This window comes from Triticum aestivum, chromosome 5B (genome assembly GCF_018294505.1).
Source record: "Triticum aestivum cultivar Chinese Spring chromosome 5B, IWGSC CS RefSeq v2.1, whole genome shotgun sequence".
Classification (NCBI taxonomy): domain Eukaryota; kingdom Viridiplantae; phylum Streptophyta; class Magnoliopsida; order Poales; family Poaceae; genus Triticum; species Triticum aestivum.
The window spans coordinates 485,246,013-485,318,101 of NC_057807.1; the positions used below are offsets into that span (position 1 = coordinate 485,246,013).

Consider the following 72,089-nt stretch of genomic DNA (forward strand, 5'->3'; position numbering starts at 1 on the left):
CGACAAGAGTCCGATGAAATAGTACATCATTACTGGTCCAGATTCCTCCTGGTCATGGACAGGATAAAGGACTGTCGTGAGGAAAGCGCAATCTCAATTTTCTGCAACAATTGCACAGACAAGGGAATCATGAATGCCATAAGTCGTCGCGAAGTTACACGCTTCGCCGACCTGGCGACCATAGTACAAAAATACTGTGCGATCGAGAGTGCCTGGAAAACCGAAACCAGGTTTTGGGACAATCCGGCCCTGAATACAACCCTAGTTCGAAATAAAAGGATGTGTCATACTCAAGCACCTGGGTTAAAAACCAAAAAGCAAAAAAACCCTAAAGGGCACGCAACCGTACTGGAGGGATGGCTCAACGGACCCTGTAAAATCCACAGTACAGAGGGCACCGCTCCAACACATAGCCTTCGAGCATGTTGGATACTACGGCAGGTGGCCAAAAGTGGCGAAGGCTTTCTAGCCCTGGGTAACCAGCCCAACAGTGCCAGTATGGTATTAATAGTCTTCGAGACTTTCACATCAAATAACATGCGGAAACGAAAAATCTGTAGCCTCGCCGAAGTCTACCAAGTAGCAACAACAAATCCATGGAGCGACACGGCTATCACCTTCAATGCCAGCGACGAACCTAAATTCCGAACAGCCCGAGCACCAGCCGCATTGGTCCTCAGTCCGATAGTGGATGGCTTTCGTCTTACCAAGGTACTCATGGATGGCGGCAGCGGATTAAACCTCATCTACGAGGAAACCCTCCAAAAAATGGAAATTGACTGGAGCCGCATTGAGCGAAGCAGCACAACCTTCAGAGGAATAATCCCTAGTCGAGAAGTACGCTGCACAGGAAAAATCACACTAGATGTAGTGTTCGGCTCGCCGGACAATTACAGGTCCGAGGAGGTCACGTTCCAAGTGACCCCGTTCGGCAGCGGATATCACGCCTTGTTAGGGCGAGAGGCATTCACAATCTTCCAAGCTATACCCCATTATGGGTACATGAAGCTCAAAATGCCCGGGCCCAATGGAATAATCACTCTTGTCAGTGATCCAGATATAGCACTCCGCGCTGAAAATAAGACAGCCGCACTGGCCCTAGAGGCATTATCCGAAGCCCTAGCGGCAGAGGAACTCACTGCGCTGCGCTCCACGGTGGATAGGGACGATGTGATACTCGATAAGAGGTCTAAGTCCACCTCTTTTAAACCAGCAGACGAAATAGTCAAATTCCAGGTCCATCCAACGGACCACACAAAGACGGCCTCCATTGGGGCACAATTAAATCCTGATGTAGAAGCCGCACTATGAGAATTCCTTCGGGAAAATTGGGACATTTTTGCCTGGCACCCTTCAGATATGCCAGGAATCCCATGCAGGCTGGCAGAACACAGCCTAAATATCCTAAAAGGATTCAGGCCAGTCAAATATGCTCTTTGGCGATTTTCCGAACCCAAAAGACAGGCAATGGGAGAGGAGCTAGCCAAACTCTTAGAAGCCGGATTCATCAGAGATATAAAACATCCGGACTGGCTAGCCAACCTAGTAATGGTACCAAAAAAGGACAAATCATGGCGCCTTTGTGTCGATTTCAAAGACCTTAACAAGGCCTGTCCAAAGGACCCTTTCCCTCTCCCTCGCATCGACCAAATCATTGATGCTACCGCAGGGCACGATTCATTGTGCTTCCTCGACGCATACTCTGGATACCATCAAATCAAGATGGCGGAAAAAGACCAGGCCGCAACGGCATTCATTACTCCATACGGACCATTCTGCTTCAACACAATGCCCTCCGGACTCAAAAACACCGACGCAACATATCAGCGCATGATTCAGACATGTCTGGCTACCCAGATAGGCAAAACAGTGGAGGCATACGTAGACGATGTGGTCGTTAAGATCAAACACGTCGAAACTCTAGTAGACGATTTGAGGCTTACATTCGACAATCTCCGAGCATACGACATTAAGCTCAACCCGGAAAAATGTGTTTTTGGCGTACCAGCCGGAAAGCTCTTGGGCTTCATTGTATCCGGTAGAGGAATTGAAGCAAACCCAGCCAAGATCCGGGCTCTGTCACAATTGGATATCCCAAAAGACCTCAAATAAATACAAAAACTAACTGGATGCGTGGCGGCTCTAAGCTGCTTCATCTCCCATTTGGGAGAAAAGGCGCTGCCCCTCTATCGCCTCCTCCGGCGCACCGAACACTTTGAATGGACGGATGCTGCCACGGCCGGACTCGAAGAAATTAAGGCCATATTGGCAACAAATCCGGTCCTGGACGCGCCCAACCTGGGCGAACCTATGTTATTATATATCGCGGCAACACATCAAGTTGTCAGCGCCGTACTCGTCGTCGAACGAGAAACAGAAGGGCAGAAATTCCCTCTTCAAAAACCAGTGTACTACGTATCCACTGTCTTAACTCCATGCAAGTCCTGGTACCCACATTATCAAAAGATAGCGTATGCGGTGTTCATGGCATCCCGGAAGCTGCGACACTACTTTCAAGAGTGTTCCATAACGGTGGCCTCCGAAGTACCTCTCAACGATATTATAAACAATCGCGACGCGACGGGCAGGATTGTGGGCCATTGAGCTCTTACCATTTGACATAACCTACAAACCACGGCGAGCTATAAAGTCGCAAGTTTTAGCTGACTTCATCGCCGAATGGACCGAAGCCGAACTCCCTAAAGAGTACGGCGCATACTCCAATTGGATCATGCATTTCGACGGCTCCAAAATGTTGGCTGGCTTGGGGGCTGGCGTCGTCTTGACGTCCCCAACCGGAGACATAGTCCAATACGTACTTCAAATAATGTACACGGACTCCAACAATGCAGCCGAATACGAGGCCCTTCTACATGGCCTCCGGATGGCAATCTCCATGGGTATTCAGCGCCTAGAGGTGCGCGGGGATTCAAACCTCGCAATATCCCAAGTAAATGGAGACTTTGATGCCAAGGATCCGAAAATGGCAGACTACCGTAACGCCGTCCTAAAAATGTCAGCCCGGTTCGAAGGACTCGAATTCCACCATGTAGCCCGGGATAATAACCAGGCAGCAGACGTGTTGGCACGCATCAGCGCAAAACGCGACGCCGTCCCTCCAAACATCTTCCTGGAATGGCTCTTTAAGCCGTCCGTATTATGGGAAGAGGAGTCCGGAAATAACAACCCGGAACCAACTGCACCACCCAACACAGAACATTCTGACACAATCGGTGGCTCAGCCAATGAAATAACACCTTCAGCCCACGACATAATGGCAGTAATTGCCCCGTGGACGAAACCATTCCTAGCCTACTTAATCAGGCAGGAACTTCCCGAAGACCAAAATGAGGCCCGCTGCATAGTTCGGCGATCTAAAGCCTACAAGGTCCATGAGGGAGAACTTTACAAGAAAAGCACAACCGGAGTCCTTCAAAGGTGTATCTCCGAAGAGGAAGGGCGAAATCTCCTGGCTGAAATTCACGCCGGACTCGGCGGGCACCATGCCGCAACCCGGGCCCTTGTAGGCAAGGCCTTCCGTACAAGATTTTATTGGCCGACAGCCCGGGCAGATGCTCAGGACTTAGTCCAATGATGCGTCGGTTGCCAGCTCTTTGCTAATCAACGCCACATGCCACCCACCACCCTCAAAACTATACCCATCACTTGGCCGTTCGCGGTCTGGGGGCTTGGCATGGTTGGACCCCTTAAAGGGGGAACCCACAAGCACAAATACTTATTGGTCATGGTGGAAAAATTCACCAAATGGATAGAGGCCAAGCCGGTTAAAACGGCAGAATCCGGACCTGTGATAGACTTCATATCTGGGGTAGTACACCGTTTTGGCGTCCCCCACAGCATCATCACTGACAACGGCACGAATTTCATGGCCAACGAGGTTAAACTCTGGTGCAAAAACATGGGCATCAAGCTCGACTACGCTTCAGTCTACCACCCTCAAACTAACGGTAAAGTGGAACGAGAAAATGGTCTAATCATGAGCGGCATTAAACCCAGATTAGTGCGGTCCCTTGTGGAATCTAACACGCACTGGGTAGAGGAGCTCGACTCCGTACTCTGGGGGCTTCGGACCACGCCAAACCGCACTAAAGGATTCACACCATTTTTCATGGTATACGGCGCTGAGGCAGTTTTGCCCTGCGATATAATTCATGACTCACCTCGCATGTGCATGTACGAAGAAAGAGAAGCCGAGTTGGATCGGCAGGACAGTTTGGACGCCTTAGAGGAGGAGCGTGACATGGAGAAATCCCGTTCCGCATTCTATCAGCAGCAGGCTCGAAGATATCAAAGCAGAGAAGTACGGGCCAAAACTTACAATGTTGGCGAGCTAGTTCTACGCCTGCCGGACAAGAAAAAGGACAAACTTAAGCCCAAATGGGAAGGTCCCTTCATCATCGACCAAGTCCTTACCGGTGGTGCATACCTTCTACGCAACGCATCTAACAACCGACTCGAGCCAAACCCATGGAACGCAGCCCGTCTCCGAAGATTCTACGCCTAGCGCCAGACTCAGAGTTCGTCTCCTTCCTCCGTCCACCTTTCATATTTTTTCGCTGTCTTTGTTTTCCCTCCTTTTTCCTCCCTCTTTCAGTACAAGCCTTTTGAGGGCTGATCTACGCTTTGTTCGCACTCACTTGATGTGCTACTCGCACTCGTTATACCTGGGGGCTTCTTTAACAGAAGCTTATTTATATGGGCTTCATGCCCAACACATGTGTCATACTTCCGCATGTACCTTTTACTCACCATTATATGCATCGATATGACTTAAGTTTTGGCCAAGCTGGGTTGCCTGGCTCCTGTGCTTACCCCTACGTTCCCGATTGTTCGGCTAGGACGTAAAGGGAGCACCTCTGCGATTGTTACTGCCGGGTCAGCCGGATGTGTACCTCAGACTGGGTGAAGCCGAAGGCTAGCATTCTTAAGGGAACATTCGGTCGGTGACCTGAAAGATGATTTATTACTTATTTATTTATCTGCCCCCAGATGCTTTTTCTGCTCTTTTCACAGTCCGGACATGCACTTTAGGGCATGCCTCCCAGGGAAAGGAACCCCTAACGGAACTATTCTCCCTGGAAAATGTTTCTTACTAACCATGTAATATAACATAGCTAGTTGGGCACTTGTCTGATAAAGCACTTATGACCCCTACGCCTTGTCTCCATGCATGCCCCGGTTTTTTTATAACCGTAAGGGTATTCGGACACACTCCGGACTGTTGGGTCCCGAGGTTGAAGCGAAAAGGTCCGCAAAGACAAACGATCTACAATCCGGCTAGAAGGCATTTTACATGTCATTTTAAATTACATCGTCAAACTGACTGATTGTACTCCTCTTCAATCCCATCTAACAGGCTGTCTAGTTTACAGTCCCGTTGGGAATATTTCGCGGCCAACTCTACTTGGTCGTACATCAGGCTCACAGGGATCTCCTTCTCATCGGGCCCCACAGGTCCAACCTCGGCCATGTGGTTTGGATCAGCCTTCGTGTACCGCGTCTTCACCATGGCCCAGGCCTCCCTGGCGCCTTGATGGCAGGCCGATATCTTCCACAGATGGAAGTGCTGCCGTACTCCCTGAAGCTTCTCAGCAAGCCCTCCAAGACCCTCGGGTAGGGAGACGGAAGGCCATAAGGCCTGAACGACGCCGCTCATTGCCTGCCGAACACGTTCGTGCAGTTGCAACAGCTCAGGAAGAGGGTCTCCCGTGGAACCAGGCATCTCCTCCGCCGGACGACCCGTGAGCACACCTACAGACACATTTCTGTCAATCGACTTCCTCGCCGAACTCTTCTTTTCAAAAGAGTTTGCTCAAGCACTTACTGTAAATGCCGAGAGAAGCCGCCGATTCTCCTTTACGGAGTTAGACAGCTAGACCCGAACATCTTTTAGTTCTTCGCCTAGCTGGGTGTTGGCATCTTGGAGTTTGTTCCTCTCCTGCTGCACCCTCATAAAGCACCTTCTCGCCGGCCTTCAGCTGGCACAGCAGATGTTGCTTGTCCGGATCTAGTCCGGCACCCTCTGCAATATTATTGTCAGACTATACACACACTCCGCACTTCATAAACTACTTTTTCGAAATATGAATTACCAGAGGGGGTCTCTGTGGCTCCCCCGGCAGCGGCTAGTGCGGCCTCAAGTTGGGCCTTGCATTCTTGAAGCTCCTGGGACAGGTGGGTATTCCTCTCTATAAGATCCTGCATAACAAAGGATCCTTAAATCAGTTAGTTTAACTATTTTAAGTCTCGGGGGCTACTGGCATATATAACTATTAAAATTCCTCACCCGTATGTCTTTTACATACTGCTCCGTGGCTCTGGTTAAACCATCTTGAGCAGCACGGAGGTGCGCGTCTCCCGCATTAAAGGCATTCAACGCCTCTGGGACAAACACGCATCACGAAGAACTATCCGACGGCGCCTGTGATTCATGGCGCTCTCCACCTCAGACCTGGTGGCGGACAACCTGTCGGCATCCTCCGTTGGAGGAGCATCCGGCTCGCATGCGCTCGCCTCCCTCTCCGGACCGGGCGTTGGAGCCTGGCTGGCGGAGGCTTGGTTGGCAACCTCTCCGGACTCAGTCCGGCGGGTGCTCTTTCTCCTGGAAGAATCGTGAGCATTAATATACCTCCCAGGAGTCTTTCCCTTAAAAGACAATGGCGCGCCATACCTTTGCAGCGACGTTTCGATTCGCGCCGCACTCCTCTTCCGCCTGCTGGGTCGCACTGACCCTGGTTGGTCAGTCGCCGCGGGCTCGGCTTCCCGCCGTAAAGGCACCTTCTGCGAAGCACCGTTGGTACACGGTGGTCATAAATATGCATTAAAAAAGTAATGGTGTCAGGACTTCGGTCGTACTCACCTGGGAAGCCGGAGATAAACCGGGGTAGTCAGCCGTAATGGCGACTAGAGCATTGTCTATGCTGAGCTGGTGGAACACCCTGTCAATCAGTTCCACCGTTATGTCCGGATCCTCTCCGGAGGCCGGATCAAGGGATCTCCCCGGATCCTCAGGTTGTGGAGTCGGGCTTTCTATGCCCTCCACATCCCGGCGCAGTTCCTGCGTCGAAATCATAAAGTAAGAGACTTACTTTGAAAGCACGGATCAGATATATAAACGTCCGCTTACCCAGCTCCGAGGGTTATTCATGGAGAATCCATTCAATGGACTCGTGCGGAGGAAGTCCTCCTTCTCCCCCTTGTACAGGCCGGACATGATCTTCGCCAGATCGGCGGCCGATCCTGGCCCCTTGCGGCCATGACGGGTGGCGTCATTCTCCCCGTTGAAATCCCACATGGGGTGGCCCCTATATTGGAGCGGCTGCACCCCTCGCATAATGCATGTGGCCATGACTCCAATCATGGTTAATCCAGAATGGGCTAGTAACCGTATCCGGCCCATCAGATATTGGACGCTCCTATCATCTTCCCGTTGAGGGCTCCGCGGGCGCCTACTCAGGCGTTTCTTCAGAGGAGCGTTGCTAAACTCCGGGAGGCCGATACGAACTGGATCCGGCAGCGAGGCGTCTTCCATATAGAACCGCTCCGAAGGCCAGTCTTCGGACGCCTTCTTCGGGGTTCCAGATAGATATCCGGTCCCGGCGATTCGCCATATTTCGGCTCCGCCCACTTGAGATATCGACCCCTCGTGAGAACGGGGCACGAGGAAAACAGTCTCTTCCACAGCGCAAAATGGGGCTCGATGCCCAAGAACAGCTCGCAAAGAGCTACAAAGCCCGCGATGTGCAAAATGGAGGCAGGTGTGAGGTGGTGAAGTTGGAGTCCATAGAACTCCAGGAGCCCCCGGAGAAATGGATGTATAGGAAATCCGAGTCCCCTTATTAAGTAGGGGACGAAGCATACCCGCTCTCCTTTGGAGGGATTGGGGACGCTCTCCGCCTGCTTCCCACCCTTGTAGGTGGCCAGTCCGGCTCGAACTGGAACCATAAAGGCTGGGGGAAGGTATCCCTCTGCTTGGAGCGTCACTAACTCGCTATGCGGGACTGAGCATCTCCTCCAATCTCCTGGCTGAGAACTGGGAGCGCGAGAAGAGGAGCCGCGTCGACTATCCATGTTGGAATGGATTTTTGTCAGATGCGCTTCGATGAGTACTTGCGGAAGGAGGATGGTGTGATTCGGATCTGGATCCTCGCCTCTCTTATAGGCGGCTTATTCGCGCAGCTAGGGGGGTAAACATAAAAATACTCTGGCTTTTTGCATTCATACAACACGTGGAAGAGGGCCATTATTGGACGTGGAAGCCAAGGAGCGCAACATTTATAAAGAAACTGGACACTATTCGGCAAACACATGGAGCATGGAGGAGAACCCGCCTTGCAAACGCCGAAGACAACATACGCGCCGGACTCATCGTCATTGAAGCCTGGTTCGGGGGCTACTGAGGGAGTCCTGGATTAGGAGGTGTCCAGATAGCCGAACTATCATCATCGGCCGGACTCCAAGACTATGAAGATACAAGATTGAAGACTTCGTCCCATGTTCGGATGGGACTTTCCTTGGTGTGGAAGGCAAGCTTGGCAATACGGATATGTAGATCTCCTACCATTGTAACCGACTCTGTGTAACCCTAGCCCTCTCCGTTGTCTATATAAACTGGATGGCTTTAGTCCGTAGGACGAACAACAATCATACCATAGGCTAGCTTCTAGGGTTTAGCCTCCTTGATCTCGTGGTAGATCTACTCTTGTAATACCCACATCATCAATATCAATTAAGCAGGACGTAGGGTTTTACCTCCATCAAGAGGGCCCGAACCTGGGTAAAACATCGTGTCCCTTGTCTCCTATTACCATCCGCCTAGACGCATAGTTTGGGACCCCCTACCCGAGATCCGCCGGTTTTGACACCGACATTGGGCGTCCGACATGCTTGCTAGGAGAGGGTTACCACATCAAGACAAGTGTCCATTTGTGACCAACAGGAGGAAACAATAGACCATGTGCTACTAACATGCGTCTTTGCCAAGACAATCTAGGTGGTGGTCTGTACTGCATTGGGGAAGCCCGAGTGGATGCCAACCCCGCAGGATGCCTTACAACCATGGTTGTGTGCGAAACAAGGGTTAACTTCCATGGCCAGAAAAGACCTACATTTTTTCATGTTACTTACAATGCGGGAGTTGTGGAAACACAGGAACACAGTGGTGTTTGACGGTGCCTTGCCATCGACTGGCCAACTCATGCAGAGAATAGAGGCGGAAGGAAGGATTTGGGCGCATTCTGGACTTATGAAAGGAAACGTCGAATTCGTGCTTGCGGGTTTAGTGAGGTGGATTAGTGGGGAGGAGTAGTCTAATGTGTAGTAGGTGGAGTGGTGTTGTACATATGGATGTGAGGAATCACCACACTTGTAGTTGACCGGTGGAGGCTTTCTATGCCTTTCCTTCTTTAATATATGATATGCACACTTGTGCATATTCAAGAAAAAAAACTATTGGGTATACTTTCTACCACATATCCGAAGGCAAAATCTTTGTTGCTAAAAATGGGTCATTTCTAGAGAATGAGTTTCTCTCGAAAGAAGTGGGAGGAAAGTAGAATTTGATGAGGTAGTTGTACCTTCTCTCGAATTAGAAAGTAGTACATCAGAGAAAGCCATTCCTGTGATGCCTACACCAACCAGAGAGGAAGAAAATGATGATGATCATGAAACGTCAGATCAAGTTACTACTGAACCTCATAGGTCGACCAGAACACATTCCGCACCAAAGTGGTATGACAATCCTGTCCTGAAAGTCATGTTGTTGGACAACAACAAACCTACAAACCATGAAGAAACTATGATGAGCCCAGATTCCGAAAAATGGCTTGAGGCCATGAAATCTAAGATAGGATCCATGTATGAGAACAAAGTGTGGACTTTGGTGGATTTGCCCGATGATCGGCAAGACATAAAGAATAAATGGATCTTTAAGAGGAAGACGGACGCTGACGGTAATATCACTGTCTACAAAGCTCTACTTGTTGCAAAAGGTTTTCGACAAGTTCAAGGTGTTGACCATGATGAGACTTTCTTACCCGTAGCGATGCTTAAGTCTGTCCGAAAATGTTAGCAATTGCCACATTTTATGATTCTGAAATCTGGCAAATGAATGTCAAAAAACTTGCATTCCTTAATGGGTTTCTCGAGGAAGAGTTGTATGTGATGCAACCAGAAGTTTTTGTCGATCCTAACGGTGCTAACAAAGTGTGCAAGCTCCAACGATCCATCTATGGAATGATGCAAGCATCTCGGAGTTTGAATATACGCTTCGATGAGGTGATCAAAGCATATGGTTTTATATAGACTTATGGTGAAGCCTGCATTTACAACAAAGTGAGTGGGAGCTCTATAGCATTTCTGATGTCATATGTGGATGACACATTGTTGATTGGAAATGATATAGAATTTTTGGATAGCATAAAAGGATACTTGAATAAGAATTTTTCAATGAAAGACCTCGGTGAAGCTACTTACATATTGAGCATCAAAATCTATAGAGATAGATCAAGACGCTTAATAAGACTTCCACAAAGCACATACCTTGACAAAGTTTTGAAGGAGTTCAAAATGGATCAGTCAAAGAAAGGGTTCTTGCCTATATTCAAGGTATGAAGTTGAGAAGACTCAAAGCCCGACCAAGGCAGAAGATAGAGAGAGAATGAAAGTCATTCCCAATGCCTCAACCATAGGTTCTATAAAGTATGCCATGCTGTGTACCAGACCTGTTGTGTGCCTTGCCATGAGTCTGGCAAGGGGGTACAATAGTGATCCAGGAGTGGATCACTGGACAGCAGTCAAAACTATCCTTAGATACCTAAAGAGGACTAAGGAAATGTTTCTCGGTTATGGAGGTGATAAAGAGTTCATCGTAAAGGGTTACGTCGATGCAAGCTTTAACACTGATCCGGATGACTCTGAGTCTCAACTTGGATATGTATTGCACGTGGGAGAAATTAGCTAGAGTAGCTCTATGCAGAGCATTGTAGACATAGATATTTGCAAATTACATACGAATCTGAATGTTGCAGACCCGTTGACTAAAAACCTCTCTCACAAGCAAAACATGATCACACCTTAGAACTCTTTGGGTGTTAATCACATGGCAATGTGAACTAGATTATTCACTCTAGTGCAAGTGGGGGTGTCGGTGTCAAAACCGGCGGATCTCGGGCAGGGGGTCCCGAACTGTGCGTCTAGGCGGATGGTAACAGGAGATAAGGGACACGATGTTTTACCCAGGTTCGGGCCCTCTTGATGGAGGTAAAACCCTATGTCTTGCTTGATTGATATTGATGATGTGGGTATTACAAGAGTAGATCTACCACGAGATCAAGGAGGCTAAACCCTAGAAGCTAGCCTATGGTATGATTGTTGTTCGTCCTACGGACTAAAGCCATCCGGTTTATATAGACGCCGGAGAGGGCTAGGGTTACAGAGAGTTGGTTACAATGGTAGGAGATCTACATATCCGTATTGCCAAGCTTGCCTTCCACGCCAAGGAAAGTCCCATCCGGACACGGGACGAAGTCTTCAATTTTGTATCTTCATAGTCTTGGAGTCCGGCCGATGATGATAGTTCGGCTATCCGGACACCCCCTAATCCAGGACTCCCTCAGTAGCCCCCGAACCAGGCTTCAATGACGACGAGTCCGGTGCATATGTTGTCTTCGGCGTTTGCAAGGCGGGTTCTCCTCCATGCTCCATGTGTTTGCCGAATAGTGTCCAGTTTCTTTATAAATGTTGCGCTCCTTGGCTTCCACGTCTAATAACGGCCCTCTTCCACGTGTTGTATGAATGCGAAAAGCCAGGGTATTTTTACGTTTACCCCCTTAGCTGCGCGAATAAGCCGCCTATAAGAGAGGCGAGGCTCCAGATTCGAATCACACCATCCTCCTTCCGCAAGTACTCATCGAAGCGCATCTGACAAAAATCCATTCCAACATGGATAGTCGACGCGGCTCCTCTTCTCGCGCTCCCAGTCCTCAGCCAGGAGATTGGAGGAGATGCTCAGTCCCGCATAGCGAGTTAGTGACGCTCCAAGCAGAGGGATACCTTCCCCCAGCCTTTATGGTTCCGGTTCGAGCCGGACTGGCCACCTACAAGGGTGGGAAGCAGGCGGAGAGCATCCCCAATCCCTCCAAAGGAGAGCGGGTATGCTTGATCCCCTACTTAATAAGGGGACTCAGATTTCCTATACATCCGTTTCTCCGGGGGCTCCTGGAGTTCTATGGACTCCAACTTCACCACCTCACACCTACCTCCATTTTGCACATCGCGGGCTTTGTAGCTCTTTGCGAGCTGTTCTTGGGCATCGAGCCCCATTTTGCACTGTGGAAGAGACTGTTTTGCCTCGTGCCCCGTTCTCATGAGGGGTCAATATATCAAGTGGGCGGAGCCGAAATATGGCGCATCGCCGGGACCGGATATCTATCCGGAACCCCGAAGAAGGCGTCCGAAGACTGGCCTTCGGAGTGGTTCTATATGGAAGATGCCCCGCTGCCAGATCCAGTTCGTATCGGCCTCCCGGAGTTTAGCAACGCTCCTCTAAAGAAACGCCTGAGTTGGCACCCGCGGAGCCCTCAACGGGAAGATGATAGGAGCGTCCAATATCTGATGGGCCGGATACGGTTACTGGCCCATTCCGGATTAACCATGATTGGAGTCATGGCCACATGCATTATGCGAGGGGTGCAGCTGCTCCAATATAGGGGCCACCCCATGTGGGATTTCAATGGGGAGAATGACGCCACCCGTCATGGCCGCAAGGGGCCGGGATCGGCCGCCGATCTGGCGAAGATCCTGTCCGGCCTGTACAAGGGGGAGAAGGAGGACTTCCTCCGCACGAGTCCATTGAATGGATTCTCCATGAATAACCCTCGGAGCTGGGTAAGCGGACGTTTATATATCTGATCCGTGCTTTCAAAGATAAGTGTCTTACTTTATGATTTCGACGCAGGAACTGCGCCGGGATGTGGAGGGCATAGAAAGCCCGACTCCACAACCCGAGGATCCGGGAAGATCCCTTGATCCGGCCTCCAGAGAGGATCCGGACATAACGGTGGAACTGATTGACGGGGTGTTCCACCAGCTCAGCATAGACAATGCTCTAGTCGCCATTACGGCTGACTACCCCGGTTTATCTCCGGCTTCCCAGGTGAGTACGACCGAAGTCCTGACACCGTTACTTTTTTAATGCTTATTTCTGACCATCGTGTACCAACGGTGTTTCGCAGGAGGTGCCTTTACGGCGGGAACCCGAGCCAGCGGCGACCGACCAACCAGGGTTAGTGCGACCCAGCAGGCGGAAGAGGAGTGCGGCGCGAATCGAAACGTCGCCGCAAAGGTATGGCGCGCCATTGTCTTTTAAGGGAAAGACTCCTGGGAGGTATATTAATGCTCACGATTCTTCCAGGAGAAAGAGCGCTCGCCGGACTGAGTCCGGAGAGGTTGCCAACCAAGCCTCCGCCAGCTAGGCTCCAACGCCCGGTCCGGAGAGGGAGGCAAGCGCAAGGCGCGAGCCGGATGCTCCTCCAACGGAGGATGCCGACAGGTTGTCCGCCACCAGGTCTGAGGTGGAGAGCGCCATGAATCACAGGCGCCATCGGACAGTTCTTCGTGACGCGTGTTTCTCCCCAGAGGCGTTGAATGCCTTTAATGCGGGAGACGCGCACCTCCGTGCTGCTCAAGATGGTTTAACCAAAGCCATGAAGCAGTATGTAAAAGACATACGGGTGAGGAACTTTAATAGTTATATATGCCAGTAGCCCCCGAGACTTAAAATAGTTAAACTAACTGATTTAAGGATCATTTGTTATGCAGGATCTTACAGAGAAGAATACCCACCTGTCCCAGGAGCTTCAAGAATGCAAGGCCCTACTTGAGGCCACACTAGCCGCTGCCGGGGGAGCCACAGAGACCCCCTCTGGTAATTCATATTTCGAAAAAGTAGTTTATGAAGTGCGGCGTGTGTGTATAGTCTGACAATAATATTGCAGAGGGTGCCGGACTAGATCCGAACAAGCAACATCTGCTGCGCTAGCTGAAGGCCGGCGAGAAGGTGCTTATGAGGGTGCAACAGGAGAGGAACAAACTCCAAGATGCCAACACCCAGCTGGGCGAAGAACTAAAAGATGTTCGGGTCCAGCTGTCTAACTCTGTAAAGGAGAATCGGCGGCTTCGTCGCGGCATTTACAGTAAGTGCTTGAGCAAACTCTTTTGAAAAGAAGAGTTCAGCGAGGAAGTCGATTGACAGAAATGTGTCTGTAGGTGTGCTCACGGGTCGTCCGGCGGAGGAGATGCCTGGTTCCACGGGAGACCCTCTTCCCGAGCTGTTGCAACTGCACGAACGTGTTCGGCAGGCGATGAGTGGCGTCGTTCAGGCCTTATGGCCTTCCGTCTCCCTACCCGAGGGTCTTGGAGGGCTTGCTGAGAAGCTTCAGGGAGTACGGCAGCGCTTCCGTCTGTGGAAGATATCGGCCTGCCATCAAGGCGCCAGGGAGGCCTGGGCCATGGTGAAGACGCGGTACATGAAGGCTGATCCAAACCACATGGCCGAGGTCAGACCTGTGGGGCCCGATGGGAAGGAGATCCCTGTGAGCCTGATGTACGACCAAGTAGAGTTGGCCGCGAAATATTCCCAACGGGACTGTAAACTAGACAGCCTGTTAGATGGGATTGAAGAGGAGTACAATCAGTCAGTTTGACGATGTAATTTAAAATGACATGTAAAATGCCTTCTAGCCGGATTGTAGATCGTTTGTCTTTGCGGACCTTTTCGCTTCAACCTCGGGACCCAACAGTCCGGAGTGTGTCCGAATACCCTTACGGTTATAAAAAAACCCGGGGCATGCATGGAGACAAGGCGTAGGGGTCATAAGTGCTTTATCAGACAAGTGCCCAACTGGTTATGTTATATTACATGGTTATTAAGAAACATCTTCCAGGGAGAATAGTTCCGTTAGGGGTTCCTTTCCCTGGGAGGCATGCCCTAAAGTGCATGTCCGGACTGCAAAAAGAGCAGAAAAAGCATCTGGGGGCAGATAAATAAATAAGTAATAAATCATCTTTCAGGTCACCGACCGAATATTCCCTTAAGAACGCTAGCCTTCGGCTTCACCCAGTCTGAGGTACACATCCGGCTGACCCGGCAGTAACAATCGCAGAGGTGCTCCCTTTACGTCCTAGCCGAACAATCGGGAACGTAGGGGTAAGCACAGGAGCCAGGCAACCCAGCTTGGCCAAAACTTAAGTCATATCGATGCATATAATGGTGAGTAAAAGGTACATGCGGAAGTATGACACATGTGTTGGGCATGAAGCCCATATAAATAAGCTTCTGTTAAAGAAGCCCCCAGGTATAACGAGTGCGAGTAGCACATCAAGTGAGTGCGAACAAAGCGCAGATCAGCCCTCAAAAGGCTTGTACTGAAAGAGGGAGGAAAAAGGAGGGAAAACAAAGACAGTGAAAAAATATGAAAGGTGGACGGAGGAAGGAGACGAACTCTGAGTCCGGCGCTTGGCGTAGAATCTTCGGAGACGGGCTGCATTCCATGGGTTTGGCTCGAGTCGGTTGTTAGATGCGTTGCGTAGACGGTATGCACCGTCGGTAAGGACTTGGTCGATGATGAAGGGACCTTCCCATTCGGGCTTAAGTTTGTCCTTTTTCTTGTCCGGCATGCGTAGAACTAGCTCGCCAACATTGTAAGTTTTGGCCCGTACTTCTCTGCTTTGATATCTTCGAGCCTGCTGCTGATAGAATGCGGAACGGGATTTCTCCATGTCACGCTCCTCCTCTAAGGCGTCCAAACTGTCCTGCCGATCCAACTCGGCTTCTCTTTCTTTGTACATGCACATGCGAGGTGAGTCATGAATTATATCGCAGGGCAAAACTGCCTCAGCGCCGTATACCATGAAAAATGGTGTGAATCCTTTAGTGCGGTTTGGCGTGGTCCGAAGCCCCCAGAGTACGGAGTCGAGCTCCTCTACCCAGTGCGTGTTAGATTCCACAAGGGGCCGCACTAATCTGGGTTTAATGCCGCTCATGATTAGACCATTTTCTCGTTCCACTTTACCGTTAGTTTGAGGGTGGTAGACTGAAGCGTAGTCGAGCTTGATGCCCATGTTTTTGCACCAGAGTTTAACCTCGTTGGCCATGAAATTCGTGCCGTTGTCAGTGATGATGCTGTGGGGGACGCCAAAACGGTGTACTACCCCAGATATGAAGTCTATCACAGGTCCGGATTCTGCCGTTTTAACCGGCTTGGCCTCTATCCATTTGGTGAATTTGTCCACCATGACCAATAAGTATTTGTGCTTGTGGGTTCCCCCTTTAAGGGGTCCAACCATGCCAAGCCCCCAGACCGCGAACGGCCAAGTGATGGGTATAGTTTTGAGGGCGGTGGGTGGCATGTGGCTTTGATTAGCAAAGAGCTGGCAACCGACGCATCGTTGGACTAAGTCCTGAGCATCTGCCTGGGCTGTCGGCCAATAAAATCTTGTACGGAAGGCCTTGCCTACAAGGGCCCGGGCTGCGGCGTGGTGCCCATCGAGTCCGGCGTGAATTTCAGCCAGGAGATTTCGCCCTTCCTCTTCGGAGATACACCTTTGAAGGACTCCGGTTGTGCTTTTCTTGTAAAGTTCTCCCTCATGGACCTTGTAGGCTTTAGATCGCCGAACTATGCAGCGGGCCTCATTTTGGTCTTCGGGAAGTTCCTGCCTGATTAAGTAGGCTAGGAATGGTTTCGTCCACGGGGCAATTACTGCCATTATTTCGTGGGCTGAAGGTGTTATTTCATTGGCTGAGCCACCGATTGTGTCAGAATGTTCTGTGTTGGGTGGTGCAGTTGGTTCCGGGTTGTTATTTCCGGACTCCTCTTCCCATAATACGGACGGCTTAAAGAGCCGTTCTAGGAAGATGTTTGGAGGGACGGTGTCGCGTTTTGCGCCGATGCGTGCCAACACGTCTGCTGCCTGGTTATTATCCCGGGCTACATGGTGGAATTCGAGTCCTTCGAACCGGGCTGACATTTTTAGGACGGCGTTATGGTAGGCTGCCATTTTCGGATCCTTGGCGTCAAAGTCTCCATTTACTTGGGATATTGCGAGGTTTGAATCCCTGCGCACCTCTAGGCATTGAATACCCATGGAGATTGCCATCCGGAGGCCATGTAGAAGGGCCTCGTATTCGGCTGCATTGTTGGAGTCCGTGTACATTATTTGAAGTACGTATTGGACCGTGTCTCCGGTTGGGGACGTCAAGACGACGCCAGCCCCCAAGCCAGCCAACATTTTGGAGCCGTCGAAATGCATGATCCAATTGGAGTATGCGCCGTACTCTTTAGGGAGTTCGGCTTCGGTCCATTCGGCGATGAAGTCAGCTAAAACTTGCGACTTTATAGCTCGCCATGGTTTGTAGGTTATGTCAAATGGTAAGAGCTCAATGGCCCATTTTGCAATCCTGCCCGTCGCGTCGCGATTGTTTGTAATATCATTGAGAGGTACTTCGGAGGCCACCGTTATGGAACACTCTTGAAAGTAGTGTCGCAGCTTCCGGGATGCCATGAACACCGCATACGCTATCTTTTGATAATGTGGGTACCGGGACTTGCATGGAGTTAAGACAGTGGATAAGTAGTACACTGGTTTTTGAAGAGGGAATTTGTGCCTTTCTATTTCTCGTTCGATGACGAGTACGGCGCTGACAACTTGATGTGTTGCCGCGATATATAATAACATAGGTTCGCCTAGGTTGGGCGCGGCCAGGACCGGATTTGTTGCCAATATGGCCTTAATTTCTTCGAGTCCGGCCGTGGCAGCATCCATCCATTCAAAGTGTTCGGTGCGCCGGAGGAGGCGATAGAGGGGCAGCGCCTTTTCTCCCAAACGAGAGACGAAGCGGCTTAGAGCCGCCACGCATCCAGTTAGTTTTTGTATTTGTTTGAGGTCTTTTGGGATATCCAATTGTGACAGAGCCCGGATCTTGGCTGGGTTTGCTTCAATTCCTCTACCGGATACAATGAAGCCCAAGAGCTTTCCGGCTGGTACGCCGAAAACACATTTTTCCGGGTTGAGCTTAATGTCGTATGCTTGGAGATTGTCGAATGTAAGCCTCAAATCGTCTACTAGAGTTTCGACGTGTTTGGTCTTAACGACCACATCGTCTACGTATGCCTCCACTGTTTTGCCTATCTGGATAGCCAGACATGTCTGAATCATGCGCTGATATGTTGCGCCGGCGTTTTTGAGTCCGAAGGGCATTGTGTTGAAGCAGAATAGTCTGTATGGAGTAATGAATGTCGTTGCAGCCTGGTCTTTTTTCGCCATATTGATTTGATGGTATCCGGAGTATGCATCGAGGAAGCACAATGAATCGTGCCCTGCGGTAGCATCAATGATTTGGTCGATGCGAGGGAGAGGGAAAGGGTCCTTTGGACAGGCCTTGTTAAGGTCTTTGAAATCGACACAAAGGTGCCAGGATTTGTCCTTTTTTGGTACCATTACCAGGTTGGCTAGCCAGTCCGGATGTTTTATATCTCTGATGAATCCAGCTTCTAAGAGTTTGGCTAGCTCGTCTCCCATTGCCTGTCTTTTGGGTTCGGAAAATCGCCGAAGAGCCTCTTTGACTGGCTTGTATCCTTTTAGGATATTTAGGCTGTGTTCTGCCAGCCTGCGTGGGATTCCTGGCATATCTGAAGGGTGCCAGGCAAAAATGTCCCAATTTTCCCGAAGGAATTCTCGTAGTGCGGCTTCTACATCAGGATTTAATTGTGCCCCAATGGAGGTCGTCTTTGTGTGGTCCATTGGATGGACCTGGAATTTGACTATTTCATCTGCTGGTTTAAAAGAGGTGGACTTAGACCTCTTATCGAGTATCACATCGTCCCTATCCACCATGGAACGCAGCGCAGTGAGTTCCTCTGCCGCTAGGGCTTCGGATAATGCCTCTAGGGCCAGTGCGGCTGTCTTATTTTCAGCGCGGAGTGCTATATCTGGATCACTGACAAGAGTGATTATTCCATTGGGCCCGGGCATTTTGAGCTTCATGTACCCGTAATGGGGTATAGCTTGGAAGATTGTGAATGCCTCTCGCCCTAACAAGGCGTGATATCCGCTGCCAAATGGGGCCACTTGGAACGTGACCTCCTCGGACCTGTAATTGTCCGGCGAGCCGAACACTACATCTAGTGTGATTTTTCCTGTGCAGCGTACTTCTCGACTAGGGATTATTCCTCTGAAGGTTGTGCTGCTTTGCTCAATGTGGCTCCAGTCAATTTCCATTTTTTGGAGGGTTTCCTCGTAGATGAGGTTTAATTCGCTGCCGCCATCCATGAGTACCTTGGTAAGACGAAAGCCGTCCACTATCGGACTGAGGACCAATGCGGCTGGTGCTCGGGCTGTTCGGAATTTAGGTTCGTCGCTGGCATTGAAGGTGATAGCCGTGTCGCTCCATGGATTTGTTGTTGCTACTTGGTAGACTTCGGCGAGGCTGCGAATTGTTCGTTTCCGCATGTTATTTGATGTGAAAGTCTCGAAGACTGTTAATACCGCACTGGTACTGTTGGGCTGGTTACCCGGGGCTAGAAAGCCTTCACCACTTTTGGCCACCTGCCGTAGTATCCAACATGCTCGAAGGCTATGTGTTGGAGCGGTGCCCTCTGTACTGTGGATTTTACAGGGTCCGTTGAGCCATCCCTCCAGTACGGTTGCGTGCCCTTTAGGGGTTTTTTGCTTTTTGGTTTTTAACCCAGGTGCTTGAGTATGACACATCCTTTTATTTCGAACTAGGGTTGTATTCAGGGCCGGATTGTCCCAAAACCTGGTTTCGGTTTTCCAGGCAGTCTCCATCGCACAGTATTTTTGTACTATGGTCGCCAGGTCAGCGAAGCGTGTAACTTCACGATGACTTATGGCATTCATGATTCCCTTGTCTGTGCAATTGTTGCAGAAAATTGAGATTGCGCTTTCCTCACGGCAATCCTTTATCCTGTCCATGACCAGGAGGAATCTGGCCCAGTAATGATGTACTGTTTCATCGGGCTCTTGTCATATTTGAGATAGATCGCTTATGTTTGGGTGGGTGGGTGGAATTAAATTCGGAACCCTGCCCAATCTGAGGCTCAAAGGCCGAGAAGTTTCCGAATTTGGAAGCTTGGATTGCTGGATGTTATCCAACAAATCTGGTCTGATGCCTGACTTTAGGTTCAGTAGTTGATTGACATCCGTCCCTCCACGGGAATCCGGCATGAAGGGATCAGGAATCCGGACATAACTGGTCTTTAACATAGAGGAAGAGTCGTCGCGTTGTTTCTCTACCACGACAACGTGGTGGGTAGCCTGGGGAGAGTTAATTTCTCTTAGATCGGTTTTAAGCCCAATCTGATCGTAGTCTGTGGAGACTCCCAGGGCGGCGATGCGATCCAAGAGCTCATTTACGGAGGAGAGCTCCATCGGATCTAGCTGCTCGGCGAATTCCGAGTTGACGTGAAGATCGCTTTTGATGACTCGAGAGGTCATTGTCGGAGCGGCGGCCGAACAGGCGGTCATAAGAAAACTGCCTAGCCGGATAGTTTGGCCGGTGGCCAAAGCTCCCTTGATGACGGCGCCGTCTTTAAAGACGGGAAAAGGCATCCCTCCTGATTGCGACGGCACAGAGGAACTCTCAATGAAAGCACCAATGTCGGTGTCAAAAACGGCGGATCTCGGGTAGGGGGTCCCGAACTGTGCGTCTAGGCGGATGGTAATAGGAGACAAGGGACATGATGTTTTACCCAGGTTCGGGCCCTCTTGATGGAGGTAAAACCCTACGTCCTGCTTGATTGATATTGATGATGTGGGTATTACAAGAGTAGATCTACCACGAGATCAAGGAGGCTAAACCCTAGAAGCTAGCCTATGGTATGATTGTTGTTTGTCCTACGGACTAATGCCATCCGGTTTATATAGACACCGGAGAGGGCTAGGGTTACACAGAGTCGGTTACAATGGTAGGAGATCTACATATCCGTATTGCCAAGCTTGCCTTCCACGCCAAGGAAAGTCCCATCCGGACACGGAACGAAGTCTTCAATCTTGTATCTTCATAGTCTTGGAGTCCGGCCGATGATGATAGTTCGGCTATCCGGACACCCCCTAATCCAGGACTCCCTCAGGGGGACTTATGGAAATGTGCCCTAGAGGCAATAATAAAATGGTTATTATTATATTTCCTTAATCATGATAAAGGTTTATTATTCATGCTAGAATTGTATTGACCAGAAACTTAAATACATGTGTGGATACATAAACAAATAATGTGTCCCTAGTGAGCCTCTAATAGACTAGCTCGTTGATCAAAGATGGTTAAGGTTTCCTAACCATAGATATGAGTTGTCATTTGATAATAGAATCATTTCATTAGGAGAATGATGTGATGGACACAACCCAACCATTAGCATATCATATGATCGTTCAGTTTATTGCTACTGCTTTCTTAATGTCAAATACATGTTCCTTCAACCATGAGATCATGTAACTCTCGGGTACCGGAGGAAGACCTTGCGTGTGCGTAGAATTTTTTTTGTTTTCCATGCAACTTTCCCCAACATTAATATGGTGTGAGGTGGCGTACACCATGTTTCTTCTGATTATGTATGCACCGAAATCTTATATCTTATATATATACCAACTATAAAAGTGGAGGTGTTGATCTCCAAATTAATTTATTGCAACAAAATTCCCTAAGTTAATGCATCGAGGTGGAGTCTACCGTATTTTCCTTGCATACACAGAGCATTAATTATGAGGTTGCACGAAGAGAGTACCATTTCCCCATGTGTACACAATTAGTTGTATTGATGTACATCACAAGGTGGGGGACAAGAGTTGTAGTAAACTCTTGCCTTAAGAAGTGCCCAAAATTCAAATGTCGAACTAAAGTTGTTGTGCTGCTCATCTTCCCACTAGCTTCGAGAAACTCACAAGGGTCGACCAGACCTGGCACATGCTCAAGTTGAACCAACACCAGCCTGATCTGACATGTCAGGTTCCCTCCCCCTCCACCCCGTGTGAACTTCGCCATCACACACACACAAATCGGATGAGGATCAAGCCACCGTACTTATTTCAAGGAAAAACATACTTATTTTGAAAGAAGTCAAACCATCAAATTGGTGAGTCTCGTTGTGTGGGATACCAAGAGGGAGCCAAAGATCCGTCCATAACTACAACTAGAACGGTGGAGGGAGAGAGAACTAATTATCCGCAAAGAAAGCAAGGTGAAACAAAAGATTGTACTATTGCATCCAAAATAGACACTAAACTGTCTTTTCCTACCTTGAATATTTTCTTACTCTAGGAAAGACGATGGATAGTAGCGAGCCATTGAAGGGCCGGGAAATGGATGGTAGATCGGTCTTGCCCCATCACGCCCTTTCCATTTCCGCCTCTATATATAGCCACCCATCACATTGCTTCGTGTGTTCCATTATAGTTCTAGATCCCTGAGTCCACCGACCACCCATGCACTCCTCTCTCTCCTCTCTCTCTCTCTCTCAACCAACCACACGACAGCCACATAATCCCATCAATGCATACCTTCCAAGTTAGTCTTAACAAAATATTGCTATATATTTAAGGTGGGATAAAGAAGAACGAAAAGGAATTAGAACACGAGTTCCTTCATTCCTCCAGCAAAATAATACGCTTTCCCACTATCTCCTTCTTATAAATATCGCCAACACTATCAACCAACAACTTCCATCCTTCCCATTATCCCCATCCCTCGCTCAATCCCTATAATCCTCACTTGACTCTCCATCTCAATTGAGAGCTCTTCTCATATGCTTATTCATGTCCCTGCCTTAAGACCTCGATGAAGCTCTCGCTCAGACACTCATCGCTATGTGTAGTGTCTCCGACAACCAAACCTTAGCGTATGACACATATAAGCCTATCTACGATCCAATAACTCGCTTTTTCATGTGTCTAAATCCCAGAATCCGCAGTCATATAGGCACGTCAATCTACCCATCTCGTTCACACATCCCTTGTGCCTATCCCTGGCATCTCTCCTCCATGCCAGCTCTGACTCGAGCTGCCGGGAACCATAGCGAGAATTAAAGGTATGTCCTGGTGTTCTTGGTTTGATATTGAACTTTGGAGGATGTTTGTTCCAATCTAGAAATGGACGAACGTCTTGAACCACTAGTAGCCATTACAATTTTTAATCAAACTTCCATAAAAACATACTGGTGATGGTACCTTGACTAGCTATTTTTACCATTCTAGAAGGTTGACTACTTGCATTGTTTTTGCGTGTGTTGTATCTTTATGTCAAAAACTCTATTTTGGAATTTTAATGATCTTGCAGCTGCTATGTCAACTTTATATGAGCGCACACAAATTAATGACAAACACAACATCACTTATAGTATTTAGTTGTTGCTGCCATTGGCCTAAGTTTTATATGTGATCGTTAGGTGTTGGTTTTTCCTTTTGCAAGGGGTCGTCCATTTTGGCCAAAAACAAACCAAGTGAATAACCGAAGTATTTTCATATGAAGAACACACATCAGTTGATAGTAGTGTGACCTTCCTTAGGTTCTTGAAGCTGGAAAAGCTTGTGCTATCTTCAAATATTTTGGCTTCAGTCTTAGGCACCCAAGAATGTAGTTCAAATCTGCAAATTGATCTACATGTGACTAATTTCAGATCTCCGACCAAAGAAAAGGATGAAAACAACAACTCTTGGGCCTTCAGCAATACAAAAGCATGAAAATATCAAATCTTAACTATTTGATGGCTTGGTGTGTGAACAATATAATGATTTATGCTCTGTGAGTTTTAATCGTACTGCTTTGTGCACATGCGTGCCAGCAATAACTCCACTTGTGTGCATATGACTGAGTTGTATTTTTGAAACTTTATGGCACCCTTTTGGACTATGATTATTTATTATAGTGATTGCACTCATTTTTTCCTTGCTAGGATTTCCATTTCTTTTGTTATTTGTGAGCAATACTATACATTTTACTCCCTTATCTCCAAAGATGTTCTTGTCCACAACTGTGGGAGGCCCGTCATTGCTCTTCTCAAAGTGGAAGCTGTTGGGGAACATTGCAGAAAATAAAAATTTTCCCATGGTTTCACCAAGATCAATCTATGAGTTCATCTAGCAATGAGAGAGAGGAGTGCATCTACATACCCTTGTAGATCGCGAGCGGAAGCGTTCAAGAGAACGGGGTTGAGGGAGTCGTACTCGTCGTGATCAAAATCACCGGAGATCCTAGCGCCGAACGGACGGCACCTCCGCGTTCAACACACATACGGTTGGGAAGATGTCTCCTCCTTCTTGATCCAGCAAGGGGGAAGGAGAGGTTGAAGAAGATCCAGTAGCATGATGGCGTGGTGGTGGATGCAGCAGCGATCTCGGCAGGGCTTCGCCAAGCTTCTGCGAGAGGGAGAGGTGTAGCAAGGGGAGAGGGAGGCGCCAAGAGCATGGGTGCGGCTGCCCCCCTCCCCCCTCTTTATATAGGGCCCCTAGGGGGGGCGGCCCTAGGAGATGCAATCTCCTAGGGGGGCGGCGGCCAAGGGGGTGCCTTGCCCCCCAAGGCAAGTGGAGGCGCCCCCACCCCTAGGGTTTTCAACCCTAGGCGCAGGGGGGGCCCAAGGGGGGGGTGCACCAGCCCACCAGGGGCTGGTTCCCCTCCCACTTCAGCCCATGGGTCCCTCCGGGATAGGTGGCCCCACCCGGTGGACCCCCGGGAACCTTCCGGTGGTCCCGGTACAATACCGGTGACCCCGGAAACTTTCCCGATGGCCGAAACTCGACTTCCTATATATAATTCTTTACCTCCGGACCATTCCGGAACTCCTCGTGACGTTCGAGATCTCATCCGGGACTCCGAACAACTTTCGGTTTACTGCATACTCATATCTCTACAACCCTAGCGTCACCGAACCTTAAGTGTGTAGACCCTACGGGTTCAGGAGACATGCAGACATGACCGAGACGCCTCTCTGGTCAATAACCAACAGCGGGATCTGGATACCCATGTTGGCTCCCGCATGCTCCTCGATGATCTCATCGGATGAACCACGATGTCGAGGATTTAAACAACCCCGTATACAATCCCCTTTGTCAATCGGTACGTTACTTGCCCGAGACTCGATCGTCGGTATCCCAATACCTCGTTTAATCTCGTTACCGGCAAGTCACTTTACTCGTACCGTAATGCATGATGCCGTGACCAGACACTTGGTCACATTGAGCTCATTATGATGATGCATTACCGAGTGGGCCCAGAGATACCTCTCCGTCATAACAAATCCCAGTCTCGATTCGTGCCAACCCAACAGACACTTTCGGAGATACCCGTAGTGTACCTTTATAGTCACCCAGTTACGTTGTGACGTTTGGCACACCCAAAGCACTCCTACGGTATCCGGGAGTTGCACAATCTCATGGTCTAAGGAAATGATACTTGACATTTGGAAAAGCTCTAGCTAAACGAACTACACGATCTTTGAGCTATGCTTAGGATTGGGTCTTGTCCATCACATCATTCTCCTAATGATGTGATCCCGTTATCAATGACATCCAATGTCCATAGTCAGGAAACCATGACTATCTGTTGATCAACGAGCTAGTCAACTAGAGGCTCACTAGGGACATGTTGTGGTCTATGTATTCACACATGTATTACGATTTTCGGATAATACAATTATAGCATGAATAACAGACAATTATCATGAACAAAGAAATATAATAATAACCATTTTATTATTGCCTCTAGGGCATATTTCCAACAGAAGCACATCCTCTACATTTTCATGTTGTGGCCCCTTGTAGCTAAAGCTAAAGTAAAATCAAAAGCTTGAAAAAACATAGAAGAAACTAAAATCACTAAGCTCCATCTTAATCCAAACCACCAATGCTCGATAAAATGACTGCAAGGTTCCATTGCATGGAAAAGCTAGAGGATGTGCTTCCACTTCAAGAGAAATGGTGGGGCTCCCATAATGATTGGAAGAACATCTTGACAGATAATATAATATATGGGGCGCTTCATTGTCGATAAAAAGGATGCAAAGCCTATCAAGACAAAAATGCAATCATAATTATAAAAAATAATCAACCATTCAAAATAGGTGTTGTAATTTTGGGAAAATGCAGCATGGTCATATGCACATAAGTGGAGTCCCACTCAAGAGTTTTTATAAGAAGTATTCAAAACAAAGGGAAACAAAATCTAATAGTTACAAAGTAATTTGTTGAGCACATGGTTGGCAAGAATGTGCACAAGGCAATACATTACAAACACATATACCACAAATGATTATATCGTTCATGCATCAATACGACAATTAGTTAAGAGTTTGTATATTTCATCCATTGTTTTAGTCGAAGATTCGAGAGTTGGTATTTTTCATCCTTTGCTTTGGTTGAAGACCTGGAATCGGTCACATGTAGAGGGGTTGAAGATTCGAACTACAATCTTGAGTACATTAAAGGTTGAACCTCACATATTCAGAGAGACAACTAGATATTCCAGCTTTATGAACCTACTTAAGTCACACTAGTATTTACTCATATATGCACACCTCCTATAAAAACACCTAGGTTGTTCAGATGGTTTTGTGCTAGCAAAAATACCTAATGACCTTTTATAAAAGGGAAAACAAAAATACCTAATGATCTATTATACCTGGAATTGGCCTAATAAGTAGGTATTAAACTTGGGGCAATTGCAGCGAGAACGAAATACTACAAGTGTTGTATATTTATGTCACTAATTTGTGTGCACTTGCGTCACAAAATTGAGCTACATCTGCACTATCACGAAATTCCCAACAATATTGATAGAAATCCACACCACATACATCAACAAAATGACGAGTCAACCTTTGGAAGGTAAAGTAGCTAGACAAGGTACCAACACAATTAAATTTCTCTAGGAGTTTGGTTCAAAGCTATGATGACTACTTGTGGTTCTAGCCGCCTAAAATTTGTAGTGGAGACCACATCCTGTTCACTGCCAGATATGTTGCCAGATCCTGATCACTGCCAGTCCTAGAGGCCGAGCCAAATGCTAGCCTTAAAAATCACCCTTTGGAAGAACATGGGCACACAAGCGCAAAGCCGCCATATGCTGAACCTATCATAGTAATGTTTTGTACATTTGATTGTGTAGTATAGCTTAAGTAGAAAATAGAGACAGTTCCCTTTTTATATTCTAAACAAAGGAGTTAGTTCCCTCTCTTATGTTCATTGAAGATGCGTTGTGCTCCAACTTCTTGTCTAGCTTCCTCCCCCTCCCACCAAAACAAAACTTCTTGCCTAGCTATTGCGGCGTTGCTTTATTTTTCCGTGGTTGACACTTCAATAGCATCACCATTAGACGTCACCGAGTATTCGTTTGTAGCTGGTAAGGTAGTTTGCTTTTACCGTCGTGTTCAGATAGTTTCCATCTTCCTAATCTTCAACAAGCCAGCAGATATGCGTTGCTAAAGAAAATGAATCATGAATGGCAAGCTACATCCGTCCAAAAAGAAGAAAAGAAAAAGGGAAAAAAAGGAAAAAGGCAAACCACGAATGGTTTGAGGTATCGCACACCGTTTCTTTCCAAACGCTCACCAGCCACTAGTGAGTGCCTTTTGTGGTGGCATACCATTTCTCCATTGCGTACACGAATTGGAGTAAACTCTTGCCTTTTTAAGCCCCCCAAAACCAAAATTCAAATTTCGTAGTACCTGCTCCGCCGCGCCGCTCCTGGAAGGAACCCACGGGTCCGCTGGGCTGGAACCAATCCGGTCCTGCCAGACCTGCCGGACCTGACCCGACCCCAGAGGCAGGTGCGCGTGCCGCGCTGAACCAGCAACGGCCCCGATCCAGTGATCGATCCGCGGGGCCCGCACGTCGGTCCCCTCCCTCCCGTGCCAACCCTCCCCCGCCGTCACGGTCACGCGCAGCTCCGCCCCGACGCCACCGTACTTCTTCCTCCCCAAATCCGCCACGCTCCCCTGACCGAACCCCACACCAGGCAGCCGCTCGCCCGCCCGGAGCTCCCCTCCCCTCCCCTCCCGCCCGCCCGCCCGGAGCTCCTCCCCCTCCTCCGTCCCCCGCCGCCGCCCCGCCCTCCGCTCCAGGTAAATCTCCGCGCCTCCGCGCTCCCTCGCGCCGATTCCGACGTCGCCACGTCCTGCTATCTCGCTTGCTCGCCCGGGGCTCGCCGTCCGCGTCGCCGCTCGTCGTGGGGCGCGGCAGTGGGCAGGGCCGCTCCCGCCGGTGCCCTCTCATCTCTCCCCCAGCGTGCGTTGTTGTTGGCTAGTTGGGCGGGTTTTTCGCTTGGGGCTGGCGTGCTGGGTTCGGTGGGCCGCGCCCCGTCCCCGGTGGCCTCTCCGCTCGCCTGGATCTGGCTCCGCTCGGATCCGCTCGGGAATTTCCATTTCCACGCCCCCTCCGTCCGCGTGGCGAGGGTGGCGTGGGGTTCACGGCGGGAGGGACGGTAGAGTCACGTGTTTCGTTGTTCTGAGATGTTCACCTTCCTTTAGGGGAACGCAATGCGCGCTCGAATTTCAGGCGCAACGAGCTCCCAAGTGCTCGCGTGTTTCAGCCCTATGTAAGCTGGGCAATTGGTGCTCTCAGATAGAGTCGCGTGCTCTACTCGCTTGCGTGTTGTTGTCGTGCTTGGGCATACCAATGGTTCGAAATTCTGATGAATAATGAGTACTGTTTGTGTAACTCGTGATCTTTGCCTGATGTCATAGTGTACTAATTCTGTTGTGTCTTCCCTGTGCTGCTACAGTCAATCTGATGGGGTGGGAGAAAAACGAGAAACATCTCCTCAGCCTTAGTCTCCAAAGCCTCCAATCTTTGTGCAAGGAGTATAACCTTCCTGCAAACAAGACCCACCCTCAGCTAGCTCGCTCGCTGGCCATTTATCTCGAGGTGAGTTTCAGTATACACCATCTGCTTCAACTTTGAGTACATGTATGTATTTTAAGGCGAAGATGTTACCTAGTGTTATTGTCACTTGTTTTCTTGCTTTGCAAGGGTGAAATAAATTGACTACTGATGCGCACCATCTTTCTTTTTGCAGAATGAAAAAAATAATTCAGGACCTGAAAAGGAAAATTTGACTGTTCCTACTTCTACACAGGCTTCTCCTGCTACCTCTCCTGCCATGTTACCAAATACCAAAGAAGCATCCAAATGTATGTGTAGAAACTTCTTTATTAGTTTGGCAGATGCCAATGTTTACTGGCGGACACACTCAGGGACATGTGGATGTTAGTATATCTGACAAAACCTAATTGATTGCAGGTGAGCAAGATAACCACAAAAGAGGCCCATATAGTGACAGAGATGATGATGATGTTAGGCCACCATTAAAGCATAAAAAAGTGTCTAGAAAACAAGCAGATAGAAAATTGAAAAGTGTAAGTAATTGTTACCTCTGTCAATTTTATGTTGTTACAATACATCATTTTCTCTGATTCAACCTAATGTTTATCCTTGCAATGCAATGCAATACAACTAGGATTCCGATTGTCTAACTGAGTACTGGATGCATGCTCTTTAACATTTTGTAATCCAGTCAATTTCATACTTTAGTATAAATCAATTTCATTTGTTCAAATTCAAACATATTGAGTAATCTAGGCATTTCTTGGCATGTGTTCTGTAAACTGAATTTTATCTAGTCAAATCGTACTATTCAATTTTTCGGTATCAGGCTATCAGCTTGTCCGGTTTCATGGCCAAGAGAAATGTGCGGGTTAGATTATTTAGTTTTCTTGTGTAACGAATAGAGTCATATATTTCCCAGTCCTCTTCACTTGATACCTGAAACTATTTCGGTGCCTTAGATGAGATTGGCCTTGAATCAGAAATATATTATTTTATTTTGTCTTGATAGTACAATACTCTTGACATGCACTGCACTAGGGTGAAAGGAGGTTCCACCCAACTTCTATAATTTGCCAGAGTCATCCAAGATTTGAATTCCTTGGACATTTCGTGCTAGTTGGCCCATTCCTATAAAAGATAGGCTGAATCTTCTCACTCATGAAAATGTGAAATATAGTTTCACTTGTTTCTTACTGCCTAGCCCCAACTCTTATTTTGGAATGGAGGGAGTAAAAACTACGATTATTCTTTGAAATGAACAAGGTGGATATTAGCAGCTGTAAAATTTACACGTGTACATACTACCTAGATAACAATTTGTTGCTGAATTGTGCTTGGATTTGAATTCAAGTACTGGATTGTTACTACAAATAGCTGTAGTGGTGTTTTGTCCAGTAAGCTGCAAATCTAGGACCATAATATTTTTATATGAAACCTATCTTCTGCAGTTTGCTTTTTCAAAAAATAGGATACTCTTTTGGATTTACCAATTATCATCATCGTTTTTGTTAGTTGATTTTTGTCTTACGTTTAAGGCGGTGTTTCTCTGTGATCTGTGTACTCATAATGCCTGTCAAAGTTTCTGTTTGTATACAGTGCGTATCATTTCTTCATTTGTTTCTGTATCTTGAACCAGGACTCTGGTACCAGAACGAGTCTTCCTCCGATTTCTAGTAACAATGGCAAAGGAGACTGCTTTAATTCATGTTCTGGACAAGGGATTTCTCATAATGTGAAACAAACTGCTGATGGTATTGCAACGTGCTCGACAGCCCCAAAGCTTAATGGAAATCATGTTTCAGTTGCTCCTGTGAATGACACAATTTCTTTCGTAGCAAGTCATCCTGGTCCTAATGGTGTGGCATCAAAGCCTCCCAGCCATATGAAAGCTGGTACAAATGGCATAGATAAGGGCAGTGGCTTGTCTAATGAGAACTTGGCAAATGTAAAATCTCCTTTTAAACTTTTTCTGATGGATGAAGATGGAATTGATCTATTTGTTGATCTTAATTCCACTCCAGGAGATTGGGTTGGCAGCTTCAAGGGTGGAGTGAACCTCCCTCCAAGCACACATAACTCTGAAACTGATATGTTCACCAATTCTATTAGCAGCCTTCGGAATAAGAATGATCAGAACACAATGTTGCCATCAGATAATATCATTATAGACATACAAGATAAGGGACCTGAGAGCATTGCTGCTTGCACCAATTCATCACTAGGTTCAACTGATGGTGAGAATTATCGCTCCAAATCCAATCCACGTGATACCACTGCTGTAAACTCGAGGTCATCTGCATCCACATTGTCTGGTACTCCTGTTGAAATTTCTGTATCTCAGGAGGGACCTCCGGTGGTACATTCTTCATGTTTAACATCTGATGTTCAGAACAATGTGTCACTTGATATGGTGGCTGGTGCTTTGGGTAGTAATGTGCTTCCTCAAGAATCTGCTGATGTCTCCATGTTGCCTGGAAGAAGCCATGCACCCCTGACCGATGATTCCATACAACCAACTAATGAAAGCACATTTAGTCCTGGTAAAACCAAAGCTTGTGTCAAGAATGGCTGCACTCAGAATGTTTTGGATGCTCATACTGACAAAGCCGTGTCATCTTCCCCAGGGCATGTGGTTATAAGCGACACTGACAAAAACTCTCGTCCACCATCTGTGGGCAAACAGGAGATGTTAGATGTTACTTCAGGGGTTCAGCGTACCCGCAACAGTGATACAAATGGACTCCTAATGGAAAATGTACCAACGGCGGCAGTGGCGATGGAAGAAGATAATGGTCATGGTGGCAGCTCGTCAGTTCGTCAACTAGTCAATCAGGCGGTAATTGCACTACCTGCCGCAAATGCCCAGTCAGATGCTAGTTCTGCAGATCGTGGCGTTGCTGGAAACTTCGACCTCACAGACCCAACACGATCATCTGTTGCTTCGGTAATTTCGTTGTACTTCAATGCTAGCTAGAAAATTAACTGTGCCTAATACTCCCTCCGTTCATAAATATTTGTCTTCCTAGAGATTTCAACAAGTGACTACATACGGAGCAAAATGAGTGAATCTACACTCTAAAATATGTCTATATACATCCGTATATGGTAGTCCATTTGAAATCTCTGAAAAGACAAATATTTAGGAACGGAGGAAGTACCAAATATAGAAATGTGCATGATGATGATCGTGATATGTGCATCTTAATTACTTATGTCCTATCTTATTGCTTAATTTTACATTCTAGGTTTTCTGGAATCTTGAAATTTTTGATAATTTAATTAATAAAAAGTTTAATCTTACAAGATATATGACCTCATGATCTCGAACTTTAAAATGAGGATCTCCTTCTCACCCTACACATGATGTACATAAATCTTTTTTAACTGATTTATTTTAGTAGGAGCCTCTACTACTGTTTTCAGTCAATTTGTTTTTCCAAAATGAGTGGTCTCAAAAGCACTTTGGTAATGTTTATTTTCAGGAAGAAATATTGACAAACTAGGAAATCCGTATTTAATGACCTTCTGACGTGCCTGTCTTCTCTTGGCTTGGATCCTTTTTCTCTATCTCTTATGTTTAACTTTCCTTTGTGTACAAACACAGAATTTGCCTATATGGCTGGGCAAGCAAGCACTTCATTGAATTGCCGTGTCCTGTTGAATTAAATCATGTTTTTCCTGCATCATTTTGTTTGGGCCACAGAACTCAAGAACACTCTTTTCATTTTCTAGCTGAAAGGTAGTATTAACCTTCCTCCGTGCAGCTTCGATAACTGTAATTGTTGCTAGACCACACGGTCCACATCGTTCACATCAACGTTGGGCCTTTTGACCCAACACGTTGGTAGTATCCCCACATGCGCATGCAGATGACCGGCATGGAAATCAAGAAGCATATACATATTATGTTTTCCCTGCCTGCATCAATGTTCTCTTTGCTGTAAAAGAACTCAAGAACTCTAAACACTGTTCATTTTCTAATTGAAAGGTCGTATCAACCTTTTGCCGTGCCATTCCAATCTTGAAGGTGGTCCTCAACTTTGACTTACTGTGGATAAATTTTATGACAAGAGCCTTGTCAAATTCCTCATAGTAGAGGGCGGATGCAAAAGCGCCATCGCTTAGGCACATCATGCGAGCTGGGAATAATGAATTGCTAGTTCGCCATATCCGTCATGGGCCTAGTGAACCAACATGTTTATGAACCCACTTACAGGGTTCTTGCTGTCATTTTAATCTTCTCAGTCTCCATGACCATCAAATGCCGTCCCATATTGGTACTGTAGACAAGTTCCATGCAAACTTGCATGGCTCCAACAGCCTTTTGTAGGGTTTGTATCCAATATGTGAACTCTCGATTTGTCAGTTCATCACATTCAAAAAAGTTTAATATTTTCTCAATACAAAATGAAGTATTGATGCAAAAAAATCCAATAGGACTCGAAAATAGTAACATAATATTGACATTCTTGTGCCAATCATAAATAACTTTCTAATTTGACCAAGGAAACTTTCTAGCCAGAATACCAATATTAATGACCTTCTATACCAGGAATGACCTGTTATTGTAGCGAAGATTCTTCTTTCTTTTTTCTTAGAGTTTTTCTTGGGTTTTCTATATGGCCAAGTAAGCACTCCTTTGAGGTGTCGTGTTTCTGTGCTTGAGCTCTATCATCTAAGGCCTACTAGTGATACATCTTCCCTGCACAAATTTTCCTATTCATTTATTGAAATGAATTGGTGCCTACATCCCCTTTTCAAACAACTTTCAAGATGGCATCTTCTATTTGTAGTCATCCATGCAATGGTTTCAACTAGTCATAGTGTCAACTCTCACTGAACTAGTAGATGCATGGCTGACTTATTTTACTGGTTTATACTTTGTAGTAAAAGGGGAAGAAAGAAGGAAAGCTTGCCTGTATCATTCTGGCCTAACTGTGGCCAACTCCACATGCCCAAATCTTAGCTCTGCAACTGCAAACCTATCTATTTGGTAATTGATATTTGGGTAACCTCATTAACTGGCATCTTTGGTATTCACTACCAGTGCCTTCATATACCATGGCTTGGTGAATCTAGTGTTTTCTTTTCTACAGGGATTAGTGAAATGATCACTTAAAAGAAATCGTATAATGCGTTGTAAAATCATTTTCGTTTACAATGTTTCCTTTGAAATTTCATTTCCATTTGTGTGTACAAAGTTATTAGTTGTATCTCTGTGTGCCTGTGTATCTCGAAGCTGCTTCATTGCTTGCTTTCATTTCTCGTTTTTTTGGTTGATTTATTTTATTTTATCCTCTTGTGCAGGACAATGCTGTTACTCCCCTGGCCACGAATCATGGTGCAAAGTATGTTCTGTGTAAACATAGTTAGCACCTCTGTTTTTGAAGTAGTTCCTTACTTACATAAACCTTATATTTTGCAGGACAGGCAATAGTCATGATTCTGCAGACAAAGAAAAACCGTGTGATCCTGAGGAGTTGCAGGGTGTGGCTACTAGAAATATACTATGTAGGTTAAGAAGTGCTGCTGCTAAGCAGACCAAGCCCTCTACAGTACCCAGACGGTCATCAAGGCTTGTCCCAAAGGTTAGCACAGTAGTGCTCACTGCTGTTGAATTTGGTACTCAATACCTCAACCTGATAGTGATTACTGATTAGTGAAAGAGCTGTTAATCATCAATACCATAGCACAACCTGATACTCCCTCCGCCCCGTAATATAAGCGCATTTTTGACACTACACTAGTGTAAAAAATGCTCTTATATTATGGGACGGAGGGAGTAGTAAAATTGCCATGATCGTGCAAAAGCTGATTAACAGATTGAGCACAAACATTATGTGTTAAGAGGGTCCTGCAGTTATATTTTGGCTGCCTTTTTTTGCGGGGGTATATTTTGCTCCTTCATTTTTGTGTGTTTGAAAATCAATACAACTGACATGCTTTACTTCTTCCACGTGCAGTGATTGCTAAAAATGACAGGGATGAGATCCACCGCCAAGGATGATGCATAGCTTAACTGCCGTCGTAGTCGATTTCCAACAGGGAATACCTTTCTAGACTCCAAACTTCACCGTTCTCGTCGATTCATCTTGCTAGCAACTGAGTAGCCTTTTTGCATACTTCTGTCAACAGCTCAATGCCACCAAATGTTTTTTGCCGTTCTTCTCTGTTATACAGCATCTGTTATACTTCACACAGTGCCGAGCTCCGCATACACCAACCATTGTACAAACATATCATGATTGTTAGGACATTTTTGAACCTGCAGTATGTCACATTGTTTTCCAGATGGGCAATAGATGCCAGATGCCGTCGTACTGTACTGTAATATATGGCTGGTTGTGATTTGTGTGCTGTGACAGAAATGCTATCCATGCAGGAGCCAGCTCGCTGCTTATATATTTCCTGTATGGCCAGTCATTATAACGCATGATTGCCTGCCATCTGTGGCAGTCCTCCCAGTCTTGATTGATGTTGCAAGGTTTGGTTGGTGAAAACTGTAACTGGCTATATTTCTTCCCATTTTGGGGCCTGAGATCTGCCTGGTTTCTCACGCCTGAGAGGTGATGCATCTGCAAATTTTTGGTCTGATCATGTTTTGTTTGGTTTACTTGCTTCGCTGGTACAAGCTCCATGCTTTTGAAAGATGGGATGAGGTGGCGTAGAATTTTCTGGGAGACAAACTTGTCTGCTGGTAAAGATTGCCAAGGCTCTGATGCCATGCCAGCGTGCTTGGCAGAGCATGAATGATCCCACCCAGGTTGACATACTGATCTATTCATAGTCTCTGCGACTTTCTGTAGACCCCATTTTCCTTTACAAATGTTTTTGTTGCGGGTTAAGGCCCTGTTTGATTATCGTTTGTCTTTGAAATACAAAATACAGATCTCTGCCTATCGGTTTTGTTTCTGGCTGGAAAATTTAATACCTCTGTATTAAGTTACACGGATGACAAGCGCGGCCTAAAGGTGACTATGAAATCCAAAAGCGAAGGAAAACACCTGATGAACAAAGTACCTTGGATGTCCTCCCACTCGGCGTACTTGGCCTCCGGGGATGACAATCTGTTTGTGTCCTCCACTTGGCGTATGTCGTCCTTCGGTGACCTCTTCGTGTTCTCCTACTCCCAATTTTTGTTTTCCGAAGATGATTACTGCTCCTACAAATTTTCGGCGAGAGTAGGGTTTAATTTGAATGGTGGGTGGTGGTGTATCTAGTGCGGAGATGGGTAATAAGTTTGGAAGGCGTTAGGAGGTGGTGCACAGAGGGGAGACAAGGCTATATGTTGGGGTTATATACAAGGGCTCACACCCATTGACCAATGAACAATTTCACGAAAGGCAAGGACAATATCTGGAGAGAACAAGCTTTTATGTAGAGTGGCAAAATTGTCATGATTTTTTTACTTTTTTGGATGTCTCCCAAGGACGTGATTTTGTTTACTTTTGTGAGAAGTAGGATATGAACTTTGACATGGCCCATGGTCCAAAATGTAAAGGGACACATACTTGTTTATCCTTTACTAGAAAATTGTGTTCTCTAGGATTTTCACTGTCTAATGAGTGTAGGGTATCCTTAACAACTACTCCCTCCGTTCCTAAATATTTGTTTTTCTAGAGATTTCAACAAGTGACTACATACAGAGCAAAATGAGTGAATCTACACTAAAATATGTCTATACACATCCGTATGTGGTAGTCCATCTAAAATCTTTAAAAAGACAAATATTTAGGAACGGAGGGAGTAGAAGGAAAGATGCGCCTTGCGCCCTTGCCGCATCGTTTTGTTCACTATCATTTAGGTTTTTTTTATGCGAGTCGCATTTTATTGATGTTTAATATACCCGCAGCCTCATATTTTCCCTATTCTTGTGTTTTTAGAATCATGTGAATCAAAGAGCCCCCAAACCAACAACATGATTTTTTTTATCTGGCGTGGAGCAGTGCTAAAGCCGTAATCACTGCCTTGATCCATCACAGTTTTGGACACCTGAGCTGCCGCCGATCCACTTGGTGGCAGCGAATGTTGTGATTCAAGATGGCAATTGGAGCTAGAATGATCGCTTGTTACTACTAAGTTTCTAGATGGTTAACAGATGTCATCGTTGTATTGTAGTAATATATATGGGTGGTTTTGATTTTTATGATGTGATAGAATGCTATTCATGCAAGAGCCAGCTAGCTGGTCATTTTCTGTATGGCCAGACATGATCATGCATGATTGCCTGCCATCTGTGAGACTGTGACAGTGCACCCAATCTTGCCAGATTAATGTTGTAAGTTTTGGTTGGTGAAAACTCTTACCGAATAATTTCCCATTTTGAGATCTGATATGTCTGGTTTCTCACGCTTGAGAGGTGATGGCTTTGAAAATTTTGGACCTGAACATATTTTATTTGGTTTAATTAGTTGCTTGGCTGGTACAAACCTCATGTTTTTTAACACCACCAAACCCCATGCTTTTGAAAGATGGTACGAGGTGTGAGATAGCAACGTCAATTATCTAGGAAACAAACATCTTTGCAACCATGGCTTTGATGCCATGCTCTGATGCTAGTGTGGCAGGATGTAAAGATGGTCGTACTAATCTAATCATAGTGTGTTTTCCTTTCTCAAGTTTTTAAAAGTTGATCTTGCCGCTGAGGATGGTAAGAATTATCATGTTTACTCAATAATAATAAGGCCTTTCTCCTCTAAAAAGAGTTTTATCGGGGAGAAATGACAACAAAATCTAGAAGTGAACAAAAAACGCATTTGATGAATATCAAGTACCCGGGGTTTCCTTCTAATCAGAGTATTTTATTCTCTAAAGATAACAAGTTCTTTGATGACATTGGATTAGGCTTCAACTTTCGACTGGTCTGACGATAGATCTAACATGAAAACAAGGAATGAATTTGGAAGGTGGTGAGAGGTGGGGAGGAAGGGAGGGAGAAGGTTGCATCTTATATATACGGGATCACGAACCCTATGTGTTCTGACCTATTAAATTATCAAATGTACATTTTACTATCTTCTGTTGGTGATTAGGGTTTTTATTGGTGGATATGGCAAGACATAATAGTCTCAACACATGATAAGAATTTAAGGTGCCATTAGAAGATGAGAGATGAAACAAAATGACGAGGTTTCATGTTAGAGTGGTAAAGAAATCATTGATTTTATTTATTTTGCGTGAAGGTCTCCATGGTACTTAATACTTTTAACAAAAGAAAACACATTGTTTTCTTATCCAAACCAACATCGTCATGTATCCCCGTAAAAAATGCCAACCAAATGCTAGCTAAATATGAGACAAGGCACATGGTTCAACCAAGAACCATCCCACATTTCTAACTTTATTCTGCTACATCTTTCTTTCCCATCTCGCAAGGCGACTAGGACAAAGCCTTCCTCCTCACGATCTCCGTTGGCGAGCCTGTGGATTCTCCTCCCCTCTACCTGCTGTTCCGGCGGTCAGTGGTGGGGAGGGGAATCCTAGTGCCTCAGTGATTACCTTTGATCCGATTTTGAACGTAGATAGTTCTAAACTTACCTAGAGTGGCCCTAGGTTATCAAACCCAGGAGAAGTCATGCCTCGGAGAGTTGATTTCTGCAAGAATTTTTTACTACAAGTGTTCCAGTTTCCCGGACTTTAAAGGAAGAAACAATCCTGTGCTTGCGCTCGAGATCCTATCTATATACTCAACATGGTACTAGTAAACACATTTACTTACCTGTTGTCAACATGTTACTTATGGGAGATGCATCCAAATAACCCCACGACCGACCGTCGTGTCCAGGTTCTACTGTCCAACAAAGGCCCTACCATCTTGCGGGGTTACATCAGTTACTAAGGAATTAATCAGACCAACTCATTGGGTGTTTAACGACTACACCTTATGTACCCCCAAAGAATAGGTTCTAGCTACCGCACTAATCTTACTATCACCAACGTTCGGTATAGCCTTTTGCTCCTCTATGCACTTAACCTCTCGTTGATAGATCCTCGGTATCCCGGTGACCTGTGGTGACTTAGAACAAGATAGAGACAAGAGATAGAAACTGTCGTGAAAACCCACATCAAATAACGTTAATGTTAAAGTAAACCAACAATCGCTTAGTGCACATACATGGGGCTGCGAGGCTAGGCCTCAACCCTTAGTCCGAGAGGACCACTCACACATCGTAGATGAATCAGAAACACCAGACATTGTAGAAATTGATACTTGATGATGAATGATTATAGTCTTCCAATGCTTGCAGAATGCGATGTTCTCCTGATTACAAGTGTAATGGCTATGGAGATGGGGATTATGGAGATGGAGAGTGGCTATGGAGATGGTGTGGTGGCTGCTGTAGATGGAAATGGTGGCGACGGTTGTGAAGGGTCTTTGGTGGGGCCATCAGGGCTTTATTGCAAAATTTTCACCCCCAACCAACAGGTGAGGCTATCAGTGTTTTACTGTGAAATGTCACATCACCTCGCCACGTTGTCCTTACTATTGTCGCCCACTTAGCGGTTGGACCGGTCAATTGTATGCCAGCTAAACAAAATATGTACACAAAAACATATCAGGGACTTTATGTAAACCCCTTTAGCGAGTTTAATGACCGTATTTTAGGTATTTTAAAGTACAGGGACTAAACTGGGTGCTAGAACAAGTTGAAGTTTTCTCTTCGGCCGCATATCTAAGCAGGTTGTGAGACGTGAGATCTGCTCACCAGGCGCGGCCAGCCCCAGGTTTTCCATGAGCACAGGTTGAGCCTTCTTGACCGCATTCATATCTGACTACTGTGTTATTTTAGTTAAAAAAAGCGTGATGGACACTACTACCATTTTCGTTTAGTACTCCGTATAAAGTTGATGTGACGTTTAACACTGACGTTGGACGGGTCGACAGCGTGTGCGTGCGGCCCCGTGGATGGTGACCATGCCGATGCCGATACGGCCGGGGATCGGCGGCGTCCCTGCTGGCTTACGTGCGCCGCGTGGGCTTCGTCGCCCGTGGGTCTGTCCGTGTCGACGGAGTCCGGCCGCGCGGTGGACTCGCGCGTGGCGACGTCGGTCGGTGCTGTGCTGGCTGCGTGCATGCACGCACGCACGGACGGACGAAGCTGCCAATGGGCTTTCTGGATGAGTGGTCACTTTTGCTGGACATGCACATGTACGTGGAACGTGGCCGGTTGCATGGCCCTGTCGACCCCATCCCATGACTGCCGCGCGCGGAGAAGCCGGCTCAAACGGGCGACCGGTGCCGCCACGCGCACGTGCGCCTGGGGTTGGTGGAGCCGCAGCTTGACGCGCGTGCGTGCCGTCGATCGGCTCGCCGGCCGGCGGAGCCAAGATTAGTCCACGCACTTTCCACGTGCGCGCGCTGCCCTCCTGCTCGCGCATGCAGGCGGCTGGAGGCCCCGGTTGCACGCGCATGGAAGCCGCGCGGGAGCTCGACAGCATGGTTGGGCAGATTTTTGAACGTAGCTGGTAGATTCACTTTTGTCTCGTCTGCCCATGTATACGCTATCCTTCTAGGGTCTTTCAAGAGGAATCAAAAAGAAATATGATAGATCTAGATATATGTTTTTACTTAGTGGCGAGAAGGAGAAGAGAAAATACCATATACTCCCTCCGTTCCGATTTACTCGTCGTGGTTTTAGTTCAAATTTGAACTAAAACCACGACGAGTAAATCGGAACGGAGGGAGTATATGCTTGGCTCCGTGTCTACCTACCAAAGGATTTAGGTGGTCTTGGGATTTTGGATTTGGAATTGATGAATGTTGCTCTGTTAGCTAAATGTCTTTAGAAACTTTTTAATGAACATGGTCTCCGGCAGGATTTTCTATGCGCAAAATATGTTGCTAGTTCTACTCTTGGTCAGGTTCAACTTAGATGAGGGGACTCACATTTTAGGCAGGGTTTGCTAAAAATTAAAGGGCTCTTCCTGTCTAGATTCTGGGAAGATAGATGGCTGGGAAATGAAAGCCTATCTCAAACCTTCCCAAGACTTTATAGTATTTCTCTTGATCATAACATTACTGTACATGATGTTTTTACTGGTTGTCTCTCCAAACTTTCTTTTCGGAGGGCCTTGGTTGGGGAGAAGGAGATCCTTTGGTCTAAATTACTAGACACATGTGCCCCTGTTACTTTGTCTGAATCTGAAGATAAATTGTCTTGGATTATAGACAAATCTGGAGTATACCGGTTTAAAATCCTTCTACTCGGCTATGTAGGTTGGATGTAAAGTCCCTTACAGATTTTCGTGGAAAGTTAAAATTCCTTCTAGAATCAGAATGTTCATATGGTTAGTGCTGAGGAAAAGCATATTGACCAAAGATGTTCTACTATATTTGTTTTGTGGACAAAAAGAAACGATTGATCATCTCTTCTTTGAATGTCCCCTTGCAAGTTAAATTTGGTGTGTGATGAAATGTAGTTTTGGTGTTGATTGTTCTTTTATGGACACAGAAGTTTGTTTTACTGTTTGGCTTAAAAACTTACCTACCCAGAGAAGGAAGCTATACTCAGTGGGAGTGGCAGCTGTTCCTGGGGAATTCGGACAGCCAGGAATCTAGCATGCTTTGAGCTTAAATGGCCATCTGATCCATTTGTTGTGATGTTTAGGGTAGCCCACTGGATTGAGTTCACTACAGATGAAGGAGGACGCAAAGGTGGCGCTCTGACAGGGCACAAAAATTCTGAAACGAGTCGCAACTAATGTGTTCCAAGCCAGTGCCATGGATCCCTCGACTGGAAGATGGGGGTTGAGTCTGGAGTGCACGGAGAGATGTTGTGTAATAACAAAAACCGGATTACTTTGAGTTTTGTTTTGTTCTAGCTTGAGTTAACTTTGGTTGGTCAGGTCCACCTAGTCTATACTTGTAACCAAGGATTTGGTCACCGAGCGAAAAAATCCGTTACCGCCCGGTAACCACGAATCTTGGTACCGCACGAGAAATCTCATTACCAGGCAAAAAAAAAAAAAACTGATTTTGTGAATTTTGAATGAATTTTATTTGAATCTGGAATCCATTAAAAAAATTGTTGCTAACCTCCCGGCGTTTTCCAGTTACCTTGGTGTAGCTGAAAGTCTCAGTGCTACACCAATCTTTTCTTTTCTTTCGGAATCCAAATCCTTGCTTCCAACAGGTTTTTCTTTTTGAGGGAAAGCAACTTTAGTTGACGCGGAATGACAACTTTAATTGTTAAAATATGACAATTTTATCCTAGCTCGTTTTCCTGTCAGAAAATTGTCATGTTTGCCAACTACGCGTGAACTAAAGTTGCCATAAAAAACGTTCAGGTTGTCATGCATAAAATCCGGGCGTTCGGGATTTATTATTTTCGTTGTTTTTTACTACACCAACTGCACAATTTTATTTTTGTTGCAAACTAAAAGTTTGCGTGTGCTGATTTCTTTCATTTTGAGTAAGAGTATCAGCGCTGCTGTCGCTGTATACATGCGCCAAAAAGGGAACAATTCTCGTCGCACCTATCCATCGAGAGGAACGGCGCCGTTCGTGCTCAATAAATGCTAAGCAGCAATTAGAGACCTGTCCCAACTTGCAACCCCTGGCGCGTACGTAAACCGCGTGCATGCATGCGGCCGTTGGAGCAAGCGCCGCGGTCGCGGTCAAGCGACCTTTTGTTCTGACCAACAGGGCACGCCGCCTTCGTAGGTCGTAGTAGGTGAGTTCCCTGGCTGAAAGGGTCGCCGGAGAATTTCACCAGACTTCATTTTTTCGACATAAATTTCGCGAGACTTTGCGCCACGCTGAAACAGTCCCTCCCTCCCGGCGGGCTGCTATATTAGGACGAGCAGCGTTGAACTGTTTGCTTAGCACTGCTAGCTCCGGTGCGTGATCTCATCACCATCTCCTCCTCCACCTACTACGTGAGCCTAATCCTCCGGCCGGCCGCGACTACGTCCATTAAATCCTGCTTCCGCGGCGCGCTCTGGCTGCGCATCTTGGCTGGCCGGTTGACTTTGTTGGGGACGGGCGAGCTCTAGCTGGAGCCGGCGGCCGGCCATGCATAACTACGGAGGCGGCGGCGGGGCGGGGGACATCGTGGAGGCGGGCGGCGAGAGGGCCGTGCTGCCCCACAGCGGGCCTCTGGTCGGGAAGCGCGCCGCCACGCGGAAGAGCGCGCGGTTCGCGGACTCCGTGTCCGCGCCGCTGCGCCGCGGGAACCACCACCATGGCCAGGACGACGACGACGACGACTACGTGGAGGTCACCCTCGACGTGCGGGACGACTCGGTGGCCGTGCACAGCGTCAAGCCGGCGCCCGGCGGCGAGGAGGACCCCGACGTCACGCTGCTGGCGCGGGCGCTGGAGACGCGCTCCTCCTCGTACGGCGGCAGGGCCCATGGCGGCGGCGTGCTCCGGAACGCGTCGACAAGGATCAAGCAGGTGTCGCAGGAGCTCCGGAAAATCGCGTCCGTCAAGCGCCGCCCCAGCCGCATCGACCGGTCCAAGTCCGCCGCCGCGCACGCGCTCAAGGGGCTCAAGTTCATCAGCCGCCCCGACGGCTGGCCCGCCGTTGAGAAGCGCTTCGACGAGCTCGCCGAGAACGGCGGCCTCCTCCACCGCTCCAAGTTCGGCAAGTGCATCGGGATGAAGGAGCTCGCCTTCGCCGGCGAGCTGTTCGACGCGCTCGCCAGGCGCCGGGACATCTCCGGGGACAGCATCAGCAAGGCGGAGCTGCTCGAGTTCTGGGACCAGATCTCCGACACCAGCTTCGACAGCCGCCTGCAGACCTTCTTCGACATGGTGGACAAGGACGCCGACGGCAGGATCACCGAGGCGGAGGTCGGGCAGATCATCGGGCTCAGCGCCGCCGCCAACGACCTCAAGAAGATCACGGAGCGCACAGAAGAGTACGCCCGGCTCATCATGGAGGAGCTCGACCCCGACAACCTCGGCTACATCGAGCTGTCCAACCTGGAGACGCTGCTGCTGCAGGCGCCGCCGACCCAGCCGACGCGGGGCGGGAGCGGGACGACCAGCAGCCGTAACCTCAGCCAGATGCTGAGCCAGCACCTCAAGCCGACGACGGAGCCCAACCCGCTCCGCCGGTGGTACCGCCGCGCCAGCTACTTCCTGGAGGACAACTGGCGCCGTTGCTGGGTGATCATCCTGTGGTTCTCCATCTGCGCCGGCCTCTTCGCCTGGAAGTTCGTGCAGTACCGGCGGCGCGCCGTGTTCGAGGTGATGGGCTACTGCGTGTGCGTCGCCAAGGGCGGCGCCGAGACGCTCAAGTTCAACATGGCGCTCGTGCTCCTCCCCGTGTGCCGCAACACCATCACGTGGCTCCGCAACCGCACCGCCGCGGGGCGGGTCGTGCCGTTCGACGACAACCTCAACTTCCACAAGGTGATCGCCGCGGGGATCACCGTCGGCGCCGGGATGCACATCATCTCCCATTTGGCGTGCGACTTCCCGCGGCTGCTGCACGCCACCGAGGAGGAGTACGAGCCGATGAAGCCTTTCTTCGGCGACGTCAAGCCGCCCAACTACTGGTGGTTCGTCAAGGGCACGGAGGGGTGGACGGGGCTGGTGATGCTGGCGCTCATGGCCGTCGCCTTCACGCTCGCCACGCCGTGGTTCCGCCGCGGCAGGGTCCGCCTCCCGGGGCCGCTCAGCCGGCTCACCGGGTTCAACGCCTTCTGGTACACGCACCACCTCTTCATCATCGTCTACGCGCTGCTCATCGTCCACGGCCACTTCCTCTACCTCACCAAGAAGTGGCAGAAGAAGTCGACGTGGATGTACCTGGCGGCGCCGATGGTCCTGTACGCGTGCGAGCGGCTGGCGCGGGCGCTCCGGTCCAGCGTGCGGCCGGTGAAGATACTCAAGGTCGCCGTGTACCCCGGCAACGTGCTGTCGCTGCGCTTCTCCAAGCCGCAGGGGTTCAGGTGCAAGAGCGGGCAGTACATCTTCGTCAACTGCGCCGCCGTCTCGCCGTTCCAGTGGCACCCGTTCTCCATCACGTCGGCGCCGCACGACGACTACATCAGCGTCCACATCAGGACGCTCGGCGACTGGACCCGGGAGCTCAAGAGCGTCTTCGAGAAGGTTTGCCGGCCGCCGACGGACGGGAAGAGCGGGCTGCTCCGGGCAGAGTACGCCGGTGACGGCGGTGCCATGCCCAGCCCGAGCAGCTTCCCCACGGTGCTGATCGACGGGCCGTACGGCGCGCCGGCGCAGGACTACAAGCAATACGACGTGGTGCTGCTGGTGGGGCTGGGCATCGGGGCCACGCCCATGATCTCCATCATCAAGGACATCATCAACAACATGAAGCGGCTCGACGGCGACATCGAGTCCGGCAGCCCCAGCGACAGGAGCGTGTCGGCGGCGTCGTTCCGGACGCGGCGCGCCTACTTCTACTGGGTGACGCGGGAGGAAGGCTCCTTCGACTGGTTCCGCGGCGTCATGGACGAGGTGGCCGAGAGCGACAAGAAGGGCATCATCGAGCTCCATAACTACTGCACCAGCGTCTACGAGGAAGGGGACGCCCGGTCGGCGCTCATCGCCATGCTCCAGTCCCTCAACCACGCCAAGCACGGCGTCGACGTCGTCTCCGGCACACGCGTCAAGACCCACTTCGCCCGGCCCAACTGGCGCAAAGTCTACAAGGACATCGCCATCGCCCACGCCGGGCAGCGCGTCGGAGTGTTCTACTGCGGCGCACCGGTGCTGATAAAGGAGCTGCGCCAGCTTGCCCAAGATTTCTCGAGGAAGACGAGCACCAAATTCGAGTTCCACAAGGAGAATTTCTAACTTTGCAGCCAGCCCAGTTTCTCTTTTCGCGAGGAAAACTCTGTTAATTCAGTACATACCCAGTTCTGTAGATCGAAGTAGGTGTTGGTTGATTTTGACAAGTTGGGTCAAGAGTTTCATCGATTTTTTTTGCCTATAGAAGAATAATATCCAATGCCCCCTTGTACTGATATTCCCTTCTAAAAAATATACAATTAACACTTCAGGTGTATGTACACATACAACTAAAAAAAACACAATAGTTATATGCAAGTTGACTGAATTTGCAATTTGAATAAGTTGATCTTGTGAGAGGAGAAATCGGTTGGAGGCGAAAGAAAAGCTAGAGGAAGAAGAAAGAAGGATGACCGTTAAATCTTAATCTAATGGTCCAAAAATAATTCAAATGTATAGTCAATCCTAAAAAGGGAAAAATATGCTAAACTTCATAGAGACTTATGGTGTGTATGTCATCACAACCGATGTTCTTCATGAAAAATCATATACTTATGAGCCATCTTAGGCCTCATGCAATGCAAGGTGCTTAGAGCGGTACCACATCGATCTCTATTCACCAATGTAAAATGTCTTGGCAGTTCAAGTACTTAGTGGCATGATTCGGTTGTTGCCGCTCAGGAGTTAGGAGCAAGGCAGACGAACCTTATCCTCTTGCGCCCGTCGCTCCCGCGAACCGCGGCTAGCAGCTCCGAACTCGGTCACCCCCGCTCCTCTCCCTGCTCCCTGCTCCTCGCCATCGCCAAAAGGTGTCAGCGGGCGCAGCCTTGCTCGCATCGGTGGTGGCGGGTCTTCCTTCTACCCTCGTGCGGCGGCGAAGGCGTGGGTCCAGGCCAGTCAGTAGGGGCACGGTGCTTCAGGCGAGGCACAACCTACTTCTACTAGGTGACGAGGGAGGAAGGCTCCTTCAACTAGTTCCGCGGCGTCATGGACGAGGTGGCCGAGAGTGACAAGAAGGGCATCATCGAGCTCCATAACTACTGCACTAGCGTCTACGAGGAAGGGGGGCGCCCGGTCGGCGCTCGTCGCCATTCTTCAATCCCTCAACCACTCCACGCACGCCATCAACGCCGTCTCTCGCGCCCGCATGAAGACCCACTTCGCCCGTCCAAACTGGCGCAACGTCTACAAGGACATCAACCCTTAAGCACACGTAGCGCGTTGGTGTTGATCAAGGAGCTGTGGCAGCTTGCGCAAGATTTCTCGAGGAAGACGAGCAACAAATTTGAGTTCCACAAGGAGAATTTTTAGTTTTTGCAGCCAGCCCCAGTCACAAGAAGTTTTTCTTTTTGCAAGAAAAATTGTGTCAATTTAGTACATACATCAAAGTAGATATTGGTTGATTGCAATAAGTTGGGTAAACCATTACATCTGTTTTTTTTTTTTGCCTCCAAGAATAATCCAAATGCCCTTTGTACAGGTATTTCTTTTAAAAAATAGTACTAGCCCTGATATATGTACGCACACACAACGAACAAAAGTGCTAAACTTCGGAGAGACTTTCAAGAAAGTATGGGTCTCATTCCACGTGCATAGCGATGTAGCGGTTTTTCGATGTCGGCCCCTTAGGATTTTGACATTAGGAAAGAAGAGGGTTGTTTGATTAATTGATAAAAGACCGGACAAAAACCGTTACCCACGTAGAGCAACACTGGTCAATCTGGGCCATCCACATAAAGACACGACAACACTGGAGAGAAGAAAAACAAAGGCGAGGTCGTCACCAAGCGTCATCGTCAACACTCCTCCATGAGCTAGCGACTCCGATTTTACCATCGACTTCCACCAAAAAAGTCCTCGTCGCCGCAAACACCGGAATCAGTGTCAGTCAATGCCAAATAGTCGCCCACCGGTGCAAGTCAGGCGCCCAAACAACTCCGACTATGAAGACAACTGAAACACAGGAGAAATGGGCAGAGTTTGCGCCAACCAACACCTCCTTGAAGACCACTTGCCACCAATCATGGTCACCACCTAGGCACCTCAAGGGTAGTCCTGGCCATGGGAAGCCCGGCCCGGCCCGAAAAAGCCCGACCCGGCCTGGCCCAACGCTGCCCCCGGGCCGGGCTTGGGCCTAGTTTTTGAGCCCGAAGGCCGGGCCGGGCCGGGCCTGGGCCCGTCGTTTTTGCCATTTTCTGAAGGTCGGGCCGGGCTGGCCCGAAGCCCGATGTGCTTTTACGTGCTCGGGCCGGGCTCGGTCCCAGAAACACAGGCCCGATGGCCGGGCCGGGCCCGGGCCTGAGTTTTTTGTGTCAGGCTTGGCTAGGCCCGGCCCGAAGCCCGGCCCGGCCCGAAGCCCGGCCCGGCCCGAGGTTTGGCCAGGTATACTCAAGGGCAGCTCCGACAAAGCAACAACATGGTGAGACCCAAAAGTGACATGTCGAGTACGTCGGAAAAAATCTGACAACCAAAGCATTGTCGCAACCCTATACTGCTGGCCATCATCATCATTGCCAAACTAGACATACACCACCACATTGTCGGTCTTGTGTCTGCCGACCGCACTGCCATGAGCATGTAGCACATAGAGAGTGCGAATGAGATCCCAAGTCTTCAATACGACACCCCAAAGGGGGAAGCGACAATGCCGTCGTCGTCACCCGATCTGACCGGGCATTAGGTTTTCACCCGAAGAACTGGATCTGGGGATGTGCAGGGAATGGATTCCACGCCGACGCCTCAAAGAAGGTGAAACAACGTCCATGGACACTGACCGCCGACAAGAGCCCGATAAGGTTTAGTAGTCTGGAGCACTGCCCAACCCAACACCCGCGCGCACCGCAGCCCCGCTAGACCGACCGCCTCCCGCGAAGCCGATGCACTGACACATGCAAGATAAACCATCTTCTCACCACCAACTAAAGCTAACAACCCAGATCCATCCGCCCAATCAGATCCAGCATCCTCACGCGATAGCATCGCCAAGCCCGTCAGCCATCTTCCCTCCCTTTTTCGTTGCGTAGGTTACACCTTTGGAATACCCCAAATGGGGATTTCGCTCTATTCCTCCAATCTTCACTTTACACCATGTCAGACTCTCCATCATGGTATTAGACCAAGAGTCAAAGACCCATACCATGCGACCCCGTCTTCAGTATCTTATCGTTTTCGCATAGGAGATTGAGACACAACCTTAGGGCTAAGGGGAAAGTGGATCGATTGCCCTAGACGGGCACGCTCCAGCCAACATGAGACCAGGCCGCCACCCCGCCATGCTAACCCGGGCAGATCCGGTGGGACTGGGACAAAGGCAGTGACGCAGCCATGAGTTCCTAGAGCCACCTTCACAGGACAGGAGCAAACAACCTGGTGTCTGCCGGACCGGGCCCAAGGAGCCGCCGCACCGCACGATAGAAGTCGCCGACGCGGAGCAAAGCAATGCGCAGATCGGGAGGAGGGCCTCCCCACCATGGTAAACACTAGGGCGCGCGAGCAAGCTCCTCGCTGCTGCCGCCACCTCCAGCTAGCATCCTTCGGCGACGGCAGGGAGAGTCCAGGGAGGGGTCGGCAGCGGTGGCGGGCTAGGATTCCGCCTGTGCCGTCACACGACCGACATGTGTGTGTGCGCGCGCGCGCGTGTGTGTGCGTGTGCGTGTGGGTGTGCATGTGAGCGTTGCTCCACAACTAACTGATCGCATAAGATGTCCCAAAACAATACTACTCAGTTTTATGTGTTCACATACGGGCTCATACGTCAATTAATATGTTCCAACCACTCGAGTCCAATCATGCAAACTATGATTAGCTTGACGTTTGGTGGCGTCGGTTGAGTTCGTGGATTAGTCTCTGCGAATTTCCGCGGTAGATACGCAGAATTAGCCGAAAGTGCCTTTCTGCTCCCAAGCTCATTTGAACTCGGTCAACAGTAAAATTGAAAAAAAAATCAAAGAAAATTTAAAAATTTCCAATTCTTTTTGAGGAGAAGCATTGACAAAAGTTCCAAATGCTTGCAAAAATTCATCATAAAATCACATTCCTCTAAGGCGTGGCAAAAAAAAAAAACAAATTCAGGCTCCAAAATACTTTTGAAAGTAGCATTTTCAGAGTACCGATTTTGTTTTTTTTGCCACGCCTCCTAGAAATGTGATTTCATAAGAATTTTTGCAAGCACTTAAAACTTTTGTCAATGTTTCTCCCAAAAAAATTTAGAATTTTTTAAAATTTTGTCGATTTTTTTCCGATTTTACTGTTCACCCGAGCTCAAATGAGCTCGGGTGCAGAAACTCAACGTCCAGAATTAGCTAGTTTTAGCCATCACTGCCAAACAGACAACTGCTATACATATGCATGTACTGATGTGTCAATTCTTCTTTTTTTTTTGAACATCAGTACAGACACAAACGCTCATATACATGCGCATACACTCACCCCTATGAACGCACACACGCACACCCTACCCATATGAGCACCTCCGAAAGACTGAGGCGGCATATCATCTTGAGATTTACAAAGTCACCATAGGCGCCTCGTTGTCGACGGAAACGTCTCCTCCCACTGAATGCGCATCGCCGAAAATCCTGAAATAAATCCAGGAATAAATGCGAGCACCAGGATTTGAACCCTGGTGGGCTGGAGATACCACAGTCCCTCTAACCATCCAACCACAGGTTGATTCGCATGTGTCAATTCTTCTATGTTGTCAGCCAACTTGCGTGCTTAATTAGTACTAGAAGCATACGCGCGCCTTGCCGCGCCGTTTTCTCTAACCATTACACAATAATGACGCATACATTCAGACAAAAATTCTTTGAACTGGACATAAATAAAAGGTTGCATTACCGAAGCCAATACCAAATTCAAAATGACAGTGCAGAGAAAAATAGAGTCCGATCGGTTTATCTAAGCTATCTAACTAATTTCAATCCTTGAAATACCATCCGTGTCTGTTGCCTTAGTCGTATTAGTGGATTACAGTGGAGTTCTTCTCCATGTTCTATTTGCAAATTTGTGTCTTCCTGAAACATCCAAAAATAAGAAATAAGCAAAGCCACCATGAATTCAATTAAATTGCAATACTGAGGTGGTGAGTAGGAATCTTGCTACACCATGAACTTTAGTTTTCCATGAACCCAAATACTTTGAAATGTACAATTAAGTGTTCTTGAAAGTGAGGAAGGTAATGCAGAGTTTAGAGTAATATAACATATATTTATTGAGCCAACTACATGTAATCCCATAGGTCACAATAGGAGCATTTTGTCCTACAACTAAAATGCAGCACCATAATTACTGAAGGCCAAAACCTGCACAAAACACTTTTAGTAATAATACCACAAGTTACCTACTGAAGCAGCAAGTTGGATTGTATTATTCACTATAAATAGCATATTTGCACAATGACTCTAGAACTTTTTACCAATCCTCAGTAGCAAGCAATGCTACCATCTAGTCAAAACTTAGGAAGTTCAAGTGTAACATGGGACAAAATAAATTTTCATCTCCTCAACCTTGAGCTAATATTTTTGTAACACAATTTTTCTAGAATTCAGTACTGTAGTTGCAATGATTAAAACAATCATCATTTCAATTTCACAGTTGTTCTCAAAACTGGTACCAAAAAATGTAAAACAAATATCTACTCTCTGGGAATATATATCAGAATATATAACATGAAGAAAATTTGATCTTATGCCTTAGTATTTATTTCATAGTGACATCTCATCAAGATATGCTAATATGTTTGGATCTTCATTAATAAATCTCCAAGAAATTAAAGTTGGATGCAAACCTCTCTCCAAATCAGGTGGTGGGAATGACGGGTAGAGGAAGCATTATTGTAATATATATTCCCAAAGAGTAGATAGATTATTCTTATTCAACTATATAAACGGCAAAATTTAAGGATATTTATGCACTTGCAGTCGACCTAGACTAATGCATTGGTAAAGTGCAAAATAGTCGGTTCACACAAAATGATGAGTCACCTTGACAGTTAATGTCCTAAATAACAGTTACTTCTGAAAGCACTGTTAATTAGCAACATAACATATGTTCTAGAATGTCAATCCATCCTTTATCTAAGCACTAGCACTAGTAGAAAAGGGGGCATTGGTCCAGGCCAGGTCAGCCCTTTAGTCCCGATTCAATCCAGAACCGGGACCAATGGGGGCATTGGACCCGGTTCGTGAGCCCCGGGGGCCGGCCGGGCCACGTGGGCCATTGGTCCCGGTTCGTCTGGCCTTTTGGTCCCGGTTGGTGGGACGAACCGGGACCAATGGTCCTCGCTCCTGGCCCACCACTATTGGTCCCGGTTGGAGGCATGAATCGGGACCAAAGGCTGCCCATTAGTCCCGGTTCATACCACCAACCGGGACTAAATGGTGCCAGAGTTTAGTCCCACCTCACCAACCGAAGGGGGCTCACACCGGTTTATAAGCCCCTCCCTCTCTGCCTTGTTGAGCTTCACTCAAAATGAAAATAGATGCCCTTATACAGGGAATTTGACCTAAATTCATACTGAATTTCTCTGAAGTTAGTAGAAATTTATTATGAATTTAGGTTTAATTTTCTCTATAAGCGCATCTATGCTCATTTTTTTAGTAAAGTTAATCACAACTATTTTTTCTTTTATTTATTTCTGAGTAGTTTTTTATATAGTTTTTTTCTTTTCTGATATATTTATTTCTTTTCTATTTTTTTTGAGTTGTAATAAGTCATTAAAAATAAAAAAGATTTTAGTAAAGTTAATCACAACTATTTTTTCTTCTATTTATTTCTGAGTAGTTTTTTATATAGTTTTTTTTCTTTTTTGCTATATTTATTTTTTTCTATTTATTTCTGAGTTATAATAAGTCATTAAAAATAAAAAAGATTTTACTAAAGTTAATCACAACTATTCTTTCTTCTATTTATTTCTGAGTAGTTTTTTATATAGATTTTTTTTCTTTTTTGCTATATTTTTATTTATTTATTTATGTGTGGTAATAAGTCATTAAAAATAAAAAAGAGGCGCAATGCTAGTTAATTCGCTTCAAACCTTTCAGAATAGTGTAAACTGCACTGCACGTAGCTCCGTGCAGTCTACCCTATTCCTCAAGGCTTGAAGCGAACCAACGTGCAGGTGAGCACTGAGCCTCTTCTTCATCTTCTCTGCACTCAGGGCTTATAAACAGCTGCGAATGCCTCTCGCTTGGCGAGGTGGGACTAAAAAAATAGCTGCAGAAAGAATCAACTAAAAAACAGCTGCAGAAAATAAATAAGTAATTAGACGGGTCCATTGGTACCAGTTGGTGGCAACAACCGGGACCAATGCCCCTCTTTAGTCCCGGCACATAATGCTTTAATGTCTTCTGGTTTGGCCCTCGTGGTACCATGCCAACTTTCAACTTTCAACTTTTTCAGAGTTCATTTGAAATGTTTTAATGCAGAAAACAAAAGAAAATAAATAATGGGAAAAACAAAACAAAAAAACTGGAGATAAAATAAAATAGCAACAATAAGTATTTTGTTGTAAGTAGAAACAAAATAAAATAAATAAAGCAAAAAACAAAACAAAAAATGTATTCGAATTTGAAAACTAATGGCACTAACAGAAAGTTTATATTTTTTCTAAAACTAGAAGCAAAAAGAATTAAAAAATAAAGCAAAAAACAAAATAAAATAAATAATGCAGAAAACAAAACAAAAAAACTGGAAAAAAATAAAATAGCAACAATAAGTATTTTGTTGTAAGTAGAAACAAAATAAAATAAATAAAGCAAAAACAAAACAAAAAAGGTGTATTCAAATTTGAAAACTAATGGCACTAACAGAAAGTTTATATTTTTTCTAAAACTAAAAGCAAAAAGAATTAAAAAATAAAGCAAAAAAACGAAAGAAAATAAATAATGCAGAAAACAACAGAAAAAATCTGGGAAAAAATAAAAATAGCAACAATAAGTATTTTGTTGTAAGTAGAAACAAAATAAAATAAATAAAGCACGAAACAAACAAAAAAACAAAAAAAGTGTTTTCAAATTTGAGAACTAATGGCACTAACAGAAAGTTTATAATTTTTCTAAAACTAAAAGCAAAAAGAATTCAAAAATAAAGCAAAAAATAAAAGAAAATAAATAATGCAGAAAACAAAACAAAAAATCTGGGAAAAAAATAAAAATAGCAACAATAAGTAAAGAAAAAAAGTGCCTCCTACTGGGCCCCCACGGCCTGAATACGACTAGAAACCCACCATGGGCCAGGATTCAGGCCCACAGATGGCCCAGTAGACCCATCAGGCAAAGCAGTAGTAAGTAGGCCCGTAAGCCTGCAGTGGAGAGGAGCTCGAGAGGGGTGCGACAGTGGGGCTTATAAACCACTGCGCGCCCCTCTCAGCTAGCGAGGTGGGACTAAACTTTCGTGCCGCACCGTGCCAGCACACGACCATTGGTCCCGGTTGGCGGCTCCAACTAGGACCAATGCTCACTCTTTAGTCCCGGTTGGTGGCACCAAGCGGGACCAAAGCCCTCTGCTTCCCGCCCTTTGGGCTGCTGAAAAGAAGCCTTTGGTCCGGTGCATTAGTCCCGGTTGGAGCCACCAACCGAGACCAAAGCCTTTGCTATATAAGGAAAAATTTGAGAACCGCATCCCCACTTCGATCTCTCCTCCTGCTCGATCTCTCCCGACGCCGCGCGCCGTCGCCTGCCTCCACCTCGCCGTCGCCGCCCCGCCCCGACGCCGTCGCCGCCCCGCCCCGATACCGTCGCCGCCCTGCGCCGACCCGACGCCGTCGCCTCCCCGCCCCGCCCCGACGCCGTCGCTGTCGCCGCTCCGCCCCGACGTCGCCGCCCCGCCCCGACCTGCCGCACCTCGCCGTCGCCGCCCCGCCCCGCCCTGCCGCCCTGACGTCGTCGCCGCCCCGCCCCGCCCTGCCGCCCCGACCTCGCCGCCCCGACGTCGTCGCCGCCCCGCCCCGCCCTGCCGCACCTAGCCGTCGCCGTCGCCGTCGACCTTGCCGTGAACAACTTTGTATGATTTTTGTTAGATTTTTTTGTAGTTTATAGATTATGTTGTTAGATTAGATGTGTAGTAATTTAGATATGTAGTTCATAGTATGTTAATTTAGATTGTGTAATTAATTTGTTCATATTGTGTTAGATTTTTTTTGGTAATAGATTTTTTTGGTGTAATTAATTTGTTCATATTGTGTTAGATTTTTTTCTGTTAATAGATTTTTTGGTGTAATTAATTTGTTCATATTTAGATTGTGTTAGTAAAAGTACTATAATTGAACTAGCTAGTTAGAAAAATATAATTACTATTTTATTTAGAAATTTTTGGTAATATAATTAGTTAGAAAAATATTAGTTAGTTAGAAAAATACTAGTTTATTTTTAGTAAGTATTATATAGTAAGTGCTACTTTGTTTTTAGTAAGTAATACTTTATTTATTTATAGTAAGTGCTTACTATAGTTTGTATAGTTGATTTAATTAATAAAACTATTTTATTTAACTATATATAGAAGTAGTTTGTAGTAAGTGCTACTTTATTTAACTATATATAGAAGTAGTTTGTAGTAAGTGCTACTTTATTTAACTATATATAGAAGTAGTTTGTAGTAAGTGCTACTTTATTTATTTATAGTAAGTGCTACTTTATTTATTTATAGTAAGTGCTTAGTAGTTGAACTAGATAGTTGATTTAATTAATAAAACTACTTTATTTAACTATATATAGAAGTACGTAGTTCCCGCATCGACGTCGGCGATGCCTATCCCGCATCCTCGTCGTCGTCGACTCGGCGGTGGAGGCCTGCTTGATCAGGGCCATGTTCGGGACTGGGCTCCGCCGGGCTGGTATTGGGAGGTGCTACCTTCTGGGGGACGTAGGTTGGTGAGGAGGCAGCCCGTTGTTGACCCAATCCTTGTTTGGTGACGGTCGCGTGGGCCAGTGACGGTGCCGAGGCTTCCGGACACCGCGGAGGTGGTACGTCACCGTGTCAGCGAGGAGGACGAGCACGTCCGTCGCTACATGGTTGCGTTGGAGGGCATGTTCGACAATACCTAGCAGGTTCTTCAGGGATCTCACTGGAGCTATGATCCTGTGATCGTTCCTTATCTTTGGGTGTCCACCGCCCGCGACGATACCCGTCGGGCGCTACGGTTCTAGCTGTATTAATTAGCGATGCTATATGTATGATAGTATTCGGGGAGTATTCGATGATGTACGGACACAAGAGATGATGTACTTTTGGTTATAATTGATTACATGCTAATTTGAATACTACTTTATTTTACGATTTGGTTTTGCTTATCGAATGCTCATATTGGAAAAGTACTCCTACTTTGAATGCTAAAATTGAAGAGCACTCTCCATGCAGAAATCTAGGAGCTCCCTCCACCATCCACGCCGTCGTGGGGGTAGCTTCTCCTTCATTCCCGTGTGCTAGACAATTTGTTGTAATAATGCACTCGGGAATGAAAGGAGGAGCTACATACCATCACCGATAGTCAACCCGTGATTAATAATAATGATCTAATTTAGGTTTTTTAGTACATATATTTAATATTTGAATTATGAACTTAGGCCGGAAATGTCGTACTCGGACGATGAAAACCGTCCGGGGGAGTGCGACTGGTGCCACGATGACCGAGGTATGTGCGACAGGTTCATTGAGCCAGACGAAGATCGGCGCTTCAGCATTAAGCTCGAGGAGACCTTCGATGTTCATACGGTACGCAACGATGACAATAGTTTTTTTCGCAATTAAGCATGACTTCAACTATTTTAACGTGTATTTTTCATCTTTTCCAATTTGACTAGCTTATCCCATGCTTTGCAAGACGCTATGTCTTGGAGAGGATGGGTTTTGAAGACCATGAAAGTATGGAAACCAAAAAATTATCCTAAGTACCCATCATGGTGTGGATTTTTAAGTAAAGCTGTACAACGCTCAGAGTGTAACCCATTTTGATTGCAAAAACTGGGAAGCACTTTGCAAGATGTATGGTTTTGATGAGGGTATGCTTGTCACATGGATCTTGGTGATCCTACAATCGCGTAAGAGAGACCTTCGATTTTCGTCCTTGTGGATACACCTCCAATTCTTCCCCCATGTGAGCTTAACATAGTTATTAAGTAATTTATATTGTTTATTTCAAAATAGTTGACAACTTATTTCCATTGACAGCTTATTTTCATTCTTCAAAGAATGTGCGGAAGATGGTAGACAGAACCTACTACACCGAAGGCTCCGAATTAACTTATCAGGAGAAAAATCATCTGGTCGCATTTTGTATTGATCTTGAGAATTACAATATCTACAATCAAACTTCTCAACATTATGGTCAATACGTGCCACTAGTGCATGTGTTGAACTATGGTAACTACCATGGAGATACCCTGATAAGATTTTTTACTATTACGACATCCGTGCATCTTTTTGCGCACTTCTAAAACTAGTACATCATTGCTAACTACGAAGTTATTACTATGTTTTTCAACAGATAATCCCGAATGATTGTGTGCCTCATCTGATGTATACACACGGTAGCCTTCATGTTTTGAACATACAACCAGGTCTTCCTACGAATCTGAACTGTCCATACCGGGTTTTTAAAAGAAGTGGAGACATGACAATCAAAGAATAGAAAAAATGTATGGACAGTCATAAGGAGCTTCTTGGAAGCAACAATCAGCGGAGGGCAAGAATTGGAGACATGATGATCGCCATTCTTCATAATGAAGAGTCAGGGTCTATATTGTTTTATGCTATTTTACCTTAAGGGTGTTTAGGTCATGTCCTACCTGATACTGATGATCATGTGCTAATTAAGAACAATTATATAGGGTTGGGTTCGATGACTATGAGGATGATGATCGTATGACTTATTATTAATAACGAGTAGAAGTTGTATGATGATGCATGATTAGTAGGACTTGTTATTATATATGATGATGTATGATGCGAGCATGCATGAGTTATTATATCAGCGGGTGAAATGAACATATATAGCAGCAGCGTTGGTAAACCAAGGACGAAGATATAAGAGAGGACACTTCTCTCTATTAGCTAGCTAATAACAACCTAAAAATAACCCCCAAAACCCCTAAAGTAGCCGCTTTTCTAAAAAAACATGGACTTTTGGTCCCGGTTGGTGCCACCAACCGGGACCAAAGGCCCCTGACTGGGCTCGGCGCACAGGGCCACGTGGAGGCACATTGGTCCCGGTTCGTGTTTGAACCAGGACTAATGGGTGGAGATATTAGTAACGACCCATTAGTCCCGGTTCATGAACCGGGACTAAAGGCCCTTACGAACCGGGACTATTAGGTATTTTTCTACTAGTGTAGGCATCAGACTACTGCTTCTCCCTCCGTCTAGGTGAGTAAGTCATCTTAGGTTGTGCACCGTGACCAAGGAGGAGGAGAAAATGAGAGAACTTAATGTTCATTTGCTAATTAATAGCATTGCATGCAATGAACTAACCACTGCATGTCGTGTTTGATAGTCTCAAGTCAAAAACATGCACATCCCACGTCTCTTATTGGTTGATATGTCAAGAAACAAGAAACGAGGTAGAATTTAATGCATCGTGTCTAAGTGTTTTGGGATTATTTGATTTTCATAAGATGACTTACGCACCTAGACGGAGGGAGTAGTTTGCATCCATCAAACCAGTCGTAGGCCATCCGATCGAAAGAAGGACGTACGTCCGATTTATGTAATTAAAACACACAAGAGATTTGGTGCTTCAGTCGCTAATTTATTGCTGCTTCCTAACTAGTACTTCCGCAACGTACGCCCTCCAATCCCGCTTCTCTCTCCAGACGTTCTTTCCTCTGGAAACGTTGCTTCCTGTGCCACAGGTAGGAAGCGATGTTTGCTAGCTCCTCCGGAAACGTTGGTTTCCAATCGGTAGTCTGAATGCTTCCTAGTTTGTTTCCTAACAATTTCTTCCACATAACAGGGCCGTCACTAGCTCCGTAAATTACGCAAGTGTCCGCTCGTTGTTTTCATGTCAGGCTATTTGCTTCTTTAGGAAGCTGATCGTGCCTCCAATATTATTTAAATTTGCTTCCATGATTTTCATGTGACTTTGCTTACATTTTTGTCCAATATAATGCAGAAATAAAACTTCTTCTGTTTACCAATGAATTTTCTACCATGATGAATTAAACTTTCTATGATCCACAAAAAAATGGTTTCTGCCTAATAAAAAAGTTCCGGATTGCTGTAACCAAATAAGACCTTCCGATAGGAAATTACCATTATTACGAGTATAACACATAAAGCATATTAGGGAAGTGATTCCAAGAAATAAAAATATGCTCAATTTGATTTCCTTGTATAAAAATTGTGCTTCCAACACTACAAACCATGCTTCCTAATCCATAGTCATTTCCATCTCCAAGCAGTGTCATGTAGTGTGCTTCCTTTATTTTTTTTGTCTTGTATGATTCCATGTGTATATAGTATGTGCACTTCCTGTCTACTATGTCGCACCGCCACTACGGTCCCATTCCGTCCCGGTCCCTCAGTCCAGTGAGGAGCAACTAGGCCGGCACCCTTGACCTTCGATAACTGAGTGCGTGTCCTTGTAGTTTGCTTCCAAAACGATGACAAAACATTGGACACTGAGATGCTCGACTTCATGCCGCACGTCATGCCCACCATCGATGACCGTGACATGCTCAGCATTGACAATGCATGATCTTTCGCTAGCCTATGGAAATTTAGGAAGCATGAGTAGTTTGATTTGAATACAAACACGACACCTATGAAACAATACACACACATGGAAATGAAGCAAACTGACACAATGTAGAAGCACACTAAGTAATCCGTAAACAATGAAGAAGGATGACTATTTTGCATACGAAGCAAACCGTGCACCATGATGAAACACATGTATGATACAAATGAATCATGAAAAATTGGATGCATCATATTCATGCAATCTCAACATAATTTCTACATGGCGGAAGCATTTTCTTAAATGGGGATATAAAAGATTTCTGCACGGTCTATCAAATTAAATACAATTGTTCAAATGAGGACGTATCAAATTCATGCAATCTCAACATAATTTCTTCGTGCAGTTTCTCCACAATATATGTGAAATTTGGGAAGCATGATTTAGTTGTCAGTTAAGAAAAAACATGATGCATACAGGAAAATACGAGGCATGGGCAGGAAGCAATACTAAACAGAATGTAGAAGCTCAAGTTTGATATATACGAAGCATGAAAAATAAAAAAATGAAGCAAAAACTAGTATCGACGGCAACCATATTAGTCTTGGAAGCATGAAATTTTGAAAGAGAATCTGTTGCCAACTGTCGAGCATATTTGTGGATGCTCTATATACAGGAAGCAATGAAAGATTATTTTGTCGACAATTCTCATATTAATTCGAGGTATCTGAAACTAGGGAATAAGCACAATTTCCTGCCTACATATCTAGTGGTCATCGACTGATGTAAATACTCCAACTACAATTTTTTTTGACGATTCATAACCCCTAATACCTGAACATAATCATACTAGGCAGACAGAGAACATAAACACCAATGAGTACTTGGAAGGAAATGAAATACAAACGAAATTTCTGGAGGTCGCATAAGTGGAGAGCACGATGGGGTGGAGAGGAGCAGGGGAAATGGATCTGGGTGTTAGCAGGCAGTAGGCGAACGGATCTCGAGAGCATGATGAGGTTGGTGTGCTGCATCATGACGAGGTGAGAAGGAGGCAGCAGGTGATCACCGAGATCGGGGAGGCCCGGGTGGTGCGGTTGGCGGCGACGGCGAGGAAGATTCCCTGCGCGGCAAGGTGAGAAAGGAAGACGAGATACGGGTGAGTGATTTAGGGAGGGAGTTATTACGTGGGTGATTAACTCCTTGGCCATCAGGATAAGGCATATCTACAACTGTGCAATTCTAATAGAATCGACGGTTGTCGGGTGGTCTGACGATGGTCTAGTATCAGACTATAGATTTAAAGTGTTTCCCTTTATCTAATCTTCACAGGAGTTATTTTTATCAGAACACCTTTTATTTCAAAATAATTGTTAACATCCCGCAAAAAAAAGTTTGTTAACAGAAGTTTCTTCTACAAGTAGATTATCAGCATAAAGCTCTTTCCTCAATTCCAAATAGAGGAATATATTGCATGCGTAACACATCTTGTTTTGATAGAAGGCTCTTTTATTGTGTGTAGCCCAGCTCAAAGGCAAAAATCTGATCATCTACTTACTTAACGATGTCATGCATGCTTATGATCTTCCTGCACGAAATTAAATACCTCGATTACCTGATTCCGTAATCTGCAGTACCTAAAGAAAACCTGCGCATCTTCATGCAAGAGATCGTGTTGGTTGCCTATTGTTGCTTACTGCCTCGATCACCTAACTCCAGATCTAACCGACAGCTATACATTGAGGATTGTAATTATACATATCCGAAAGAGAGAAGGTTGAAAATGTAACAACAAACGATCGTGTCACACAAAGAACATAAATTTCCAGTACTTGGCTTTCATAATGTGACAGCCACAAACTTTGAACCCAATGCTCCAAAGAAGTATTGCAAAAAATTAGCACAAAGGGATACTATTATTAATCCCTTCTCTATACACAGATATCATTATTTTTCCGGTTCATGGCTTCTTGCCACTACAATACTACTCGAAGAGCAGCAGTAAACAATATACAATACAACTTGAAGAGTAGCAGTAAACAATACACAGTACAACTTGAAGAACTGCAGTAAACAATATGCAGTATACAACTCAAAGAGCAGGAGGCGGAGATGGTCAAGAGTCATTACCTAGACTCTGCGATGCCACCGACAGTGGCACTGAGGTCATGCATCGGTACATGGCGCCGTAGGTGCGGGAGCTCGAGTGTTGAGTTCTTCCAGAGGACACAAAAATAATATGAATATGGGTGTGTCTATAGCTCATCTAGATGTGACATATTATATCACATCTGAGATGACATCATCAACCGTTTGTAACCTTTTTTTTTGTTTTTTTGTTTTTTGTTTGTCTTCAATTTTTCCTTGTCACCCATGCACGAACCGGATTTGAGTAAAATTAATTTTCTGCACTGCTAGGCTGCGTTGAGTCGCTGATGCATGGCGCAATCCGATTGAGCCGCAGTGCTACAGTGTGCGGTTCGCTACAGGAATTTTGCGTCAACGACGCACTACACGTCCTATACTAGGGATCACTTAACATGTTAACAAGCACTCAAGTGACAATTTTAGAAATTAAAAAAAACAGTGAATAAATTGTAGAACTAGGTGAATATATTTTTTAGGACGAGGTGAATATATTCTTACTTTTTTTCGTTTGTCGCGCACGAAAAAGTCACGCACCCACTGTGTCGCAACTCGGACAAAAAGAGCTGGACCACATTTACGAGTTGAGGGTGGACTTGCAACTAGGACAACAAAAGTCGGGCCCGGGTTGCGAGTTCAGGATAGACTTGTAACTGGGACAAAATAAAGTCGGGCACGAGTTGCGAGTGAAGGGTGTGATTGCAACCTAAACAAAAAAAAGTCGTGCCCCAGTTGCGAGTCGAGTGTGGACTTGCAACTGGAAAAAAAGGTTGGACCCTGGTTGCAAGTCAAAGATGGACTTGAAACTAGGACAAAAAAAGACCAGGGCCCAGTTGCGAGTTAAGGTGGACTTGCAACTAGGACAAAAAAAAGGTCGCACTCCAGTTGCAAGTTGAGGGTGGACTTGCAAGTAGGACAAAAAAAATGTTAGACCTAGTTGCGAGTCTGAGGGTGGACTTATAACTGGGACAAAAAAGGTCGGGCCCCCAGTTGCAAGTCAAGGGTGGACTTGCAACTGGGACAAAAAAAAGGTCGCACTCCAGTTGCGAGTTGAGGGTGGACTTGCAACTAGGACAAAAAAATCTTATATCCAGTTGCGAGCCCGAGGATGGACTTATAACTGGGACAAAAAAAGGTCGGGCCCCCAGTTGCAAGTCAAGGGTGGACTTGCAACTGGGACAAAAAAGGTTGGGCCCGGTTGCGAGTCGACGGTAGAGTTGCAATTGGGACAATATGTTGACCCAGTTGTGAGTCAAGGTTGGAGTATCAACGGGAAAAAATGTCGAGTCCAGTTGTGAGTCAATGGTGAACTTGTAACTGGGACAAAAAAGTCAGGCCTAGTTGCGAGTCGAGGATCGATTTGCAATCGAAACTAAAAAAGACCATGCTCCAGTTGTGAGTTGAGGGTGAACTTGCAACTAGGGAAAAAAGTTGAGCCTCATTTGCAACTCGAGGGTGGAATTAAAACCGGGACAAAAATAGTTTCGAGCCCTAGTTGCGATTCGAGTATGGACTTGTAACTTACAATTTTTTTAAGCCCAGTTGCGAGTCAAGGGTGGGATTGCAACTATGACAAAAGAAGGTCGGGGCCGAGTTGCAAGTTGAGGGTAGAGTTGCAATTTGAAAAAAAAAGGACAACCCATATTTGGTGGTGGACCATCAATTAACAACGATGAAAAGAAACATGAATTGAAAAATAAAAAATGAAAAATAATAAAATAATACCAAATCATGAATTTAAAAAGTTAACGAATTTGAAACAAGTAAATGAAAAAAAAAGAAAAACGAAAAAAAGAAAATTGAAAATTGAAAAATGTTCACTTGTAGCCACAACAGCCAACGAGGCACACACGAAGAACAAAATCAAATGGATCTACAGCGGCCTACTGCCACGGGCGCCCCGTGAATAACGCGTACAGAAAGAGTATCGATCCATAAAAAAAACAAAGAATACTAATCTTGATGTCTAAATCATGTGGTTAGAAAAGTAGATGTGAGATACTATGTCACATCTAGATGTGAAATAGCAAATCTGTATGAATATTAACTCCAACAACATCTAGAAATACCATGAGCTCACCACAATCCATAGCTTGAATGAACCAAATAAGTATAAATAGCACCGGATTTTGCTCGGAATTAAGATATACTTTCTGGAATTAACCTACCAGAAAGCAATCGAATCATACAGAGATTGGGAAAAGAGAGATCCGAGTAGGTGGGGTGGGGGGAGGGGATGCGAACAATGGTGGGCTTGAGGAAGGCTGCCGAGGCGGTCGTCCCTGTCCAACGCCATCACAGCGCGTCTTGTCGGCGGCACGACACACGGTGGGGGCCTTGGCGGCCTCCCGCCGCCAAGGTGGTATAGCCAAGGAGGAGATGCGCGGTGGTGGCCAGAGCTGGGTGGACGGCGAGTGGTAGGCGGACGAAACCCTAGCTGAAGAAGAGAGATGTTGCAGGGAGGCCGACGGTCGACGCGCACAGCTGACAACGGGAGATGTCAGAGTTCCGTGATGGGGGCAGGTGTGAGGAGGGGATGCGAGACAGGGACCGAGGGAGGAAGGAAGGAGGCATGATGGAGTCGGCGGCGTCCACTCCAGCCGACGACGAGCCCGTCCATGGCGAGCGGAGGAAATCCTAGTTGTTTCTCTCAGCGCAGCGAGGCAGCGACGGAGGAAAAGGAAACGGTGCGCTGCGAGGCAGCACGACCGCAAGGTTTCTTTCAAAGGCAGCTACTGACTAACTGTAGCTGCTTGGACTTGGACCAGGCCGCCCCAGCTTTATCCAGCTCTGACGAACTGTAGCCAGCCAAATTAAGTTGTGCACGCAAAAGAAATACACACCACCGGAGAAAAGAAGCAAAACTGAACATGCAATCTCTCTAAGCGCTCCAATTCGTGGGAGCTTAATAACTTTACTGACATCGACCGAGTGGGCGTGGTGATCGAGCTGTGAAATCATCTTAAATCATTTTGATCGCGTTGAGCCGTTGAGACTTGAGAGGAGGAAGTTTAACTGAACAAAGCCTAAAGGGTTTTCAGATCTATGAGACTTCTTCGCGAAGGCAGGAATAAAGCAACAATGTGTTATTTCTTTCTTCTTCTTTTTTGCGGGGGGGGGGGGGGGGGGGGGGGGGGGGGGGAGTGTGTTGTTTCTGTACAAAGAATATAACAGCTCCCATGTTATCGTTCAAAAGAATGATGGCGGTGAGGGATGTTAAAAAAGAGTATTCAGATTTTTAAGCATGCCAAATAAAATATTGTGCATGACAGATTATGTTGTCGTCAGGATGGCAATTCTTTTGAAAAGCATGACAAATCCTGGCAAAAAAGCTGAACATGGCAAGCTATGCTTGCTAAAGGAAATTGCCAACATGGCGAGGATTTTCCATGTTTGCTAAAGGAAATTGCCATCCTAGCAACAACATAGTTTGCCATCTCGAACGTTCACTTTGTCATGCTCAAATACCCGACGTTTGATTTATATTGGTTTCCCTCTTTTTGGGAATAGGATGATTAAACCATTGTTGATCATGTTACCGAAAAAGGGTTTTCACCCGCTTTGTATTTCAAAGCAACCAACATGTACCACGTGATCCAGTGAAACAGTAATGTTACTTACACCTATTGATTTCATAGGAACTTTATGCACTAGATTTACTTTTTGAATGGAAAGCCTCATGTCACTTACACAGGTAGCTAAAATTATGGAACTCTTACAGTTGAAATAAACAAGTGGTAAGAGTTTTTCGGAAGTTTCACGTAGGAATAGGATTTTGAGCTACCGCAGGTCAAATAGTCTCTAGCTTACATTATGCTCTCTCTCTCTCTCTCTCTCTCTCTCTCTCTCTCTCTCTCTCTCTCTCTCTCTCTCTCTCTCTCTCTCTCGGCGAAACACAAATCATCAGTGTTTGTGGGGCCAAATGCTAAAAAAATTCCAATCTAAGAGCATCTACAGCCGAAGCCTCAAACCATCCCTCATACGCCCTCGGACGCGCCTGGTCAGTGACCGGACAGGAGAGAGAAGAAAAAACATGACCCAACCGGACCCCTCTTATCATCCCTATACGCCCTGGCTGTCCGCGAACCCTCATATCCATCTCAAATATGGGGAGGATATGAGGGCTCGCGGACGGGGCCCCATCACGGACCACCTTTTCTCTTTCTATATTCATTCTTTTAATTTTCTCTCTTCATCGCCACCAATTACGTGCAAGTGACCGGACATATGAGAAGAAAAAATAAAAAGTGTGGTTGCGCGGATCGACAAATAGGGGCTTAAAATGGCCAAACCCGGTCATTGACGTGACGCGTATGTGGACGTTTAAGGGGTCATCTTTGCTATGTCCGGCTGTAGATGCTCTAGGCCCTATTAAAAAAGGGGGGGGGGGAGCCGCCCCCCGGCCTCAATGTAGCTATGGCACTGCATCCCAGTATATCCCACCAATGTCATGTCAACCCAACCAACGAATCTGATGACGGGAGTTAACTCAACCCTATCATACCAGTAAGAGACTGAGAGCAATGTACTAGGGGCGTGTTTGGTTGCAGTTTGCAACAGTAGTTGCATTGCATGTCAATCTCTAGCCAGCCTGGTTGCTGAATAACAGCCTCAAATGCAGCAGATGCAACCTGTTTGGTTGCCTGCATCGCATCGAGAGGCACTTACCCCCTGCTCATTGGTTGCCTGCATTTGTGCTTAGGGTGTGAGCAGATGCAAACTTCAGCTGTTTGGTTGCAAACAACGTTTGTGTTCTGCTCACCCCATTCAAATGTGGTGGCCTTACCACCACACATGATTAGCACAACAGCAACAACACAACAACAAGATCAAACACAGCAAACTGAACACATCAAGCAAGAAAATGACAGCAAATTACTTAACTATATAGCATAAGTCTAGATTAAGAGCAGGGGCATCCTCCTTCCCTGCTGTGCTAGGGTGCTGCTCCTGGCAAAAATATGAACAAGTTCCCAACACAAGTCTCGATCGCCACACACCCTAAAAGTTCTCCACTAACACCTAACTTAACTTAACTACATAGCCTGCTCGATGCCACCAAGGCAGTTGTGCCTGCTGCAACGATACCTGCACATCACTGATGAGTCATGGTTGTAGATCTGAACCTTCAGTCCGAGGCCGGAGATGCGCACAACAACGAGGTCGCCAGGGACGATGCCGTGGCGGCGGCAGAAGTAGTTCCACCCCCGGCCAAGAACCATGTGGCCCTCGAAGTTCTGGACCTGCACCCAGAACACGCACCGCTTGTTGGTCGAGAGCCTGACCACGCGCGGGAGGCGCTTGATCACGAGCCAGGTGCTCATCACCTCCACGAACTTGGGAGGGACGACAAGCATGGCGAGGTCCTCGCTGTCCTTGATCTGCTGGTAGAATCTCATTGGCTCCCTGGCTCCCTCCTCATGGCCCTGCCTCAGAGATCGTCCCCTTGAACGCGGCATGCTCATGAAGGCGATCCCGCCAGGCGGGTCCACCGTCCTGAGCCACCTGTTCGTGGGGATGAAATCCTCGGCACGCTCAGCTTCGGCCACGACCTGAGCTCCTCCGCCCGCCACATCCCAGTCAGTCTTCAGTATCTTGTCAGGCAACATGACAAGTATTAATATCAAACAAAGCAAGCAAGCAAACAAACAAACAAGCAAACAAGCAAATGCCAATGATCAGTGGCACTGATCAGTGGCACTTGCCTAACAACAAGTGCCACTGATCAGTGATGAATGCTAGAATGCCCAACAGCAAGTGCCACTGATCAGTGCCACTGATCAGTGATGAATGCTAGAATGCCCAACAGCAAGTTCCACTGATCAGTGCCACTGATCAGTGGCATGTGCTCATGGCCAAATGGCAATGATCAGTGGCACTTGGTGTTGGGAAAGAGCACTAATCCACTTGCTGTAGTGCAAATGGCACTGACCAATGACACTGCTCAATGACTTGCCCAATAGCACAACCATGACACTGATCAGTGACTTGCCCAATAGCAAGTGCCATTGATAAGTGCCATTTTGCCCAACAGCAAGTGTCATTGATAGGTGGCATTTGCCCCTAGGCAAATGCCACTTATCAATGACACTTGCTGTTGGGCAAGTCACTTATCAGTGGCATCTTCTTTGCCGCAACTGGCACTGATCATTGCACTACCTAAACAAGAAAACATCCTAAAATAGCAACAGCAAGTGCCAATTGCACCCATGTGCAACCATGCAGATTTGGGACCATCCTAAAATGGTCCTACTACATGCACGCATAACATCCACTCATGTCACAAACCCTAGCTTCAACATGCAACATGAAACAAGGACATGATCCTAACATGAAAATGCCATCAGTCAACATGATGCTAGCATTCAGCACTCAACATGAACATGATTCGAGCATGAACACAGCTACTAGCATGTAGCACAAATCTAGCATGTAGTAGGACTCGGACTAGCATGATTCTAGGATTCTAGCATGAACATGAATCTAGCATGTAACACATCTACTAGCATTCTAGCATGAACACAAGCAATAGCACACACAATGTACAAAACAAGAACATATCAGTTCGATTGGATTCAATTGGGATCGCATCCAATTGGATCTGCTAGAATCCTATCAATCCTAGCACATGCCTAATACATTAACTGCTAATCTACATCTAGGAGCAAGATTGGAGGGGATTTGACTCACCGGAGCACGCGCAGCCACGGCGAACCGAGGCCGGGGTGAAAACCCTGGCGGGAACGATAAAGGTGGCGGAGCAGAGGACGAGCCGGCCCCGGCGACGGCCTGCGGCATCGGCCCCGTGCTCAACGCCACGCTGGAGGTCGAGAAGGACGGCCCGCCGACCGGAGAAAACCCTTGGACGGGGGTCAAGAAAACCCCCGAGACCAATGGTGTCCCGAGAAGGGGAGGCTCCCTCGACGGCGCCGGTGTCGAGCCCAGGACCATGAGGTCCGGAATCGGCGGCGGAGCAGGAGCGGCCGGCACCGCATTGGCCGACGCTATTGGAGGAGGCGGTCGGCAGCAGATGGGGGACGGCGCCCGCAGCGCCGACGCCAGGTCGCGGCCCGAGTTCTGGAGCCCGGCCAGCCAGCGCTCCTGGATGCTGGCGATGCGCTGGTCGACCGGGGTCAGAGGGCAGCGCAGCGGTGGGCGTGGCGGAGCCATCAGAGGAGAGGAGAGGAGAGGGAGCGGCGGTGAGGGAGAGAGGGAGCGGTGGGAACAGTGCACGCGGGGCGGTGACAGGAGAGTGGGGGGGGGGCAATTATGAGGCGTCCCGTCCGTCTCCCGCGCTGCCCGAGGCGTCCAACCCCCTCACACACGTGGCCGCGCCGAGCCAGGCTCGCGAGGAACTGCCAATTCGGCAGTTCCCGCCGGGCCAGGCTGCGACCTGCTTTAAGGTCCGTGCGGGCTGCAAACCGCATGCAGCCCAGCCAACCAAACAGGCTGCGCACATCCCGCGCGGGCCTAGTTGGGCTGCATGCGGGCAACCAAACACGCCCTAGCAGTACTACAACTCTAATCCATTGCACCGGGGCTCAATCGTGTGCGCAACTAGCTTAGCTTGGGAAAATATCTGGTGCACCGATGCTTGTGGTTCTACCGGTGCACCGGACGCTGTAGTGCGTTCAAAAATGTTTCAAAAAAATCTGCGAAAAATGCAGCATATTGACATAGCATTGGTCTATGTTGTCGCAAAAACTCAATTCAAAATTCGAAACATTGCAAGAGATACAAAAATAACAAATTTGGCATCAGTGTGATAATGGGCCAAATCTAAAGCCCAACTTATATTATGTACTATTCAACTTAGCCTTGCCTATACGCGGCGCGGTCGGGGCCGGCTTATATATGCGACGCCCGTGCACACGTCCGAGTCTCATTCGCCGATTCACCACACGCCGTCCTCAGTTCGTCTCTCACAGCTAGAGCCACACATCAGCCACCATCCATTGCGTGCGGCCTGCAGCCATGGCGGCCATCATCACCTCGATGGGGGCGGCATTGAGCCGCGCCGGCGGGCTCCAGCTCCTTCTCGTGCTTTTCGTCCTGCTGGACGGCGCCTCGCACGGTGTTGTGCCGGGGTGCAGTGCAGACAGGCACTGCCACCTGGTCAGGGCCACCGGACAATGCCCGTTACGACTATGAGTTCCATCATCGTATACTCCCATATACTATCTTCGTCCTGGTTTATTGATCCAAGAATATAATTTTTGTTGATATGCATAAACATTTTGTTAGTTAAATTTATGATCAAAATTTGACACAAAATACAATGAGGACAACACTATAATTTTTGCTGACATGCATGAACATTTTGTTAGTTAAATTTATGATCAAAATTTGGCACAAAATACAATGAGGATCAATAAACAAGGACGGGGTAGTACATCGTAACTGTACCACTACAGATCAATACCTACTGTTGGTAGCGCGTCAAGTACTATATGGTGCATTTCTGTTTAGAGGCAAAATTGGTGGCTAGGATCTCTCAAGAGAGCTAGACTTTCTTCCTAGAATTTTAGGACCAATATATATACCCATCTTCCGTTTCTAACCTTGCAACTAAGAGTGTATGGTGCATCTCTGTTTGTTGATTTGCGCATGAATTGAAAACTCGGCCGTATGTGTCTTCTGGGGAACGGTGCTTACCGCGCCCTTCAACAAAATGGTGACGGGATTCGGAGTATATTTCGACAAGTGCGGGGTCTGTTACAAGGTGAACTATGTTCATATCTCTCTCTATATGTTGATTACTGCTTGTGCTTGCTTCATCACTCGATAATGCGCAGGTAATCTGTAAGGGCCATCCCGCGTGCTCCGCGGAGGGCGTGACCGTGACGGTCACGGACTCTTGCCGCGATCCACAGTCTCTGTGCATGCCCTCGTCTCACAAACTGAACCCCCGAAGACCACCCCCCTCCCACGACTCTCACTCCGCACATGGAGGGCCACGCCCTTGGGGCCAATGGCGGAGCTATGTTGCCCCCCCCCCCCCCCCCCCCCCCCCCACAACACTATAATTTTTGCTGACATGCATGAACATTTTGTTAGTTAAATTTATAATTAAAATTTGGCACAAAATACAATGAAGATCAATAAACCAGGACGGGGGGTAGTACATCATAACCGTACCACTACAGATCAATACCTACTGTTGGTAGCGCCTCACGTACTATATGGTGCATCTCTGTTTAGAGGCAAAATTGGTGGCTAGGATCTCTCAAGAGAGCTAGACTTTCTTCCTAGAATTTTAGGACTAATATATATCCATCTTCCGTTTCTAACCTTGCAACTAAGAGTGTATGGTGCATCTCTGTTTGTTGATTTGCGCATGAATTGAAGACTCGGTCGTATGAGTCTTCGGGGAAACGGTGCTTACCGCGCCCTTCAACAAAATGGTGACGGGATTCGGAGTATATTACGACGAGTGCGGGGTCTGTTACAAGGTGAACTATGTTCATATCTCTCTCTATATGTTGATTACTGCTTGTCTTGCTACATCACTCGATAATTCGCAGGTAATCTGTAAGGGCCATCCCGCGTGCTCCGCGGAGGGCGTGACCGTGACGGTCACGGACTCTTGCCGCGATCCACAGTCTCTGTGCATGCCCTCGTTTCACAAACTGAACCCCCCGAAGACCACCCCTTCCACGACTCTTACTCCGCACATGGCGGGCCACACCCTTGGGGCCAGTGGCGGAGCTATGTTGGGGTCGGGGGGCGCTGCCCCCCCCCCCCCCCCCCCCCCAACGCCATAATTTTTGCTGACATGCATGAACATTTTGTTAGTTAAATTTATGATCAAAATTTGGCACAAAATAGAATGAGGATCAATAAACCAGGACGGGGGTAGTACATCGTAACTGTACCACTACAGATCAATACCTACTGTTGGTAGCGCGTCAAGTACTATATGGTGCATTTCTGTTTAGAGGCAAAATTGGTGGCTAGGATCTCTCAAGAGAGCTAGACTTTCTTCCTAGAATTTTAGGACCAATATATATATATCCATCTTCCGTTTCTAACCTTGCAACTAAGAGTGTATGGTGCATCTCTGTTTGTTGATTTGCGCATGAATTGAAAACTCGGCCGTATGTGTCTTCTGGGAAACAGTGCTTACCGTGCCCTTCAACAAAATGGTGACGGGATTCGGAGTATATTCCGACAAGTGCGGGGTCTGTTACAAGGTGAACTATGTTCATATCTCTCTCTATATGTTGATTACTGCTTGTGCTTGCTTCATCACTCGATAATGCGCAGGTAATCTGTAAGGGTCATCCCTCGTGCTCCGCGGAGGGCGTGACCGTGACGGTCACGGACTCTTGCCGTGATCCACAGTCTCTGTGCATGCCCTCGTCTCACAAACTGAACCCCCCGAAGACCACCCCCCTCCTACGACTCTCACTCCGCACATGGCGGGCCACGCCCTTGGGGCCAGTGGCGGAGCTATGTTGGGGTCGGGGGGCGCTGCCCCTCCTCCCCCCCCCCCCAGCCTATGATCTATTGCTGAAGAATTTTTTTAGGGAGGCTTAGATTAGATTTTTTTAGCATTTGCCCCCTCTCCCAAATCATGCCAGTGTTTTTCGGCTAGCTCCGCTACTGCTTGGGACGATGGCGCTCCCAGGCCGCGCGGACGAGCTCCGCGACGCGACTGCC

At 47.0% G+C, this 72,089-nt stretch overlaps 2 protein-coding genes across 4 annotated transcripts; both read left to right on the forward strand.

Moving 5' to 3' along the window:
- The first annotated feature begins 28,062 nt into the window (after positions 1-28,062).
- Positions 28,063-35,369, forward strand: LOC123112684 (uncharacterized). 3 transcript variants are annotated; one of them, XR_006455639.1, is made up of 9 exons: positions 28,063-28,142; positions 28,802-28,944; positions 29,096-29,210; positions 29,320-29,435; positions 30,542-31,849; positions 33,793-33,898; positions 34,213-34,253; positions 34,331-34,493; positions 34,869-35,369. XR_006455639.1 is itself a non-coding variant. In XM_044533743.1 (9 exons), the coding sequence occupies exons 2-9, from the start codon at positions 28,810-28,812 to the stop codon at positions 34,869-34,871; spliced, it is 1,797 nt and encodes a 598-aa protein (XP_044389678.1). In that variant the 5' UTR covers positions 28,066-28,142; positions 28,802-28,809; the 3' UTR covers positions 34,872-35,369. The 3 variants fall into 3 exon arrangements, 2 of the variants coding, with proteins under 2 accessions (XP_044389678.1, XP_044389677.1); XM_044533743.1 differs by lacking the exon at positions 33,793-33,898 and having other exon boundaries at positions 28,066-28,142; positions 30,542-31,445; positions 31,530-31,849; XM_044533742.1 differs by lacking the exon at positions 33,793-33,898 and having other exon boundaries at positions 28,066-28,142.
- A 7,330-nt stretch (positions 35,370-42,699) lies between these two features.
- On the forward strand, positions 42,700-45,881 carry LOC123112683 (respiratory burst oxidase homolog protein B). The gene has a single exon (XM_044533740.1). It carries the CDS (start codon positions 42,920-42,922, stop codon positions 45,674-45,676), a length of 2,757 nt encoding a protein of 918 aa, XP_044389675.1. The 5' UTR covers positions 42,700-42,919; the 3' UTR covers positions 45,677-45,881.
- Positions 45,882-72,089: the final 26,208 nt, after the last annotated feature.

Coding starts and splice junctions, on each gene's coding strand:
- LOC123112684 (XM_044533742.1), top strand. CDS start 28,810: ATGGGGTGGGAGAAAAACGAGAAACATCTCCTCAGCCTTAGTCTCCAA. Junction 28,945..29,095: donor CGCTGGCCATTTATCTCGAG/GTGAGTTTCAGT, acceptor TTCTTTTTGCAG/AATGAAAAAAATAATTCAGG. Junction 29,211..29,319: donor TACCAAAGAAGCATCCAAAT/GTATGTGTAGAA, acceptor AATTGATTGCAG/GTGAGCAAGATAACCACAAA.
- LOC123112683 (XM_044533740.1), top strand. CDS start 42,920: ATGCATAACTACGGAGGCGGCGGCGGGGCGGGGGACATCGTGGAGGCG.